Below are 70732 nucleotides of genomic sequence, written 5' to 3'. Positions count from 1 at the left end.
GTGCTGAACAAACCCCCTCTGGATTGCTTTGCCAGCTTTGCTGATGTGTCATCAGGGAAAACAGAATGATGGCTCCACTTCTGTAAAGTAGAACCAGCCTGTCTCTTAAGCTGGGAATGTCTCAGTGGCCTGGAGAACAGGCAGTGATGCAAGTGGATGCATTTTGCGTGAATAAAGGTCTATATTCTCTGTAACCATAAGTTTGTCTTTCCCACCTTCACAGGTGTCAGAGTGCACTGAAGACTGTTCTGGGCTTTAGCTGCTGTCGCCTCCACCTCCCAAGTGCTGCTGAAGTGAGTGAGGGAGTGAGGCAGCAGCTCTGGAACAGCCCCATCTGCTCTGGAACAGCTCCCCAGCACCCTCGGCCTGCCTTGGGGCAGAGGTGGGATTGCTGCACTGGGGAGGATAATCCTGAGTGCCCAGGGTGAGCAGGTGCTGCTTCACAAGGTCAGGAGTCACTCTTTGAACTCTGGCCTTGGTTAAATGGGAAAAGACCCTGAGTTGGAAGGGCTTTGTCTCAGGTCCAAACCCCGTTCCTTTTGCTGTGCAGGGTAACCCCAGCAGTGTCAGTCTGAACATGGCACTCTAGAATTGTCACGTGAGCCTCAGGTGGGCTGAACATTCTGGAAGGTGGGGGCAGGGTCAGAGCAGAGCAAGTCCATGGAGGTGCCCACAAGATCAGGGCTGGACAAAAACCTTGCTCTGAACATACTCCTAGAATTGCCTTTTTTCTTCCTTCAGTGCTCCAGAATAAACCCAAAACCTAAACCAAGTTATTTTTTTTTAACCTACATCTCTTCCTTCATTTGTCTCAATTCCCTTGTGTGAATCCCAGTGCTGCACTCTGAGGAATAACTGATTAAATTCAGTATCGCCCTTTTTGCCTCTGAAGGCACAACTGGGCATGTTCTCTTCCTGCTGCCAGCCCCAGCTCCCAGGATAGGAGARGGGACATGGGACATGTGCTGCTGGCAGYAGCTGGAATGTGKCAATTAAAGCTGGGTCTGGCCAGGAGAGCAGCTGCTGATGTCAAATCATGAATCAGCCTCTCTCAGGGGACAWGAACAAAGTGGGTTTATTTGGATTTAGAGAAAGGGGAGAGGAAGTGGAAGGGAAGTTTAGATGGAAAAAGCAGAGAGGGAGGGAGAAGATGCTTTAAGTGAGATGGACAAAATGCTGCTGGTTGGGAAGGAGGTCACCTAAGTGGGATAAAAAAATGTAGAGGACAGGAGAAGAAACTGGGCTTTGATGATCCTTGTGGGTTCCTTCCAGCTTAGGACAGTCTATGATTCTGCAATTCTGAGAATATGCTGACATTCCTGGAGGAAAGGAATGAATTAATTTATTATTCTTTAACAGAAGCAAAGTCCTCAGGCAGCACAGTGGATARATAAGCAGGGCTGTGTGCAGGATGGCCAGAAGAAAAAGTCCTCTCTACAAGGGTTGGTTTATATCTAATTGATGGGAAACAAGGAAACACTTGTGGGAAAGAAAAAGTAGATTCCAACCACTGGAAATACGTGGATCCACATGACTTCATTCTTCAAGCTGACATCCTACATTCAAAGCACAGTTTTCCTCCAGTACAAAGTCTCCATGTCTATTAAACAGTCTATTAATTTTCTAGCTATACTGTACCTAATGTCCAGGCTTCTTTTTTTTTCTTGCAAAATAGCACAAGTTTACCTTGATTTTAGGAGCTTGTAAACCTTTWCTGCAAACACAGGTGAGCCTGGTCCCTGTCTGGTATTGGTTCTGTTCAGGTGAAGRTTTGAGGGTACTCAGAGCTGTCAGATTTGTTGCAACATGACAGAAGGATGAAGTTTTCCTCCCAGGCAGGGCTGTTGTTTCTGTGTCTCTGTGCTGATATATTGCAATAAAATCTGTTGAATCTTCCTCCTGCCCCTGCCATGCTGGACCTGCTGGATTTGCACTCCTGGCTCAGCTCCTTTGCTGTCCAAACTCCCTGCATGTGCAGCTGCTCCCTTCCCTGGCTGCAGGTGCCAGAGGCTGCTGCCAAACCCCACAKTTCAGAGCTCTGCTCCTCAGTTCCCCTCCTGTAAAATCATGGGTGTTGAGGGTTTGGGCAGTCCTGACTGACTCCATGCAGTGGTGAGGAGAACAGGAAAAGGCCTAGGAAGGAATTTCTGGTTCTAGAGCAGGGCTGGAATGAGAAATAAGGCATTGGCTGAGCCCTGATAAATRAGGATAACACTGAAAAGCTGTTTCCTTTGTGGAGCATCCTCCATTCCAGGCAAGGCAGCTGTCTCAGGGAAAAACAGTCAGCATTTATAGAGCCTGAYGGGGTGTTATTATGCACAGAAGCTCTGGAGAAAGAACAGGCAGCCAGATTCCAGGCTTTCCTCTGGTTTATGAGTGCTTGGATTCATGTCTCCTCAACAGTGTTCTTTGATTGCTGTTGCAGGGTATAGTTGCACAATTAATTACTCACTTAATTTAACACCATTGAGTTGCTGGAAAGATTTGGAAACGTGATTCTAGAGTCCTGTGGCCTGAGCTASCAGCAGTGCCAAAGAAATTCTTCTGGTGTATTCTTTATAAAAGCGAAGATTTTAGTCCGTCTCAGGAATTTTTTTTTTTTGAGTGAACAAAGCTAATTGAAGTTCCTCACCTTTATCACATTAGAGGAAGCCTCTTCTGTAGCAAAGCTGTGTGAAACATCTCAGTGAATAAACGGGGAGGAACAGCCAAGGCAGCAATGGAGACAATCTTGGGTAGCTCCAAATGTTAACTGCAGGCCCTGGAAACTGCTGGGGATCCTGGCTCTTTCCCTGCTCCTGGTGTGCAGTGGCTCCTTGTTACCAGCACATTGTGATTCCCAGGGCAGAGCAGGGCCCTCTCCAGGAGCTCCTCATCACTGCTGCAGTTTGGTGCCACCAGCCCAGAGACATGGCCACCACTGGCTCCTGTTCCAAACATCCCCAGTGGAACTTGTTTTCTCACCCTTGCCACMGCCAGTTCCCACCTGTCTGGCAGAAGATTTGTCCCCACAAGGGAACAATCAAGAGTAGAGCCAGGGAGTGTAGCTGCTTTCCACACAAGATCCAGAAGAGGCTTCATACTGTGGAATTTTTGGCTGCTGCTGATATGATGGAATGGTCTGTGCCAGCTCAGGCACGGGGTGAGGCTGGGGGAACAGGGGTTTGCAGCATCACATCCTCTGCTGGTCTCCAAAGTTATGGCTGATGGGAGAGCCTGTGGAAGGAGCCTCAAACACATTCTGTTACTTGGCAAAACCAGGAGGGTTGGAGATAATCTCAGCAGTGGAAAGGAACAGTAGGAAAAACCAGAATTACCTAAAGTGTTGTACAAATATTGCCATAAATCCTTGGAAGAAGAGGCAGAAATTGTGCTCTTCTAAGTTGTCTGAAGTAATGAAGGGATGGGGAGCAGTTTTACCAGCCTGGGGATTGTGAGCCCCGAGTCTGGGAGAACCCACAGCCCTGAAGGRATCCTCACCCTGTCCCAGGCTCTCCATTCCTCTCTGGTTGAAGTTCCCCAGCAATGATGACACTCACACTGAGGATTTTGCATATATCCACACACAGATGTAAAGAGACAGAGAATCGTTAGGTTGGGAAAGACGTTTGTTTAATATCATTGAGCCCAGCCATGAATTCCCAGCTTCCATCATTCCCACTGCAGGGAAGCATCTGAAGGCTCTGCAGTCCAATCCTGGGAAAGCAGTGCACGTTGTCCAGGCAGCAATTTGACTTATGCTACAGATGGTTTTGGCACCGCTGCTTCTCCTTCTCTCTGAGATTCTCCACGTGCTTGTGCTGCTGGAGGTTCATGGGATGGGGAGAAGAGTAAATCCCATTACTGGTTCCATGGAAACCAGGAATTTGTAACTGCTTGTTCACCTTTTCTCAGCAGTGATTTCTTTTTCCTCTTACTTTTTGGTAACCTCATCTGGGYCTGGCTGGGTCCTGTTTGGAAAAGGTGTGAGGAGGCTGAGCTGGGCACAGGGCACTGACCTCAGTCCTGAAAACATTTTAGTAGAAGTTGTGTGACACGTGCAGAAATAGGGGAGAGGGGATGTGAGGCTACGACCCCCAGGCTGTAAATACAGCCACAAACCCAAAGCTGTGTTTGAGCAAACAGCCCAATGTGCAGCAGCATCTGTRGTGCTTCCCTGGTGCTCATCCTGCAGGAACACTCAGCCCAGCCTGGGTTTGYTTTCTGCCACCTGCAATTAGCCAAATTCAGCATCACTTTTCACAGAGAGGCTCAGTACAGAAATAGGGATTTGGTGTGTCATAAAMGGAGTAAAAACCCCTCGGGAAGGAAGAAATGACTCAGCACAACAGCTCTGTCTCTTCCAGTGGGATCTGTGCTGTGCCCTGCTCTAAATCAGCTTCTCCATGTGCTCTCCATACTCCTCCCCCTCGTGCCTGGTTAAAAGTCCCAAACATCAGCCCATTCATGCAAATGCTCCTTATGCCTTTTGCCTCTTCCTGAACCTTGAGCTTTCTCCTGGCCCTTCCCTTGGGGCGTTTGTCCTGCTCTCCCCAAGTTCTCTGCCTTGAAAACACCTCCAGGACTCCCTGGCTGWTGCTGCCTTCTCAGTGGCCTCTCCTCATTGCTGTACTCAGGAGCTGCATCCCTTCAGCCTGTCGGTGACACCACCCAGCCCTTGGATCTTTCTGGCCTCCCAACCACTGCAGACACCTTTGGTTTCCCCCTCCAGCTCAGGGCAGTGCTGCCCTCACTTCCTGCATTCTCAGCCTGGTGAAAAAGAAACAATTTTTGCTGTTTTCCCTGGGCTCCGTGTTGACCCAGCCGTACTTCCCTGCTCCAAGGCAGATGCTGTGTCCTGCTCCTGTGTGGAATGTGGATGTGCACATGCACAGCATTTCCTCTCCCCTTCCTGAGTACACAAGCAGCTTGAGTTTTTTTAGGAATGCCAGATTTGACTAAAAATAGCCCAGACAGACCAGCAACACCATGACAGATTCCTCCCTCCCAAGAGAGTTGGCTTTGTTCTATGATGGAGCCAAGAGTGATGGGAAAAAACATCAAATTTTTTGGAATTGTGGATTAGGAATTACTGTTTCCAATTGATTTAATTGTCTGGTTTGCTTCTCTGGGCTCAGACAGACTTTGGTTTGTGTTGGTTCAGAACTTGTTACCCTGAGGCCTTTCCTTCCCTGCTTTCTGTGTCTAGGAAGGTGTTAAGAAACTGCTTTTAATTGGAAGTCGGGCAGATACTGTGAGATTTGTGTTATGTCCTGCATGGACAGAGCTTTCTTCTGATAAGAATCAGGAAGTGACATTTCCTTCCTCCACACTTGTACGTGTGTTGGGTTCTGAGCCATGCTCTTGTCCTTATCCCTGGGGGAGCACAGAAGCTGTTCTGGGAGCTCCCCTCCCATAGCAACACAGATCCATGAGATTCATAGAGAGGTTTTCCAGTTCTGCAGTTACAGAGAGGAACAAAACTGTGATGAATCTTCTTTGAGAGGACTTTCAGCTCCTGTGAAACAGCAGGTTTGGCACTGAAGCAAAAGTTCTGTGGAGGAATCACCTTTTCATTCTGGGCTKTTAAAGCAAAGGGCAACAAATCCACTAGTCACCACTAATTAATTTTATTTTGAAATATTTACTTGGGCTGAAATACTAGCTGCTCTTAAGTAAAGGATTAGCTGCCTGCTAGTCTTTTGTGCCTGCAACCATTTATTTAAGCTGTTAGTGCAAATCATGCTATTTAACCTTCCTTCCCTTGTCAGTGGGAAATGTCTGGTGCAGATGGTCCTGCTGGTGTGACAGTGAGAAATTAATACATCCACAGTCAGGTCCTCTGGGCTCTTTCCCCACCTTGTTCAAGGAGGGGAAAGATAGAAAATGAATGTAGTGATAATTGTCTACATCAGAGTATTGCAAAGCCTAACRAGGGGCTGTAAGGAGTTCAGGGAACATGAGCTGGTTGGAAATGCCCCAACCCCTGCCTCTGTGCTGTTACCAGGGCAAATAATTCCTCTCTCTCATGCTGGCCTGCCAGCACCAGCARTTCCAGTGCTCAGTCCTCCAGCCTGACATTCCCTTGTGTTAGAACCATGCTGCACTGGTTTTAATGCAGGTGCTCAAACCAAACGACCCAAACCCACTGCCCAGGGAGAGTTCAGTCATGCAGGAGGATCAGTTTCTGAGCTAAAGCCATGTGTAGCAAAGGAAATGTCCTGAATCTAGAAAAAAATTCTCAAAGAAAACTGAGAATTCATCTCAGCAGGGCTTATTTCTAACTCTTATACATGTGTTTAATGTAAAAGGGAAAGATCTCAGGTCCTTAAACCTACAAATACTAATTAGCATCACCATATAATTTTCTAGCAATTTTCATTAATGTGGCATTAGAAGAAGTCTGTCAGCTCCTATAATCCTTATTTTTCTTGTCCCTCAACACTAACAGTCCATATCGCATCATGACCTCTTCCCTGCTATTTTGGGTGGGTTTTTTCCAGACAAACGCTTTATTTTCTCTGTATTTGATACTGTGGGTCAAGCAAATCCTCTCTGCCTTTTATTGCACAAGAACAGAGGCAGGATTGTAACATGGCCAGTGCAAATGTGTGCCTAAAAATAGGCCAGTGGACGGTCTCCAACTTCAAATACAAAAAGTGTATTTGTAGAGGTTTCTCTTTCTTGCGTGACTGCATTTCAGATCACTGAGGAGACACTTCAAAGTTCAGCTCACTAACAGCTTGTGGTTTAATTCTCCCTGTGAAACAAAGGCGACTCTGACTKAGATCCGTGGTGGGCTGTGACACTGAACCCAGCTCACTCTGGAGTCCATCAGCCCAGGATACTGTCCCCTCTGCTGCCTGCCACCCTGGCCACAGGCTCCAGAGGGACAGGCAGGCCCACATCCCTTCTCCCACCTCTGCTGRAGGCAAGGAAAACAATTCAACAGTGGCAAGAGGGGCCAGAGCTTGCAGAACACTTCAGTGACACTGTTTGCCACTAACTAAGGGTAGCAGAGAGGTGGCACTTGAGGCAGGGAAGGAGTTAACCAGCTACAGGACAATTTTGGGGGAACAAGTTGGGAGTTCACTGTTCCAGGCTCTCAGTGGATTTCATTTTTGTCCTTTCATCTCTGATTCTTGGTTCTCATCATAAAAGGGGTTGCTAGTCCTTCCTCTTYCTGTTTTTATTTGGACTGTGAGCCCTTCAGGGCATGGCCTGTGCCTTCACCTGTGAGCAGGAGCATAGAGGGAAAGCTGTGCTGGGTGGGAACTATAAATAGAGAGTCTGGCCAGCTCTGTGGCATCCGTGGTTCTATAATTGCCTGCTCTGCACTCCCGTGACAAGCCTTACTTTAGCTGTCAGGGCAAGGAGGAGCTGCATAGTGTCTCCCCAGTCAGTTCCAGTTGTTGACCTGCCTGCGGAGCTCTGCTTTGGGCTCAGTTCTCCCTCAGCCTCTGGGAGTTCTGCTTTTCCTGTGTGTCAGTGGTTATTCCTGCTGTCTGTCCAGTGGGATTTGGGCAGTTCAGTTTCAGAAGCTGCTTTGTAGAGGGCTTGTGGTCTAACCCATGCCTCAGTGCCACACTTGTTTATTTTGCCTTCTKCCCCTTGCCAGAGGAGGCTGATGTSATTGTGTCATTCCTGATGTCACTGTGTGGTTTTGTTACYGTGTGCTCACACAAGGGATTAAATGAGTCATGGGTAAAAGTGACCCAAGCCCATTCTTCCTCTCTGAAGATGTTCTTCAGGAAGTGGATTAAACCAGGGACTGTGTCTCTGCTCTCACTTCCCTGCTGAGGGATGAGTACTCAGCCACAAGGTGCTGCTGCCTGTGCTTTGCAGAGTAAAGGACCTTCACTTGAACTCCCAATGCAGGTGACTTAAGAAAACCTCTTTTATTCTCTTCTATAAAATTCYTCTAATGGACTTCAAAATTATTTTGAGCACCATGTCCACCTCATTTTGGAAGTTGTTTAAGTAGGAATGAGTTGCTCTGGTCCTGCCTATCCAGATCTGTCCACAGAAGCTGCTCTTTATTGCCCGATCTTTGAACAGCCACACACAGACGAGACACAAGGTGGCAAATCCCAGCTTGTCTCCACCTTGGACACCATCTCTGCAGATAAGTCAGGCTTCATCTGATAAGGAGAAGATCTAATGCAACAGAACTGCAGGGTGAGTGTGCCCAGGAGAGCAAAACCACCAGAAGCTGTCAGCCCCAAGCTCCTGCCATGACTCTGCTGCTGCCACAACAGCTCGGAGTCAGGAGATGTGGTCCCAGRGGCTCAGCATTTTAACAAGGAGAGCCTGTCAGGAACAGAGACTAGGGAGGACTAACGCATGCTGCCTTCCTGGGCCCCTCATGCTCCCACTCTTCCCAGGACTTAAGGGCTCTTGGCTCATTTCGGGGCTGTGCTTTTGGAAAGCAGCCTGGGGGATGAATGGAGAGGTGACTAAGCCCATTTCCTTCTCCTCCTGTCGAACACAGGCTTTGCCCCTGACTCAGCAAGTGAAATCTCATTTCTTTGGTACAGCCCTGAGGTACCAGACAGAACAGCATCAAGAAAATTACCTTCTCCTCCAGAGCACAAGCTGTCCAGCTGAGTTAGTGTCATTGAGCAATCTTAACATCTTCCTGCCCTCTATTCCTCATAATGTTGGCACAAGTATCCCATGCCCAGTGTGGCTTGAGCAACAATACAGGGAGAAGCAGAGGGACCTCTGCTGGGTTGTTTGTACTGTCCTGGGTTGTTTGTACTGTCCTGGCTGCCACAGTCTTATCATGACTTACAAAATATTTTGCAAACCCAAAGCTGAAGGAAGGTCTCCTCTCTCCAAAAGCTGCCAGAGGGGAATCATTGTGAGATGACCAGTAGGGATCCAACAGTTCTGCAACCATGCAGATCTTTTCTCCTGCTCACCTAYTGATTTATTCATTACATGAATTCAGACCACTGTAACTTTGCAGCTGCTGCTGTTATTCCTCCACTATCACAAACACAGCAGTGGCTATGCCTCGTGGTTTGCTCTGTAATTTGAGTACTTGGCCTGAGATCCTTGGACCAAAAGCTCTGTTTGCTACTGAGAGCACTCTGCACTAATTAAACTTYGTAAAATTCTTCCTGCCTCCATTTTGCAGATGACAACCCTCAAACCAGAGGGTTGAGCTSGGCTGACAGAGTTAATGTCAGTTCTGAGAAAGAAACACATTTTTTCTAATTTTATATGTACACCTAACATCAGGGGGAGRGGGGGCAATAGCAAGTCATGGCTGTCCCCAAGATAATGATAAATTCCTGTGGGTGGGAGCCAGAGGTGTTTCCCATCAGGTGTTGTGGATGGCATTTAACCAAGAGCTGTTCACACTTGCTTTCCTCACCTTACAGAGCAGAAACCCAGGATCTGCCCAGCTCTTCACTTCTAGTTACCACCCCATATTCCAGAGGAARAAGCAAAARAAAAAAAAATCACTATTGATGAGTTGTTAACTATTTTTGCCCTATTTGGAGGAATTTTCACTCACCTCCCAGGCATCTGTTGAAATAYCAGGGGGTTCATTTTTATTTTGTCTAATCCAGTGCAAGATATTCCTGCTATCCATATACAGAAGTGCTGGGTTCTTAATTCCTGGACTTCATCTGTGGTATTCACATAAAATATTGTTAATCTGATGCAAGGCAGGCTATTTTTTTTTCCTTTTTTTTTTATGTTGTAAAACCAAACTCAAAACACATCAAGAAAACAAGACTGGAAATGAGCTATGAAACCCAGACCCAAATCATGGGATGTTTTGCGTCCATTGGAAGGGACCTTGAAGACCATCCCATTCCACCCTCCTGCCAAGGGCAAAGATGACATTCTCTAGATACCATCCCTGGATGTGAAGTTTTGATTTGGTCTTTTGGACATCCTGTGCTTAGATCAATGATTCACATCCCAGCTGAGACAACACTTGGATTTAAAATGGAAATTTTGAGAAAGAGACACTGGCCAAAAACATTTCAGCATTTAAATTTATGCCAGTAATGTCCATGCWACTTCTGAGGAAAACCCTGACCTGCAGTCCTGTCCTTCCCATTTGATGCACACGGAGCTGTGAAAAAACAATCAAAATAAAGCTGGGGAACATTCTCAGTAAAAGCTCCTTGGACTGTTGTGATAGTGTTGTGTCCCTGGCTGTGGAGAAGGACATAACCCAGGTGGAGGCTTGATTGTGCCCCACAAAATCTCCTTGTGGAGACTTTTAGCTCCACATGGGCATGATCTCCTCACAAAATCCTGTCCCTGCTCGAGGGCTCTCATGGGGGTGGCAGAGCTCCCACAGTTGCCAGTGCCCAGGCACCCCCTAATCGTTTCCYCTGGGATTAGTTAACACTGGGATATTTATCCTCCAGGATACAAGCAATTTGATGAGTACAAAGAAAGGGAGGAACTGGGATCTCAGAAAGCCAGTCTTACAGGAATTTAGGCCAGTTAGGACAATTGCAGGAGGAATTTAATTATATATTTTTAATGGACAAGTATTTTACACGGGATGAAGTGAGAAGGGTGGCATAAGCCTTCTGTAGGGACTAATGGGATGCAGCAACACCTCATTTGTTCAGGTAAATTSCTGAGTAAGCTTTGAGGAAATCCAGGCAAGATGTAGGATAGAAAAGAAAACAAAGGGAATGTGTCTCACATCTCAAAGGTCTGCACACCAAATGATTGATGACTGTTAATTTCTCCTGCTGCATTGTCATGAAGGACTTGCACATTCTTCCAATATTTCCCCTTTTTTATGGACCTGTGAATCAGGCAGAGTGATTGAATGTTTAGATAMATACATTTTAATAACACAAATTATATATGCCAATAATCCTAGTAAAATTATTTCTACTTCTGTAGCAGGATGGTATGATGGCATAAGGTGGGTTCTGGCTCCCTGAACAAGGAAAATACCAGGGAATTTTCTCAAACTTTGCAGCATGGAAAGCCACCTGGAAGGGAATTTATCTATTTAAGAGGAACAAACGGCTGAAAAAGGCTTTACTGCGTTTGAACCCATGGTTCTGGGCGGTCTRACTGTGTCAATTTCAATTCCCAGAGCACTAAATCCAACTTTATCATCCTTTCCCTGCTTGTCCTTGGGTTTATCATGACCCTGAGGTCTTTATCTGTTACATTTCAATCTGACTGATGCATTTTAACTTYCCTCCCCATTCCCTCCTCCCTCCTCTTGCTGTATTACCTGTATATCCCTCTGCCATCTTTCACTGGGGGAGGACAGGTTGGRAAATTGTAACACTTGAAAATAAAATAAATAGAGCTTTGTCTCTGTCCCTGATCCTGACCAGAGGGAGACCTTGCAGGGAGGTGAATACACACAATCGTCTTCCTGCACAAACTTCTGTCAACAGCAAAACTGCTGCAGCCTCAATCAATCTGGCATTGCTAAAATGTTCCTTCCATTACAGCTCCATGCTCCCCCACCCTGACAAACAAAGGCTTTTAACATTTAAAAGCTGCACTAAGTCTATGTCTATGTTTGGGATAAGGCCAGGTATTGAATAATGCCAAGGGATCAATATCCATAATCAAGCATTGTGCTTCAGCCCTGCCCTATATAGTTCTCCATATGTCTCATTGGAAAGCCTTTTAGAAGCTTAACCAGGAGCATATTGCAGTGAACGTGGAAAAAAAAAATATGCCCAAGGCTAAGCACAAATGCTTCAGAGGCCTCGTAGGGTCTCTGGTCTTAAAGTAAGCTCCTGGGTTTTAATGGGATCAGATGAAACCCTCTTTATAGGGAAGTGGGAGGAAAGATGTTGGACAGCTGGTGCACAAATACTCCCTCAACATTCCTGGTTGCCAAACACTGCACAAACTGCAACATTTAAAGCAAGGACCCRAAAGATCAAAAGAGAATTGCAGGTCTGGGTGAAACTGGTGCAATGGGATCCAATTAGTGCCAGTGGTCTGGGGAGCACTTTCCCATCGACTTGGTGCKGCACCTTAATCAAATAACAACAGGGCTGGGGGAGAAAACTCAGTGTGGGTCAGTATCTCCTCAAGGACACCTGGAGTAAGGGAGAAGGGTGGGGGTGTGAGGAGAAAGGGCAGGAAATCAGCTGCGGGGGCTCAGCCCTGACTGCCCAGAACAGCCCTGAGCAAGGGAAGGACCTGTGAGCTGATGTGTCTGAGAACTGCACGTTCTGGAAAGAACAGGACGCAAATTAAGGTGAGTTAATGTTGTCAGAAGCCATTAGGAATGTCAGATGTTGCTGAGAGGCACGTGAGAGAAGCAGCGTCCAGCGCTGGGTACTSGAGCTACAGATGTCAGCAGTGCCAGCTCTGTGGTCTGGCGGGGGATTTGTCACGTTTGTGTCACATTCAGCCTGGCCCCCACCWGAAAAGTGGGATTGTTGGACAAGATTTATGGGTGTGGTGAAGGTGACATCTTTTGGGGGACTCAGTTTAGCCTCCTCTAGTACAACAGGGGAGGTTCAGGTTGGAYATCAGGAGGAATTTCTTCACAAAAAGGGTGATTAGACATTGGAATGGGTGATTAGACATTGGAATGGCTTCCCGGGAGGGTGGTGGAGTTACCGACCCTGGTGATGTTTAAGAAATGACTGGATCACTCACTGCTCCAGTCTGATTGAGATGGTAGCTTGAGATCGGTCACAGGCTGGACTTGATCTCGGAGCTCTTTTCCAACTTAAATGCTTCTGTGATTCTTTTTTTCCTCCCTAAACTCACTCTTCTCTTGTAAAACTTGGGCTTATCTTAAAAAATAATAATTAAAAAAAAAATCCATAGAGGAAAATGCAAAGCAAAACCCCTGAGAGGGTCAGGGCTGGGAGCTGYCTGTGGAGGCACCAGGAGAGTGCCATTTACCAGGGTGGGATTGATTATGTTGATGCCCGAAAAAGGTCTAGAAATAAAACTCCATAGACCAGTGTCTATAGAGCAGGTATTTGTTTATTGCAGTGCTAGAGRTGAGGGGGATTCCCCCTCCTAACCCACCTGCCTTTGCTTCAAATTAGCATATATTTATACAGTAAGCATGGTGTAACATGAACATTATCACTGCCCACCACAGCCCCACCACTATACACGGGCACGGAAATACACGATATCACAGTTTTACAAGGGTGCATGTGTCATCCTCAATTCAGTGGTCGTGGGGGTCTCCCTCTAATGAAATACCATCATCTTCATCATGGTGGACTTTTCACCTTTGTCTTCAGGGCATGCGTAGTGGTGACGTTCATGGTTTTTTTCTGGTTCTCCAAGTCTTAATTTTCAATTCTTTTGCTGACTGTCTTGTGCCTCTGCCAAGTTCTCATTAGTGCTCTCTACTGTTCCTTGCTATAGCATCTACCTGTCTACTTTCTTCAGAACTTTTTCTGATTTATGCCCCTTGGTGATTTCACGTATTTATGTCCTAATCCAGCTGATTAGATTACGTGCAGCTGGTACACTATATGTTGCTAATACACTATTAAAAACTTAYAGCAATATATAAAAAAGCTATCATTKATAATATATTGAAAGCAATTACATTGTATTTTAATAATATGTAAAATGTTATTACATTATTATATTGTTAACATATAAAAAGGCTATAGAAAGTTTTCAATTAATWGGCCTCATAAGCACCTTGTCACTTTGATATAAACCATATGTATCAGTGTCCAGAAAACTGTAAAAACTGTAAAAATGTAGGAATAGTGGGATTGAGGAAAAAGGGAAGTGCATATGTGTGATGGAAATATCATCTTTTGGGGGACTCAGTTTCTTTAGCCTCCCTCTTCTGTTGCTCCTTAAGCTCACTTTCCTATTGTAAAAGTCAGATTTTTCCTAAAAGTAATTAATTTTTAAAAAAACGAAAATTCCTCCAAAAACGAAGAGAAAACCCAAAGCAAAGGCTCAAGAAGGCCAGGACTTGGGACATTAGGCGAGCACATTTTCCTGGGGGCTGGGGAGGGACCCCCAGATGAGGGGTCCGAGGGGTTTTATTTGGAGACCTCCTCAATACCCATCAATATCAGGGAGGTGTCAGAGATGGAGCAGGTTCTGCTCCCTGGGGCCCAGCAACAGCACAAGAGGTAACAGGCAGGATCTGATGCATGGGAAGTTTCACCTGAATGTGAGGAAGAACTTTCCTGTGCGGGTGACCAAGCAGTGATTCCTATAATCAGAATAATAGAATAACATAATCTCCTGAGTTGGAAGGGACCCATCAGGCCCATTGATCCAACTCCCAGTCCTGCACAGGACATCCCAACAATCCCACCGTGTTCCCCAGAGCATCATCCAAATGCCCCTGGAGCTCTGCCATCCTTGGGCCGGGACCACTCCCTGGAGAGCCTCTTCTGTGCTCCATTGGAGACAGTCTGTGAAATCTCCCTCACTGGGGATATTCCAGCCCTGTCTGGACACAATACTGTGCCATGTGCTCTGGGATGCYCCTGCCTGARCAGGRAGCTTGGGCCAGATGCCCCACTGCAGTCTCTTCAACCTGACTCATCCCGTGACTCTGCCATTTGTGTCTTTCCGGGATAAACCGTTAATATGTCCCTGTAACTGGAGGTTTCTCACTCAGGGAACACGAAACTGTTTCTTCCGCCGAGCGCCGGCGCTGCCATGGCGGCCGAGCCCTGAGGGAGCAGCTGTGGGGCCGCGCCATCTTGTGGGGGGCGGAGCGGGGCCCGTCCCGCCCCGTGCTCTGCCTGCCGGGGCCGTCCGGCCCCGCCGCACTGGCCGTGGAGAGCGAGGGGAGCGGAGCCGCAGCCCCCAGCGCCATTGCCGCCTTCGGCCCGCCATGGCAGGTGAGCCCGTCCTCCTCCCCCGCCGCTGCTCGCCCTGAGGGAGCGGCCCCGCGGCGCTTCCCCGCCGAGCTCTCCCCTCAGCGTTCTCTTCGCCGCGCCCTCCCTGTAGTGCTTTCCACTAGGCGCTCGCTCCTCAGCCTCCTGCCCGCTGTCACCTCCATGCCGGCCCCCCATCCCCGCACAGCCGCGGCTCKCCTCTTGCTGCCGCGGGCGGGAGGGTCGCGGCTCCCCTCAGCCTCCACCATGTCACCCGGCCGCGGTTCACCTTGGCCGTGCGGCACCCGCCCCGTCCGCTCCTCTCTTCCCTTCCCTTTTATCTTGCATTTGTGGGTTAAATAAACCCTTCTTTGAGCTCCGTGCCGGCGTCTTCCCGGCTCGGCATCGTCTCCAGGGATGGGGAAGGGGCGCGGGGCCATGCCCGGGGTGGCACCTGCGGCGGGGTCACCTGCCCGGCGAGCAGCACCAGCCGGGCATCCATCCCCGGGGTGGGTCTTCTCTCTGTGCCGCTGAGGTCATTATTTTTCTTTATTTTGTTTTCCTTTAATCTGAAACAAAATGGGTGGCAGAGCCGTAAGCTTGCAGATGGGATGGAGAAATGCAGGTTAATTCTCTTCTGATCCTGAAGGGGTAGCCTCGCTCTTCCCTGATCCCGTTCTCGTGATGCGCTTTAAAGGTTTCCCTCCCCCCTTTTAAAATTATGTATTTGGTTGCTTTTTTTTTCTTTGTCAGTGCACGTCGAGGCAGTAAATATTTCAATTTTCTGTTTTTAACTTGCCAGCCCCGCTCGATATCCTGTGTGGTTTTCTTTTGTTTTAAGGTACATTTTGGGTATAAAGAAGTGATGTAAGTAGTGCAGAAAAATGCCCGAACAAAGATTGTCGCAAGCCTCCCATTAGGTTTGTTCGCTAGAATAAAGACTAACAATCGTTATCATACATTCCTGTTATTAGTGCCTTTTGCCTTTTTCCCCAAATGCTGCGAACGAGACAGAGGCTTTACCGTTTTATTCCCATCCCTTCATTTTGGAGCCGTCGTTATCATTTTGTACACTGGGAAGAGCAACCCTTGAGGCACTTTGGGGCTCCCCTTACCAGGTGAGTGAGGGCCGGGCTGATACCAGTGGCAGCAGCAGAGCCGGTGGAAGATTCTGGCAGGGAAGGGAAGTCCCCAGCGGTGTTTTAAGACAAGGTAAAGACCTGGTTGGTTAATTTTTTCCACATTGTCATTTCTCTGATGTAGCTGACTCTTGGTGTGAGTTGAGTACCAGCTAAATGATAGGCTTCCTGTTGCTGATGACCTTTTTTTTTTCAATAAACACCAAATGCTCTGTTTTYACAAGGAACTTAGTGTATCTGTGTGTCTTCACTGCAGTGTGGTGTTGCCAGGCTAGAGCAAGCTTTAAATCACCCAGTTTAAGCTTAAAAAAAAAGCTCTTTTGGGTAGTGTTTTTATTGGCAGGTGGAGTTTGATGCAGGCTGTAAAATGAAGAAGCAGAAAACTGCTGGAGCGATGAGCTGCTGATGGTCTGTGCAGTGCCAGAGCCAGGCTTAACTGATCTGCCAGGTGATYTCAGTGTAGATAAAGGATTATTATTGCAACAAGTAGCAGAGGTTTGCAAACTGGAAAATAATCCTTGAGATATGTAGAACAATTGGATTAGTAGTTGATGAGCTCTTGCACCCTTCTAGCTCCCAGACATGATCCAGATAGCTTGAAATTAGAGCAATGTTAACATGGAGRTGCACTGAAATATATTCAACCTTGGGCTAGCAAGGAGGYTAAACAAGCCCTAAGCTTTTTATCRTGGATTTAGACAAGTCTTTGACTTAGTAAAGATGYGAAGAGGACTTGGAAATGTCTTGTCAGAGCCCTGGGGATAAGGCGCTAACGGTAGGGTTTTCAAGGTTGGGTTGTGCTCCTACTGTGCCTTAACAGGCCGAATGTGAATGGTTTACGATCCATCCCGTGTGTCACTGGGCTGTGAGCGTGTGTCACTGGGCTGTGAGCGCTGCCCTGAGCCAAGCTTAGCTTTGCTGAGCCCTTTCAGTGCACGATGCACGCAGCTCACAGGAGATGGAAGGAGCAGGATGGAAATCAGGCTCTCAGGGCACGATCCTGTTGCTTCTTCTGCGTTTTCAGCATGGAAACAAATAGGAAAGGAAAAGCTTTTCAAACAGTGGGAAGATTGGACTGCAGGTTGACGCGTGTTTCCTTTGGTGACACCAGCAATTCAAGCAGGTGCCATCCCTCATCCCCTCCCAGCCGGGCTTTGTCCTCTGCCTGCTGGGATCCCTGAAGGGGTCTCAGTCAGGGGTTAGTCCACAAAAGCCTTGTGTTTCTATAGAAGCCACATCCGTTCTGGGAATTTTTGTGCTCTTTGTCCTCTGTGAGCTGTGCTAGTCCAGTAGTCCTTCCTAAGTCCGTAGTGGATGATGTGTTTGTGGATGGCTTTTTAAAGCTTGCTAATATGAGAATTTCTGTTCCGTGAAGTCCAGTCTCACAGGGAGTTGAATTMCAGTGGAGAAATAGAAATCATGTCTTGGCTAATATTGGAGTCTTCTTCASAGGAAGCTTGAGATAATGGCTGTGTTTGAKGAYTGTTTTTTTCCTRACAGAAAACTTTTTCCCCACATTCACTTAGAAGAATCTGTAAAAGATGCTGCATTTTTATGCAATTCCTATTTCAAACATTTTTAAAATTAAACTAGGTRGAATTTTTTGTCTTTAATTCTGTCAGTACTTTTGAGGTTTTATTTCTTCCTGGTGTAGCCAAATCTGCCCGCATCCTCAGTATGATGGACTGTCCTCTGGCACTGTGACTGGCTGTGTTTTGTAAGTTRATTGGAAACCATTGAAAGCTAAATGGGTGAAACTTAAGGCATTGTCAGTATGGATTCCTCCAGAAGTGGCTGCTGAACTGCTGTAATGAGTAGTCTGTACTCCAGCAATGGTACCTTTCCTGATCTGGAGTGCAGGGGAAGGCAGTTGGCACACCCTGGGAGCTGTTCTCCACCACAAACTGAYGTTCTGTGCAAGATGGCATTTGGAAGGTGATAGAATCCTGGAATGATTTGGGTTGGAAGGGACCTGAAGCCCACCTAGTCCTACTCTCTGCCGTGGGCAGGGACACCTTCCACTGTCCCAAGTTGCTCCAAGTCCCGTCCAGTGTGACCTTGGACACTTCCAGGGATGGAGCAGACACAGTTTCTCTGGGCACCCTSTGCCAGGGCCTCACCACCCTCACAGGGAGGAATTTCTTACTGCGAAGATCTTGTTCTTCTGTGGCTGCTCCTGTKAATGTCTTTGTGTGAAGCATGTAAGAAACCTCAAGCCCCAGAAATTTCTGTAGGGCCATTTCTTCAGTAGATTTATTTCAGTCCCAAACACTCACTTATGTGTTTATCCTTATAGAAGAAAAGGCAGATGACTGCACTCAACCCTTCTACTTGCATTGGAACTGATGGTTTATATGTTGCTGGAAAATCTATTTATATCAAGTGTTATTTATGAAGCCTCAGTGGTCATGACATGGCTTGACAACAGCTACAGTGGAGGTTATTTTATTTAAATTCTGCAGGAAGGCAATATTGGCAGGATGAGTAAGAGACATGCATCCTGATACAGTGAAGGCAGGAATAAAATAAATCATTACGAATGAAAGCATTTGTTGTGTTCGCCAGCSTTCTTGGGGTTGAAATGTGTTCAGACACTGCCAACTTTGTGGGGTGCACTAAATATTTCTGTCAGTACTTGGGAGCACATTTGCTTTATGGGGAAATGTTTTTATAATTGTTATGGGTTGTCTCAGGACAGGGTTTCTTTGATGGCAGGAAAGAAATCTGATTATATTTGGCTGTTTTCAGGTTATGGGAAGGAAACGTTTGCTGCCTGAATGTTTTTCTGTTGGAGATGAACCTAAATGGAGATTTTCTTGCCAYGGTAATTTGGCCATGAAAGGAGCTACTTCCTTGGAAAGGCAGTTGGGGTGTTGAGACATTGCTGGCGCTTGGTGGGGAAAGGGAGGAGGAGGRAGAACTGGACTTCTGGTTCCGAGGTCTCCAGTTGTAATTTTATTCCTTCCACTGAACATAAATCTGGGCCATTTCTGTTGCCAAACAGCAGCGGGAATGTGTGTGGCATCGGGAAGAACACGTGCCTGGCGATGCACAATGCGTCTCCCTGGTTTTTAATCCAGTKTTCTCCAGGGGGCTGAGGAGCTGATTTTGTGGTCTTGAATGTTGTCATCAGCCCCGTCAATAGTGAGTCATCCCTCGCCTTGGGAGCTGTGACTCTTCCCTTGGCTGTGCAGTGGCCCCAGGCCAGGGTTGGGCTTTTGGGCTTTGAGAGCTCCTGGTTGGTTTTGGGAGGGATGAATTGGCCATGAGGTCCCAGCCAGGCTGTGCTGAGGGAGTCCCAAAGCACTGGGTTTGGGTGTCCTCTCTCCTGTRTTGAGAAACACTCTGTGTTACCATCCTACAGGTCCATTTGATTATTTCCTGAGGAATGGCTGGGCTTGAGGTAACTGTAAAACTATTATTTTAATGAGTTTATRATTAGAAATTCAATGATCAGAATCTCCCTGTGTCTCAGTTCTCAGGCCAGAAGACTCAGGTGCTGGTTACAGAGGGAATGGGGCTGGGGAATGCACTTAACATCCGAGTGTCTGCTCTTACTTAATTTATTTTAATATTACTTTTAAAAAGCAGTTTCAGGAGAGAATAAACTTTGTCCTATTTTGGTAAAAGAGAATTTCCAGAATTCCTTCTCGACCCATTCAGGCAACCAGAATATTTTATTCTTCCAAAAGAGCCTGTGCTACCAAGCAGTAATAAATCGATGTGTATTGGTAAGAGTGTCCCAGGCATCCCAGGGGGATGGCATGGCTGGATTTTAGTTGCATATTTTGGAGACCGATACATCTGTCCTCTGAACCAGAAATGTTTTGATCTTGGACTTGCGTCAGCAAAATGCCTGAGAAAACAAACTTTGTCTGGTAGTTGTGTTTTTGGAGCAGGGGTCCAGTTATGGAGGAGCTGAGCCACCCAACAGTACTTGGGAGTATCTGAACATTTCAGCTCTGTATGCTCTGCAAACAACAACTGACCTGATTTATGTGTGTTTGGATTAAACCAGCATTTGCCCTTTCTGATAAAAGGGTCTGTTTGAATTTGTCACCCACTTTATGCTCACTTTGTATTAAAACTGCTTGAAGAATGGGCCTCAAATGAGTACAATGATGGAGTGATTGAATCACCATTATTTGTTTTTGACTGTTTGGAAATGTCGTGACTCACTAAATTGATTTTGAATTTGATTTTGAACGGCTCCATGTTCCCTGGTTGTCTGAATTTATTTTAAAATCAAACTGTTTCAGGGCTCATGCCGTTTCAGCAATTGGCTGAAACATTTTGGTAATGTGTGGTAGTGGGAAACYAAGTGAAAGGCAGTTTCAGGGGGCCTTATGGACTTACATTCCTGGGCATTAACCTCGGGTGTGAGCTTTGAGTAGTTTAGGCTCTAAATGGAGCAACACATTTTAATTGGTTTTACTTGTGTTTTGCATGGCCGTGAAATGGCAGCCCAAGGGCAATAATGTCCATTTCAGTGATTTGCTGGCTGTTACAYACCTGTGAGATTGTAAAAGTTAACAGAACAGGGTGCAGCTTTAATAGGAAGGTGCCTTAAACACTAGTRCACTTGGCTGTGTTTATGTGCTGAGGTGGTTAATGCGCCTTCAGTGAATTTGTCCAAGTCTCCCAGTCCTTTGGAAGTGTTGTTGATGTGGTATTAGCAATGGGAAGGAAATGCTGGAAATCTTTGATCACTAGACTCTGCCACCAAGCCCAACATGGCTGAGTACTCTCTTTCTTAGCCCAGAAGTCACCATCAKAAGGGTTTCCTATTTTTCTGACGTTATTCCATTTATCACTTACCTGGATTGTCTTGAATTTCAGCCTGAAGCTCAGTGGTGCTGCTGTGTTGTGCTTTTAAAGGAAGTTGTGTGTAAATGTTCTTAGCAGCATTCAAGGTCACAGAGAGGATCTAGTAAAATACGCATGTGACTTCATGTCACGACTTTCACTTTTTATTTAGGAGCTTGGAAGGGAAGTAAAATGCTACACTGCAAAGTTAGCAGCCTTTTATTTCTGAATGGATGCTGAATGGAATGAACCTGTCTCAGAGATAATAGCACTTAGTGGATAATAGTGCTGTGGAAAAGTTTGAATTTTTACGGAGTCTTTGAATCTCTGTGGTAGGAAAAAACATAAATTCTACATATTTTGTTCTGTATATTACTTGTACTTCGTGTGGAGAATCCTGTATTCAGACCCTCACTGTACCCAGGCAAAGGAGACATCCTTGCTTTTACAGGCTCTAAAGCACCAGCTCTTCACAGGTTACAGCAGCTTYCCCCCACCCTCTTAATTTGTTGGTATAAATTAATTATTTCTAAAAGTTAACTAAATCTTCCTGATGCAAGAAGCATTTGCTTGGTTATATTTTAACAGATTGGGTTTTTTTATAAAAGCTGACAGATTATGGTTTCCTGATGAGCGTTTTGTTGTATAAAGACCGTACATAAGGAATAATCTGGATTCAGACTGACAAGAAAGAAATTGGAGCTGGAGATCCCTGGTTCATAGGCTCAGAGTGCAAGACGTAATTACTGTATTCTCATATTGTTCTGTGTCCTTTCATCTATGGGAACAATAACAGTTACCAGTAATTTGCTGGTATTGGATACATTTGCATGGGTTCAATTTAATTTTGTGTGTGGTATTTTGCGAGGTTATGCTGAGCAGAATGATTTTTACCAGTGTAATTTCACAGGGCTCTTGTCTGGTTTATTCAGCCTGTTGGATGCTTATTATATGTAATCTATTTCAACTTAGATGCTTTTAAAGCTGAAATAAAACAAAAGAATGGATGGAGGAGGGAGAGGATTTTTGGGTTTTTTAATATCCAGGTGTGGGGGTTTGTTGTAGTAGAGTCAGATGTTTTCCTTGTCCATCTGTCCAGTTGGCAAATAGCAGGAAAGGCTGAGCTTTTTTGGACTCGTGATCCTCCTCATAAAAGCATGATCTGMAAAGCCCCTCCTGCAGCCGGGGAAGAGCTGCTGGTGCCTGTAAACATCCCCTGCTAATGAGCTGCTCTGCTTTGGAGGGRATCAAACACATCTGATGCTTTTCATGGAGGTGCCTAATCAGGCACAATAGAATCAAGCAAAGCTGTTAATTAAACCTTCTATTACATTTCTCAGTATAAATGAACCTGAACCCAAAGCACTCTCTGAGCTCCCCTTGTGGGCTGCTGGGGTTTGGTAAAGATTTTATGGTCAGTATTAGCCACATTTTCGATCTCACTTAGGCACACTCCATCTGCATTGGTCTTTTCTCCTAATTATTCAAAGCGTAAAATGTATGCTGAAGTACTGTTCTGTCAAATAGCAGCAGCAAAGAAGCTTTGCCTTTATCTGGTGCCAATTAAGTAAAATACTTGAGATATTTTGTTAAAAGCAATGCCAAAACACATCTGCCAAAGAGCCCTGAAGATGAAGCAGCCAGTAAGGTACAATTTAAACCCACAGTATATTGGTTAAAAATGATTGRTTTACTGACAGAAATCACAAAAAAGTATTTTACTAATTTCTGTCAAAACACTTTTTTAAAAAGTCTTGCTGAAAAMAAAATGTTTTCCTTCAAATAACCTATGGTTGGTATAAATATTATTGTAAGTAATGTGAACTCCTGAAATATTATAATTCTTTCTGMTTTTCCTGAGCAGTCAGTTGGGTGTTAAACTGGCTGTTCCATTTTTGTCCCTTCAGCTGGAGAAGCCACTTAACCTTCTTTACAGGTCTCTTGCTTGCAGGGATATTTAATGCATAAATATATATTTAATGCATTCTTAATTACCCGCTTACACAGGGAGGAAAATCTTCAAAGCCATAGCACTAAATTACATCCCTCGTCTCTGCATGGTGACATTATGTGACATAGGGGTGAAGTGGCAGCTGGGCTCCAACAGGTCCTGAGCCCATCCTGCTCCCCTGATTCCCCCTGTGGATTCAGAGCATGGATGGACAAATGCACRTTAATGAGGAGATCGCTGCTGATGGCTGGGCAAGAGCCACTTTCACCTGAGCCTGCCTGAAATAGGAACACAGGGAGTCACCCAGCAAGTCTGCCTAAACACAGGCCTGTCTCTGTAAACACTTCCAGGCTTGTTGTGAAATTAATAAATTAGTAATTGGTTGGCTTAACGTGTGGGAATCAAACCCAGGGCTGCTTACAGTTGTTTGGTGTGTGGGCAGGGAGTAAGGAGTGCCGGTTTGGCTTAAAAATCATTAATGGCATAATGATTTAATTTTAATGTTTTAATTAATTTTTCTGTGGGCTGTGGGAAATCAGGCTGTGCTTAGTGACCARAGCTCCCAGGACACGCAGTTGGTCGGCAGATATTGGTAGGAGTATTAGCATCTACTGTTGCTAATGCATTGAATAATGGCATCTGTTGTTGCTTTGTGACACCAAGAGATTATCTGCCTGTGGCCTGCCTTTTGACAGTTTCTCCTGCTGTTTTGGGGTTTGGCTCCAGGTCAGGGGCTCCAAACTCCATGTGGTGCCAGCTCTCTCTGGGAAGGGGTCAGGGCAGCTGTGCCAGGATTGCACTCACAGCACTCCTGGAGCCAGAGGACACTTGTCCTGCAGAACTGAGGGTGCTGGGAGCACAGCAAAGATTCCTGCACGTGGAGAGTCACACTGGCTCTCCCCCTCAGCCTTGGAACGTTTCCTCTGCAAGTGGTATAATTTTGCTGATTATTCCCAGGAAAGATTTTGAACTAATCTCGAAGGAGTGAAAGGTCACTGAGCAAGAAGGGCATAACTCTCCCAATTGRATAATTAAAAAGAAAATTTAAAAGTGTGCTAAGTTGAGATTGACTTTGTGGCCGTGCTTTKAAGATTAAAAGGGCTTTTTTCATCTTGGATGCAGGAGGTTGGGATTGGTAGGAGGAGGAGTTGTGGCTGCTGGAGGAGTTGGGCTGCAAATTGAGCTGTCAGTGAGATCCCAGGATCACTGACCAAAACTGGMTATCTGTTCTTTTCCCCCCCACTTTTAAAACATTTAGTCTTACAGCTGGGGTTTTCAACCTGGCTGCTCACTGTGTAATAGAGGGAGATTTTTAGGCATCCAAGAAGATGATATATTGAATGAAAAACTATATAAATTACTTTAGATAAAAATGTTTTGCCTTTAGAAAATAAAAATAACAGTAGCTTCAGCGAAAGGATGGAACTTTCCACGTTCTTCGCACAGCCTGCTGAATATTTCTGTGCAGGAGTTTAGCCCACGCTTTTGAAACTATTAGCAGTCACAAGAATAGGGAGAGGAAACTAAAATGTGAGTGTGCAGACTGACTGGTAACAGCAGGGGAAGGTTTCCAGCCCATGGCAGGGGGTTGGAACTAGATGATCTTTGAGATCCCTTCCAACCAAAATCATTCCATGTTTCTATAAAATAATGCCAAGTAATAAAAGAAAAAAAATTACAAAATTGCAACTTTAGCAGATAAGAGCAGATGGTTTAAGTCTAGACCTTGGTATTTAGGTTTGCATATCTGCTGGGTTTTTTGACCCACAGTGTGGGATAGGTCAGGGCTGCTGGGCTGGGCGTGGGTCTTACTCATGGCTGGAAGCCCTGAGTGCACCCAGATGTGCTTCTGTGGGCTCATGTTTGAAGGATGAAGAGATGAAAGGTCTTGAGAAGTGCATTCTGACTGTTGACTTCAGTTTGTAGCTGGTTGGATCTGGGGTTTTTGGATATTCTGGTTTATTAGGTCAGTTGGGTGTTGTTCCTGAGCTGACTTCGCTGAACATTCCCACGCTGGGAATGTGCATTGTTTCTTCCAAGTATGGGTTGAATTTGACAGTACTTCCCTGGGCATGGAATGGTTTGGGTTGAGAGGGACCCCAAAGCCCATCCAATCCCACCCCCTGCCATGGACAGGGACATCTCCCACTATCCTGGCTTGCTCCAAGCCCAGTCCAGCCTGGCCTTGGGCACTTCAAAGGGTGGGGATTCTGGGAGTACGAGGAAGATAATGATGCCTTAAGGGTAACCACCTCTCAGCATGCTTTATTGCCCTATAAACAGGCTTTGCATTTGTCTTTTCTTAGWAGACAAAGGATTTGAGCTTTTGCCTTTAATTGCAGGGATTACYTGGAGGTCCAGGAAAGAGTAGGAGTCTGACTTAGGTTATGAATTCAGTGAATACAATAACAGGWCCCAAAAAGCACATTCCTTCTCCATTAATTTTGGAAGTGCTTTGATCTGTGCCTGTGGAGTGTAGGGCTTTGACTTCACCATTCTTTTATTGTTCTTTCTTGAAAATGGTTCTTTATTTCTTGCCCAGAAATCAGCCACAGGTATTTTTAAAGGCATTTCCATCTTGTAATTACTTTTTATATAGAACTCTGTGTCTGCTTTGATGTACATCTGAGACCCTGGATTTTTCTTACAAGTATTTTGAGAAATGCATGTTTGCAGGAAAAGTTCTAATAAACACCMTAATAATACAGGCTATAGCCAAATTAGGGATTTAAGAACAGAAGTTGTGCACAAAGCATTRCATTCTCCAACCAGAAATGCAGAATTCATCTGCCATGGATTGTCTCAAGGTGCCCTTTCTCTAGGAGAGAGGGATTTACATTTGGTGGGATCAGTCAGGTGGGGACAGTGGGATATGGAAAAGGGGGATGGTGTCAGTAGGAGCCAGGACTGAGCATCGCTCCCTGAATTAACTGGGAAGCTTTCAGARCAATTACAGTAATTCCTGGTGTAGATTTGACTCAGCATTAGGCAAGAGCAGTAGATGTTTTCATGTTATAGCAGATCTTCTGGTACGTGCTTTTTCAAGGACCTTAGAATTGAGTGAATTTATAAATGCCCTCTAAGATCAAACATAATAGCTGAGTCTTGCTGCTGTTCCCASTTGTGGATGGAAGTGGATCTATTTRTGGTACTCGTGTGTGGTGCTATTTTCTGTGTTTGCTGTATTATATTCTGGAGGATGTTCATGGGAGGCTGCTGATTAAATAAGCTGATGTAAAAGATTGCATGTTTGCTGTGACTTTGGGAGGAAAAATACTTAAATTAGGAGATTGCTACAAAAATGTAGTGAGGGGGCCCATTGAGCTGTCAGAAATAAGGCCTCCTCCACTTCACCCCCGGGTGAAACAGGATGTTCTTGCAAGGAAAATGTGCCTCTTCCTGAGAGCACTGCTGGCACTGACTCCATCGCTCTTACCTTTTTGATGTTTTTCCTTSTTCTTACTGAAGGTTCAAAGGAGGTTGAAGGTTACCAGGTTGTCTGCAGCCCCTGTGTCACTTTACTTTTGTTTTGGTGATGGGAGATAACCRTTGTGTGTCACCCCTGTGCGGTGTTGTCAGTGCAGGGGGAATAGGGGCCTTCAGAAAAGGATTTCGTCCTGCCTGATTGCTGCAGAACTGGAGAGAATATCCTCAGAATAAATACTCCAACTTGGAACATTGTCAGTAGCTTACCAATGTGTGTCCGGGAGCAAACAGAATTTGGCTGAAACGCTCTTGGAAGTGTTGGTTCAGCCTTAAACTGGTTGTCTGAGAAGGTGACAAGAAATTGCATTTTCTCATAATAATCAAAGTGAACTCCTCATAGGAGTAACATTTCCAAGCCATAGAAATGCTTCCACCAGTTTGCATTTCAGATACTAAGTAGGCTATAAAAGTGATGAGTGGCTGTGTCAGATCATCATGACAAAGCTTCCTGCTGAGGCAGAGCGAGATAAATCCACTGCTCTCCCATCAATCAAGTGTGGCCATTCACAGTGCTCTCAGCTGTTTATTCCTGCCTGGCTTCCACACCATTTTGGAATTAAAGCTGCACTGTGAAATATTCCAATGCTTGAGAGAGTGAAGTTACATTTTGAGTTAGTATTCCCCTGGAGTGTGACAATGATTCCAGTACCTGTTCACTGCTGGGAATTGTAACCCCCACAACTCATGCTTGCACCTCTCCTGACATCAGTCCTGGAAGCTGGGGTAGAAGCAGAAATACCTAGATTAGTAGGTGGTTTATTTGCATTGAGTGTAAATGCAAAGTAATCAGAAATAAATGGTCCAATGTTGAAATTCTCCACTCACCAGTGATGAATTTTGGAGCAATTAGTTTTAATTGCAAGGTAAACAGWTGAATCTTTAATTGGATACTTGAGAATTTTCATTGCATTGAACTCAGTTATACTTTGAACTGTGATATTCAGGGCAAGAAGTATTTGAGTCCCTGGCACTGTTGAATCCAACTATTAAAAACAATTCTGGACATTGGAGTAAAAATGCAAATAGCTTGTTTCTGTCAAAACCTAAAGTCTTCCTTATGCAAGTGGTTACTTAGTCCTTTAGCTCCCTGTGAGYACATCAAATGCTTTGGATCTACAACATTTTCCAGCATGTTGCTTAGAAGTATCATAGATTAGTGATCTTCAGCCAGTCTTGCTGCAGCAGTTGGTATTTTGTGGTCTTAAACTTGAGGTTTGATGATGTTTGTGTTCAGAACTCTTAAGATTTCTCCATGTTGAAATTAAGATATTTGTGTTTGTGAAAACAGGAATTCAGGAGAGAGGAAAAGAAAGAATCTAATAATTGGAAAGGGAGTAGAGGGGGAAACTTTTCAACATCTCTCTGCAGTGGGGATTAAATGCTGGAATGTCCTGTGGGTTTGCGTGTGCAYGCATTGCACAAAGCAATTAGTGCAGATACTTTGATTGCTTCCATGGATCTGAGCGAGGGACGAATAAGGAGCATTGCACGGGACAAGCATCAGCTTCCCATTAAACGTGCCTTGTTCAGGCGTTGGCTCTTTGATGCAGGAGTGAGCACACACCGAGCCCGGAGCTGCAGGCGCAGGATCCAGCAGTGAGTGGGCAATTCTGACTTGTGTGAGGCTGCCAGGGCTGGATGGAGCCAAGGGGGCTGGAATGCCTGGGCCAGTGGCYTCTCACTGCCTCTACACATTTGGGTGCAAAAAGGGCATTTCAGGTACAGTGAGCTCATCTTTGTSCCCTTGAGCTCTTGGCTCGCTCTCAGTTGCGTGCAAGGGGTGGAGTTGCTGCCGGTAAATGTGGGCACAAGCTGCTCACTGAGTGTCACTTTGTGGTGGCCTGTTCTGATTGTGGCTTCAGTATCAGTTATAGGGTGATGGTGTCTCATTAATGGTTTGATAAAGGGAAATGGGAGAYGGAGATGGTGTAACTCAGGGGCAGCTTGAAGCAGGGTGATATCAGATTTGTGATATCACAAATTGTGGAGTGATGTTTAGGAGAGTAAGGACAGTCTCTGTGCTCCCAGAAAATGGGGGTGGGGCAAGGAGATCATGGGAAGCAATTCTAGAATCATAGAATTGTTTGGGTTGGAAAAGACCTTTAAGACCAAGTTCAACCATTAAGCCAGAACTGCCACATCCTCCACTAAAYCATGTCCCAAATGCAACATCTAYGTGTCTTTTAAACTCCTCCAGTGATGGGGACTCACCCATTTCCCTGGACAGCATGTTCCAGTGCTTGACAGCCCTTTATTTTTTGTTGGTTTTGTCGTTGTTTCAAATCTTTCACTTCTCCTGTGACCCTTTCCATCTCACTTTGCCCCATGCCCATCACTGTTACTCAGCATTTTCCATTGGGGAAGTGAATGAGCCYAGCATGAGTCCTGTTGTGTTTCAGTTCCCAGTGAGGTTGGTGATTACTGACCCTTGTGTTAGGGAAGAGCTTTGAGATCTGGRACCTCTTCGAAATTTTGTCTAATTGCTAATAAAAATATTTCCGTGCAAGTTGCACTAGGGAGGCTCATGGAAAAACCCTTGGAGAAAAATCCCATCCTGATTACAGCTGCTGCAGCCCGGCATGTAAATATTTATGCCTTCTTGTTGTGTTTGGAGGGCTGTGGCTCGGTGTTCTCCTTGTGGGGCTGCAGTTTGTGTYTGAGCCTGGAAGCTCGCAGGGCTGGGCTGCCCCGGTTGCTTTGCATAAGCTTGGCAGAGGTGTGGAGTAACCGTGGTGTCCATGGGCTGCCTTCCTGCCTGGCTGTTGTGTAACCACGGGCTGGGATTGGACGKGGAGCAGTTACACAATGCAGAGAGAAGCTGGAGTATAAAAGTGCTCCTGGGGAATGTCTGCATCCTTCAGGCTTCTGCTCCAGCTCTGACTGCTGCCCCGGGCACCCTCTGCGAGAGGCACTGCAGGAGCCGCCCAGGACTTGCAAGAGGTTGGTGCAGGTTTACCTTGGGATTCACATTCCAGTGGGGATGATTGCAAAGATTCAACTGCCTTGGTGTCAGCATTATTAAATAAGAAACTTGTATTTGCAAGTGTTAATAACTTACTTTCCATATGCTAAAGATTCAAGGACTTAATTTTTCATTTTAAAATTTTTATCACTATAAAAAGAGGTATTTACTCTTCCAAAAGTATTTACTGTTTTCTGTTTATCTGTAAACTTTGCTTTTCTTTTAATTTTTAAAATGGGAAAAATTTGTATGAGATTTATGCAGTAAAAGAGATTTTAAGAAAGTTTGAGCACAAAAATACAGCATCTTGGTTAGTTTTTGAAAGTTTAKTAATTCCAGATCTTACTAAGTTATGTTAAATGGAAGTGAAGTATTTATTTCATGATAAGCCTAACAGATAACTCAGTGTAAAACTTTTCAAGTGTGTGATAAGTTGCTGGCTTTTTATTGATTACTGGACTCAAGCTGTTCTCCTTCCAAAGGAGTGAGAGTCTGGTTCCAAARTAGCCATAGGGATGCTTCAGCCTTTGGAAAAGAGCTTTKTCTTCAGAGCTGAAAAACTGGCACATTACCTTGATTTACTTAATAAATGGAATTTTTCTTAGATGAGTCTCTAACCCCACCATTGTTTTAATGTGATTAAAGTCTTGGAAAGAAGGGAGCTTTCATCAAAGTGCCAARTCCAAGTACAAAGCAGGCTGAGAAAGGACCCACTGTGTGCTCAGGTTGCTTTGAGTGCCGTGAAGARGCTTAACGAACTGTGTATTAATATCCATAATAACGTGGAGCTGTTGGACTCCCCAAATTATTAATTCTCCACGGAAGACTGTAAGGACTCCATACCATWACAAATCAAATTAATGTGTGCCATACACTGTGCAAGGTGTGCTGAGCTCYAAGTCAGACTATGAAGTAGCTTTATAGGGAACAGTGAGGCAGGATTTRATTTTTATTTACCCTGAGTCTGGAGAACTCTGCAGGTGTCAGCTCACAGCAGTCACTGTGCTACACTCTGTGCAGATAACAAGTTGTAAAACTGTAATCTGCCACATTTTGCTTGCACTTCTTTGGAATTTAGTCTAACGGTTTCTCCCATGTTCTTTGTCCACTGGTGGGGTCCCCTGGGGAGCGTGGCAAATGCACTSCACAGAATTTGGGCGGAACTGTTCTGTTGAACAAGAAAATAAGAATAATGGGGTGAAAGATGATGAAGGAACTGCTTGGCCGAAAGTATTTTGACCAAACACAACCTTCAGGTTGACTTGTACTGGACAYACTCACATTTCAGCTATTTTAGCTTAGAATCACAGCCTAACTAAGCTCTTAGTTAGTAACTTTATTAAGCAAACTTACAGATTTTTAAAGGTATGAGATTCTTTGTTAAACATCTCATTCAGCTGGATTTAAGTCCCCTTCTCAAGGAGCTCATTCACACAGAAAGTTAATGAGATTTAGCTAATGTGCTTTAAATACATGGAAAGTTTGAGCTCGGCATAACTTTCCTGCTTATCTTGGTGTAGACTTGCTGTAATCATRTTGGTCAGTTATTAAAGCACCGTTCTGGATGGCAGTCAAAATACCAACTACTTAAAAATTCATTAGTGTCTACAAAGAAAGAATATGTTTGTGCTTTGAAGAGCTACTTTGCAGTGAAGGAACTTCTTAAAGTTGATTGCCCATCAACTCTTTTTAAAATCTAAATTTAGGGTTTTTAAAACTTAAATGTTAGGAAGTTTGGATATTTAACAGTATTTTATTTGTCTCTGCTGCAGGTAAAAGGGAGCAATGCCTTTTTGTGTCAAGTTAAATTTGAAGTCTGCTTTTCTTCARTTGTGGGTGTAGTTCAGTGGAGGAGGGAAGTCTCCAGGACACTTAAGGCTGTGGTGGCATTTCAGTGCAGCTGCAGTTCATGGGAAGGAACTCAGTGTCCAGGAGGCCCCTGCTAAAGACAAATCACAAGTTTCCTGGGACCAAAGAGGCTGTTTCAAACAGCCCAAGGAAAAGCTCAGTCTGAGATTGAAGCAGGAGGRTGGTGTCTACATGTAGCAAGAGAAAGTTAAGTTTGGGTTCTGGGCACCTTTTTCATRTCTGTGAGATGGTGAAAATGCCCTGGAAGGCAGAAAAAAATGYCCTTTGGGCACTCCTGCATGTGGACAGTGGGTGGGACCTCACAGGTGCCATATCCAGGTATGGATMTGAGATGTAACACTATGAAGCGATTGGACTTGTGGTTCTGCACACAGGACTTTGATTGCATCATTTAAGTACTTACTGGGCTTTTTTAACCTCGATAGTGAGATGTTTGTGGCTTTTTTTAACTCGAGAGAACCTTTTTCCTAGGAAAACATCCAGCACCCCTTGGACACCTGGTACTCTTTTGGTGGTTTGTAATTTGGTACTTAATATTTTAAAATCCCTTAGTAATGTTTTGTTTCATTTCTAACAGGTTCTCAGAAAAAAAGTAATTCTAATGTTTACTTATGTAAGCTGTGAAATAGGTGTGAATAGCTGTGCAGGCTGGAGAGGGAAAAGGGGGGCTGTTCTAAGGTTCTTCTGGTATTACAAACAGCAGAAAAGTGAGGACACAGATAAATCCAGTGCCTGGAGCTGATGCACAGCAGACAAGGTCTGTTTAATAACAAAAAGATGAAGTTTGGGGTTTTAATACCTTGATGGCACAAAATAGGTACAGAAGTTTAGTGTGGTGGGTGTAGCTAGAGCCAGTGGCAATATGGAGAAAGCTGCTATTCCATAATTAACTGGGAATTGCCTTGCCTCTATGTGGAATTGTGAGTCTGGCCGGTCTAACTCTGCTTTGTAAGCAAACTCTTGTCTAATTGGAGCATTTACAACATTCCTTAATTGTCTGCACTACCAGCCTGCCAAACACTCCTGTGCCCCTGACCAGTTTGGTGCACTGTTCTGGGGAAGGAATTCCTTTTAGAACTTTCCAGATCTCTTGGCATCCATCCTGCCACCTTCTAGAGCTCCCTGGGTATTCTGGTGCCAATCCTAGACCATGTCTGCCTGTCCTGTCTCTGTGCCTTTCCTCTAGAATCCCTGCTGTCAGCAGCTCTGTCCCATGGCCTGTGGTTTCTCTGTGACTCATCCTGGAGAGGAGAATGAGCCGCTTGGCCTAAATGTATGTTTTTACCCCAAAGAAAGTGAATCCTGTGTGTTTGTTATTGGCTTAAATTTTTCATAGCTGTGACACTGCAGGAACTGAGAGTTTGCCTTTAGTTTCTGTTTCCAGYATGTCCTTTCCAGAACGAGCTCCCCAGTGCTCACTGCCTTGGGCCTAGGCAAGTGAAGTGAAGTTTAAAGCTGGTTTCATCCTCTGCTCAGACTTGGTACATTTAACAAGAAAATAGTGTGCAGGAAGTCCAAGTCCCTTTCCACATCTCTGTTGCGTGTCTGCTGCCAAAAATATARTCTCAGACCTAGAGGATGTGTTGATTTGTTTAAACACAACATGTGCCTGAGTTTCAGAGGTGCCAAACACTTGGAACTGCCCTGGAAGGTGGTGAAATTCCAGAGACACCTCCAGTGTGACAACTTCTGGCTGAGCATCATCTCTGCTTGCAGGAGAAAGTTGGTCTGTTCACATGAGCCTGACAGCTAATTAAAATAATAAATTGATGATTGTAATTAAGCAGTGACCTTAATTTGATTGTAATCTCCTTAGTGTGTGCAACAGACAGAGCTCTCTTGGCTCTTCAGCCATCTGTAACAGCCAAAGAGGTCCTGGCTGGCTCTGCCATTGCTCCTTCTTCAGGGAGGTGTGACATGGGACAAACCCGCCATGGTGTTCCTGGGAGCTTGCCATCAATACACTCCACAGAATTGGAGTAGTTTCCCAAGCATGGGCTGATTCATCAGCAGCTGGTTTTATCACCACACTTGTTGTGCTTCCTTTATGAATATTACCCTTGTTTGGCAGGGAAGGGCCACCAAATTCATGCCAGTCCCTGATTTTCCACAGTCAGGGTGGGGAGGCTCACAGGGACAGWTTAGAGATCAGGACGGGSATTGTCACCCTGTGCTGGGCACTGCTGAGGCCACASCTCAAGTTCTGTGTCCAGTTCTGGCCCCTCACCCCAAGATGCTGAGGGGCAGAAGCTTGTCCAGAGAAGGACACTGAACTGGGGAAGGGTCCAGAGCACCAGCAGAGGGTTCAGCCTGGAGAAAAGGAGGCTCAGAAGGGACCTTCTGGTTCTCCACAGCTCCCTGACAGGAGGGGGCAGCCAGGGCAGGTCGGGCTCTGCTTCCAGGGAACAGGGTCAGGACCAAGGGAAATGGCCTCAAGCTGTGCCAGGGGAGCTTCAGGTTGGACAGGAGGAATTTCTCCATGGAAGGGGTGGTCAAGCTTTGGCAGGGACTGCCCAGGGCAATGGTGGATTCCCCACCCCTGGAGGTGTCCAGGGAAGGACTGGCTGTGCATTCAGTGCTCTGGACTGATGACAAGATGGGGATTGTCACAGGTTGGACTTCATGGTCTTGAAGRTCTTCCCCACCTAAATAGTTCTGGGATTAACTGGATCATTCTGTTTGGCACTTGCACTATATGAAGAGGAGGCGGGTGTACAGTCACCTTTCAGAGAGCCTGGGATTTCCCTTTTACCCTTTCCAACAGCTTTTACTCGTGACCAAGCCCTTGCAGCAGGACTTGGTGTCTGAGGGAGAGCGATCCAGCAAAGCACAGCCATGAGGTACCTGATTTCTACTTCTTTGCAGACAGTGAAACATCTGTGGCTGTTCAGTAGCTCCTGTCTGCAGCTCGGGTTCTGGGGAACCTGATACCAGCTCTGAAATGCTGCAGCCCCATCCTGCAGAGGAGGCTGCTCAAGTTGTGTTCAAACTTGGTGCCCACTGTTCATGCTTATCTCAGCTTTGTGCTCAGCCAGCAGTCTCCTGGCCTCTGAAACCCTGCACAGATCCGTGTGGAAAGTCTAAAGTATTTTGTTTATCACTGGGTGGTGAGACTGGCTCAGCTGAGAGAAATTTAGGATCTAGTTAGAATTCAACCTTTGTGGTTTTGGACAGTTTTTGGTCTGACTTTGGCAAATAAGGGAATATGCAGGGCTGCTGGAGATCCTTTCACTTCGGAAAAACTAATTTGCAGGGCTGAAAGTCATGGGGGAGCCTGAGCTTCCTCCAGGGGGTTAATCTCTAGGTCTGCTTATTGCAAATGAGCTTTACAGTATTGACATGTCCTGAGCATGAGCTGCTCCCCAGTCTTGGTGCTGCCAGTCCAACAGCACCTGGCAAAATGTTGGCTATTCTAAGGGAAGTTCAAAGAAACTCTGAAACAACCTAGAACCTGTTACTGCCCAGGAATGTCACAGTCTGGAGGTTGGTTTTGTTTTCCCCAATATTTGCTGTGCCAAGCTCTGGATTCCAGTGTTAGAGTTAAAGGCATTCCTAGTAGGTCTTTAGCACTGTAGGGATAAATTGCCTTCACAGCAAATCTGATTCAGGGAATATTTTTTKGTGTGGTTCAGCCAAAAATTATATCCAATGCTTTTAAAGGAAACAGKGCAGGCAAGGGAGATCTCTGTATTACATTGCCTACTCCTTCATGGGTTCGTGGCCAGTTTTGCCTTCCATGGTAATAAGCTCTTTATGTCTATCTCTGCGTTTTATCCCGACCAAATTAACCCTTGGACCTACTTAAGAGATGAGCTTTCAAAGGATTTTTTACTGACTCTTTTTTAATGACTCACAGGTAGTTTGGTATCTTGTGAAGTAGAAGCACTTTGTACAGCCTGCTGTGGCACAAGGGCAGATTTTCCTGTAGGAAAACCTTTGTTGTGTATTCCAGTAGATGTTTTTTATTTGTAGTAGAGATTCCAGAGCATATTTACAGGCAGAAGCTGCAGAAAGATAAAGAGTATTTAATCAGAATCTTGCATTGTAGATCTCCATTTCTGATGGGTTTTATCTTTCTTTCCATGAGCTTTAAAATGCATCCTAACTAATTTAAACAAAATAGGAGCAGCGTTGGCAAAAGCGAAAATGTAGTGGGCGGTCATGGAAGTGTAAGAAGGTGATGTGGTGTCAGACCACACACTGCCACCTCTTTGTGTCCTCTCGTGATGTCTCCAAATCTGGAGAGAGCTTCGTGCTGGAGAAGAGGCAAATGTTGAAGGTACAGAGTAGCTTTTCCCTGGCAAAAAGACTTTTCTTCCTGATCTTGCACCTGGGCTATCTCCTGCTTTTTGTCTAAATCCTAATCTTATCTACAGCATTGTAAACTCCTGGCAGCTCTTGTCTTTCCTGTGTTAAACACAGGTGTGCACTGGAGGTAATTTGGTGTAGAAAGGTGAACATTAATCAGAGTCCTGACGGAAATTTCACTTCCAGCCTTTCCATTTGATCCGAGCCTGCAGATGATGGATTGTACTGAGTGAACCTGCCTGATGTTGAATGAGTTTTATCTCTTTCTCCRTGACTTTTCAGCTTCTGACCAGTTGGATTTGCTATGGAGGGCTGTAAAAATGTATGAGTCATATACATTTGGGCTCATTTGGTGGGTCATGAAAGCTGATAAGGAACGATATCTCCCAGAAGAGGTTATCTGCTTCTCTTTGATGCTCCTGATTGGAGAATAAAAGTGTTCCAAAAATCCCTGGTTATCATCTGTGTCATTAAGTGCAAGTTTAATTACTGAGTAGAAGCAAGAGGAGCTGGGAAATTTGTCCTCCTGKTTTTTCTTGGACCAACACCTCCTGACACAAACACTCCCTCTCTTTAGGAAAAGTAGCTATGAGGCTCTTTTTGCCTGTTAATTGGGAATTCCTTGTTTGGGAACCCTCATCCAAATGCTGTTGTTTTGGCTATAGTGTGTTAGCTCTCAGCAATTAATAAAAGGCAAGCTTTGTTGCTGTCCTGCTGAAATTCCCAAGAACAATTCCCAAGGAGTGATCACATCTTGGAGAAGATAGCAGTCCTGCTGTTGTGCAGTGCACAGTAAAGCAGGATTAGAGTATTTTCTTTTTTATCTGGAGATGTTGGTTAATGCCAGCTAAGCAGCTTATGGTGCYAGAGCATCTTAGAGCAGATCCCATGACTGCCAGATTTTCTGACTCCAGGTGTTACTGGCCCTAACTTAGGGAGGTGTCCTGCTGCCCTTTCCCTTCCTGATCCAAGGTGATAAAGCTGCCAGACTAAACCTTACTTGTCGCCATCACTGATTTTCTTGGAGAATAATATGTCTATAATAACAGAAAAAGACAGATTCTTTTCTCTTTGTTCTTGTGTGCTTGGAAAAAGAATCCCTCGTTGCTCTGCAGTGAATGCAAATAAAAAACCCCTCCAAGAATTCCAGCCCAGACCCCCCACTGCCCCCAAAATTTTAACCAGAACCTGTCTTCTCTCTACCCTGAGCTGCACGTAGAAGGGGAGATGTGTGGTTATTGCAAAACTAGGAATTACTTTTCTCTAGAACAAGACTGGGGTATTCAAACCAGTCTTCTCATTCAGTATTCAAGTGAGAAATAATTAATTATGCTACCTTAATATTTACTTTCATAAAGAAATCTTAACACTGATTTGGAGGCAGTCCCTTCCCTCCTGTCTTGATTTAATTAATGCTTCAAGAGATCTCAGTGCCCAAATGGTCTTTCTTATGTAACTTTTCAAGAGATACCTACATTGCTTTGAAAGATTAATATTTCTTTCTCCTCAAGGAACCAGAATTTTCCAGAAAATGGGCAATTAACAGCTGTTAAAAGGKTCTAAAATATTAGTATTCATATATTAGTACAGTCCTGAATTTCCCTCAGCAGAAGAGTCTGTCTCAAGTTCAGTTATTATTGCAATTACAGTAGACAGGAGCTGCTGGCATTTACTGAGCAGCATTTGGAAGGGAGACTTAAGAAAAAAAGCAAACCCTATTCCTTCCTTTCCAATACAAACCTCTGTTTGTGAATGTCCATGAGCTGCATTTCCATCTTAGGGTTCAGCTGAGTATGTCATTACTTGCTTTTGAAGTAACACCCGTGTGAGTGGGTTCTGCTGCTTGAATGTGTTTCTGACTGCAGAAAATTCCACCTTCTGTGACTTTTAAGAGACCATTTTTCAGGTTCTGTTCTGTACTTTCTGTACCTGTAGTTGACTTACTTTCACCTGTAGGTGTTGGCAGCTGCATTTTTGTTTGAGGCTCCATAACTACAGGTTGCAAACCTTGATTTGCTGCAGGATTTTCTGTGCTGCCTTKTGGGAAGTTTAGGTTAAAATGTGTTAGTTACTGTTCTTTAGACTTGGAAATAAAAAAAATGTGGAGATGATAATGGTCTGACTGGTCTAAATGAAGGAGCAAATATGGGAAGACTGTACTGTAGTGACCCATCTGGGAAAACAAGAGAGACCCACTAAGGTGTCTGATCTTTCCTCTGCCAAAGGAGAAGTGGAACTAATTGAAATACACCAGTTTATCCTGAAACAGTTGCTTCAAAATTATCAGGCAAATTACTTGGAATGTTCATCATGCAAGTGGGATAATTTTGGCTGAGGGTGTTCAGCAGTAAGGACTGTTKCTATCTGAAACAGTCTCATTGAACGCTAGGTGTGCCTCACTTTCCCTCCAGTCTGAGCTTCCTGGATGCTTTTTATTTTAAAATAAGTGTGTTTCAAAGAAAGSATTCAGTTACACAGAGGTAAACCTGTGAGTAGCTCTGCAAATTTACACTCCTTGGAGAAGCCCARATCTTGTTTGGAGTGAATGTCCAGCTGTGGTACTGCTGTGTACCTGGAGAACAGGTGTGTTTTGTTCCCAAAATGTTCTGTGGAAGTGGTTGTAAAATATGAAAAATCCTAGGGTTTCAAGATACTGCTAATGACTGAAAACCAAAAGAGAAGAATGAGGGAATAATTGCAGTATTCCATTCCAAAAGAATTTAAATACCTCAGCTTTATGTTTGAATGATAATTATCAGGAAGGAATGATGAGAGTTGGTGAGTCACGAGCATGAAAGGGAATCCAGGCTRTGGGACTTGTGCTTTTATTCATCTGTTTCAGGTAACAAAAARTGTCAACTTCTCCCTTCAATCCTAGGAGCCATTGATTCAAACAACACCGTGATGTCCCAGCTGGATTACTGAGCACTTGTGTGATTCCTGGAGGTGCTGCAGTTTTAATAAGGAGCTGTCCTTAGTTCTTGGCCTGTCGTCCCAGAAGCACCTTCTGGGTGCTGCCTGCAAGTCCTGGACATTCTGGAAACGATGGGGATCGGCAAGAACACCACTTCCAAATCGGTGGAGGCAGGAGGCTCAACAGAGGGCAAATATGAGGATGAATCCAAACATCCCACCTTCTTCACCTTGCCTGTGAGTAGCATTCCAGCACTGCACAGTCAAGCTCGGTGTGAATCACTGAATCATGTTCCACTCATGTTAYACAAACCCTTCATTTCCACTGGCAGTCAGTAACAAACTTCTGCTGCCACTAGATAGAGTTTGTGTATAAACATGGCCAATTACACTGTTTGGTTATTGCATGTTCCCAGGTGTCTTGGTTTGAAAAACAAGTGTTTGCCAGTGAAGGTGGGGACCTCCCTTGGAGTGGCGAATATGATCCCCCTTCCTTCCAAATTATTATAACTTTAAAATCACGAGCTTTCCAGGCAAAGATATAGAAAAAAGGGAACAACAGTTWTTTACTAGTTTGTATAACAAGGTAAATAAGCAACAACAACGACAGCAACAACCAACCCAACCACAAACCCTGCTCTGGGCTGCCACAACACCCGCCCCTTTGGTGCAGTTCCGGTCACAGCCGGCAGGGCAGGGTGGTGCGGTGATTCCGCCGGTGCTGCAGGGGGCGCTGTGGCGTAGGTGCTGCCGGCTTTATCTCCCTCGTGGCAATGGTGGGCACAGGAATGGATGGAGAAGGAGTTCCCTTTAGGARCTCACAGGGTGAGCCGATCCTGGTGCCCCCTCTGGATAGCAAGAAGATCTGTAGCAGGAGCCTCAGAGCAGCCAGATGGGCAAAGAGACGAGCAGAATCCCGCGGCTGCAGATGAGGTGTTTCAGAACTCCACCACTGTAACTGCAATCCCAGGTTTCTGGCAAGGCAGGGGAGCAGAAGCCACAGCGTAGCAAACAGGAATCTAAGGCGGGCCACTGGGCTCTGCAGCAGGCGAGCTCTCCCCCTCGGGCAGCAGGTCCACAGTCCTCCCCAGGGCAGAAGAGAGGGCAACCCCGCCACACACACACACACCTTTCCCCCCAGCCCAAAKTCTTGYGGGRACTCTGCTCTCCACAGAGAGAAAACCTTTAGRTAGGAGGAGTGCCTCCAGGAGTCCTCCTCCCSCYGGGCTTGGCAACTTCTTTTGTCGTTCTTAATGATTCAGTCAATAGGCTAKCRACATTATTGTCTCTTAGCACCAAWAAAMKGGGRAAAAWTYCCCMARRAGGRRRAMMAAARGRRRAAWYYCMAMYTYCMAMMAYWRGRMMWKSMRSMMCCSMAGACACAGCATGATCAGAGTAATGAACTATCCTCCTGCAGCAGATGCCAGCCCCTAATGTAGAATCATGGAATCACTAAGGYTGGAAAAGCTCCAGGATCAAGTCCAACCTGTGATCACTCACCCCCATGTCCACTAAAACATATTGTCAAATGCTATGTCTGCTCTGGTTTTGAACATCCAGGCATGGGGAACCACCACTGCCCTGTGCAGCCCATGCCAGTGCTTTACCACTCTTTCAGTGAATATTTGCCCATATCTTATCTAAACTTCCCATGGCACAACTTGAGGCTGTTTCTTCTCATCCTGTCCTTTGTCCCCTGGGAGCAGAGCCTGACCCCGCCCCAGCTGCCCCCTCCTMTCAGGGAGTTGTGGAGAGCCACAAGGTCCCCCCTGAGCCTCCTTTTYTCCAGGCTGAKCCCCCYAGCTCCCTCAGTTGTTCCTGGTGCTCCAGCCCTTTCCCATTTCCATTCCCTTCCCTGGACATGYTCCAGCCCCTCTATGTCTCTCTTGTGAGGGGCCAAGTCTGGACACAGCACTCAGGGAGCCTCAGCAGAGCTTCCTTGCCCACYTGGGCTCATGTTCACCCTCTGTTGACCACCTGAGTTGCTCAACTGAGTAAGAGGCAGCAGGGAAACATTTGCTTATCTTCTACTTATTCACATTTTCAGTTGAATCATTCCGTTGTACACTGTTGCCTCTTGAGAACTCTTCCAGCCAGTCTGCTCATGGTTCCCCCTACCCAAGCTGTCACTGCCCAGGTTTTCAGGAGATCTGTGTGATGTTTTTGAGGAGCTGTGTTATGTCTTTAGGGGAGCACTGTGTGATGTCTGTCAAGTCTCTCTCTATTGCTAGACCTGCTGTTACAGAAATGATGACTTGCCATGCTTGTCATGTTTTCTGACAAAATGTCAGAGGCAGATGTCAAGTACCAAGGGATGAAACCGAGTGCTATGAGGTGTGATTGCAGAGRAAATGTTTATTTTAAAAGACCTTGTGTTTCTCTCTGTTGTATTTTTAAGGTGGTGATAAATGGTGGAGCAACATCCAGTGGTGATCAGGACACAGAGGACACAGAGCTGATGGCCATCTATACTACAGAAAATGGCATAGCAGAAAAGGTATGGTGGGTTCACTGCTAGGTGAGAACTTGTTCTTGCTCTTTCATTTGTCCACAGCAGTCTCCCCTAGCTGTGAGATTTCCTGTCTCAGCAGACCTGCTGACTTGCAGATTCACATCAGCTTGGGGAGTTCTCCCCTCATGACTCCTGATCCCACACTTCAGTTGCCACACACAGGTCATGACTCAGAAAATGGTAGAAGCAGTTAATGCCTTTTGACCTGGCACCAGAGTTCATAGGATGCAGTTGTTTCATTTCTTTGTGTCCACTGGCCTTTCTCATGGCTTCCCTGGGAAGGCCATTCTTCTCTGCATTTAGTCAAGGGGCCTGGTGGTGTTGAGCACCTTCAAAAGTGGGATCTTCCCCATTGTCCTTCCCAATATCTTCCAAGTTCCAGCCTAATATGTTTGATTTTTCTAGTCCTTTTTCTAGAGGCTTCTAATTATCATTGAGTGAGAGCTTTATGAATGAAAGTATTTTGTTCAGAGAACAATTGTGTCTCAGCTATTCAGGAAGATCCAGTTGAGGCCTCGGAGGACACTGATTTGGTTGTGATTTTTCCAGCTTTTTTCTCTGTTCCATTATTCCTGAGGTCTGTTCAGTAATAATCCTGCAAGCTGAGATGATTTGAATCTGAGCTTTTGATTAAAATAAGGATGAGGATTATGGTAAATCAGCACCTTCTGAAATGTTCAATCACACTGACTTTGTGGTAAAGCCTTRTCTCTGAAAAGCTTCAACTTGACCAAATTTTTCAAATGTCSTGATTGAAACAAGARCAAAACTCTTGGTTCCAAGCAMGTGCACCATGATGCTCCTTCCTTCAAGGCTATAATTTCTGTTGGGGCAAGGATGACATCAAGGGATTTTTCTAAYTTGGGCATCAAAATTCACTCCTGAATTTCGGATCTAAAACATYCCCTGAGCAGTTGATTCTACCAGAGGTCTGCCAGTGTTAGGTTTCAGCAGGAGTCTGTGAGTGCCCCACTATGTTTGGTGCACTCCCAGCTCCCATGCTCAGTCTGTTTGGGTGTCTCATACACATCCTTACAGCCATTGTGATCACACTGGTATTTAATGGACAGATTTTTGTTGACCTGCAGAATTCTTTGATGGTTGATTTTGGGAGCATGCTGGGGCTAGAGTGGAGAGACACAATCTGATAAAAGCCTTGAGCCAAAGGTGTTTGGATGAAATTGTGCAATAAGATGTGTGATCTCTAGACATAAAAGTGTGTCTTCATGGCCTGGTTTTACCAAATGTGTGCTTTTCTCCCTTCCAGTTGATCCATGTGATCAGAACTGTAAGTAAGGGAGAATAATTCACCTTAAAGAGACCATGAGCTTTTGAATAACCAAATCTTCTTGAGTTAAGGCTTTGCTGTGGCTTACACTGAAAGAACAGGATAGTGAGGCCCTGAACAGGGTGCCCAGASAAGCTGTGGCTGCCCCGTCCCTGGAAGTGTCCAAGAGCAGGTTGGATGGTGCTTGGAGCAGCCTGGGRTAGTGGGACTKGATGGGCTTTAAGGTCCTTTTCCACCCAAACTATTCCATGATTCTGTGTTTGTTCTTGGTTTTCCATTCCTCTCAAGAATCCATTCACCAAAAGAGCAAATAAAAAGCCTTAACCAAAGAGGTCTGAAATGTCCTTCATCCCTGGAGATGCCCAGTGCTCACGTTGGCTCACAGGATTTGTTACCTGAGACAATAAACAGATAGCCCAGCTGAGAAATGCCTAATGCTGCATCCCTGCCTTGTTGCTTGTTGCTTYGCAGAATAAAGTCACAGAATGGTTTYGTTTGGAAGAGACCTTAAAGATCACCCACTTTCAACCTCTTGCCATGTGCAGGGGTGGCTTCCACTAGACCAAGTTSCCCAGYTGTGGGCTCTTTATTGAAGGTATTTCTSTAAAGACCTTGTTCCCCACAGCTCATCAGTTTCCTTTTGGTTTTTTCCATTAGTACTTCATATCAGAGCCTTTATCTTGCATTGTTGGAGTTGTGTCTTTGGCTGTTGGGATGGCTTTGTTGTGGGGTTTCTTCTTTACCCCCAACATTCTTTCTACATCTTTATCTGTCTCAATCCCTCTGTTCATGTTTACCAGAAAAAAAATAAAAAAAATGCCCAGCATGTTCTACCTTTGGGTAGTTAAAAATAATTAAAGGAAGGATTAGTGTGTGATCAGTATCTCACTGGGGAAGGTGCAGCCCATTCCCAGCACTTCCCTGGGGCACACTTGGCAAGCACCAGCTCTGAGTCAGTGKCAGCCCAGCAGGCCCAGGCTCGAGATGCCAAAGGGCCAGTGAGTTCCTACTGAGGTGTTGGGGTGGCCAGGCCTCACCTGAGTTCTCCCATTTCTCCTTGTTGAGTCTTGATGGTTTTTGTGTCTCTTCCCTGCACCCATGATCTGCTCAAGGCTCGATGAAGGTGAGAGCTGCCTCTCCCAAAGAGATGTTAGTGCCTTTTGGAAGGAATGTGAGTATCCTGGCTGGATTTTTTCCTTTACAACCACTTGCTGTGTAGCACAAACATTGTCATGACAATTATGTCTTGAAGTTTGAAATTATTCTGTTGGAAGGTCTATAACCCTCACTTTCTAAAGGAGGGCTTACATTGGTTGGCAGTTGTTGATCTGTACCCAAAGAGATCTTTCTCTATGCCATGGACTAGCTCACTTGTTCCCAAGTCCACAAACTAATTTAGTTGTGTAATCACAAATGAAAAGCYCTAAAAGGACTCAGAAACTTGCTCTATGTGCCATGGTCTTCCTGGTAGAAACAGGCCATCATTTGTGCTTTTTGCTGCCCAAGGAAGAGATGGGATGGGGTTAGAATGGAATGGAATAGAACACAGAATAGAATAAAATACGGAAAAAATCAAGGAATGCACTTCATTCAATCTCATYGGTCCTATGAAGAAAAATCAGTGTTAGGCACCAAGTGGAGCAGTGTGATAGCTGGATATTGTCTGGCAAAGCTAGAGAAAGTAAAAAAGAGGCCCAAGGATGGGTTTTCAAAAGGGAGGGTCATAACAGAGTCATGAATCTGTACAAATCACTGGCAGGGTGTTCAGAGAACCTGGTACCAATCCCATTGCTGTCCATCCTTAAAAGGAGTTGTGCAGGTTCTCAGTGCACTATGGTTGATGTTTTATCCTTGCACAGAGTAATGAGGTGGGGAAATATCCAGTTTGCTCTCCTCAATCCCTGCTGCTCTTGGGATCACTCCAACAATCCAACACTGACGTGATTCATGAGGCAGATAGGTCATTTCTGCTGAAGCTCTTCCTTTCCTGTCTGAGGAGCAGGTGTTAGAACATGCTCACTCTGCCTCTCTGAAAGTTTGTGCTGACCTCTCAGTCAAAGTGTTGAACAAACACAGGATTTCAGGTGAACAAGGTTCTCATGTGGAGCCTCTGTTTGRGGGGAAAAAGAGAGCTGGTTGAGACAACTGGACATTCCAAGATTTTCTTTGTGGGTGGAACTCAGCTTCCACTCCAAGAGAGACATAGAGGGGCTGGAATGTGTCCAGGAAAGGACATGGAGCTGGGAAGGGTGTGGAGCACTGGGAGCAGCTGAGTGAGTTGGGGGGGCCTCAGCCTGGAGCAGAGGAGGTTCAGAGGGGACCTTGTGGCTCTGCACAACTCCCTGATGGGGGTCAGCCAGGGTGGGTCGGGCTCTGCCCCCAGGGAACAGGGACAGGACAAGAAACAGCCTCAAACTGTGCCAGGGGAGGTTAAGGCTGGACATCAGGATGAATTTCTCCATGGAAAGGGATGTCAGGGATTGGAAAGGGTTGTCAAGGGCAGTGGTGGGGTCCCCATCTCTGTTACCATTCAGAAAAAGTCGATGTGGCACTTGGAGGTGTTGGTTTAATGATGACTGTGGTGTTGATGCTGTGTTGATGGGCAGATTAGATGGTCTTAAAGGGCTTTTCCAACCTTAATGATGCCATGATTGAAATTCCTGGTATTTTTCATGTGATGTTATTTTTTTTAGAGAATTGGGCCAGGAGAGMATTTGTTCATTTTTCAGTCAGTGAAAACCTGCAATTGGTGCTGCCAAGTGGAGGAGGGATTGGGAAGGGACAGTTTTCCTCATGCCTYTGTCCAAACCCTTTATCCTGGTGAAAGGATTGCTCAGTGCTTCAAGTAGTTTAAAGAGTTCTCTGAAATGAGTGTTTCTATAATATGCTTTTCCACTGCAATACCCTCAACCTTCCCACTGTTCTGTGCTCATTGACACTCCCTGAATTTGAATTGTCCCAGTGGACTTGTTTTCTCAACTGAAGGCTGAAGTGAGGGTGGAATGCCAGGGGACAGTTTGGCTCTCTGACCTTGTAGGTGATACCAAATGGAGATTACCTCAGCAAATGGAGATCACCTCAGCATAATCGTGTGTTGGGATTTTTGGAGAAGTCTTTAAGGCAGTCACAAGTCTGGCAGAGTTCCCAGTCTCAATGTGAGGCAACTTCATGTGGGTTTGTTGTGTCCTGGGGTGGATTAGGGCAGAGCAGTTGTTATATAAGTTAGTTGGTCTGAAATTACAAAATCTGATACTTTCTCCTGCTTTTATTGTTGTAGGAAGGCTTTGGAGCATTGTGGGTTTGTTTTCAGGAATTTCCTAACTAGAGTTGGAAGGAAAGGRTTCCACTTAGTTGTGAAAAAGAAATTATAGAGCTGGCTCTTGTTTTAATGGAAAATCTGCAGGGTTGTTGATGTGTGAATATGTGTGGTCAGTTGTCTCTTGGCTYTCTGGAATTGGGACACGTGGTAGGGCAGAGTGTGGTCTTGCTTAAATTCCTGGGGGAATTTAAATTCCTGAAGGAATTTTGGTTTACTGATATAAATTGGTTGGAGGTTATTTTGGTTATAATAATTAGCATTTCTCTTGGTTGCATAAATGGGGGATAGAAGCAAAAATGATAAATCTTGCAGCTAAGAATGGTTAACCAAGATGAAATTGGATAAGGATAAAGCAGGAAAGCAATAACCATAATGAGGATTTTTTTTTGCCAGTGATTTTGATCTCTCATGCAAGGACAGAGCCAGGGTTGACTCTTCTACTTAGTTCCAGTTCTTCCCTATTTTCTTAATTTGTTTGTTTTTGTGGGTTTGGGTTTTGGTGGGGTTTTTTTAATTCACTTTTGGGAACCTTTTGGCTCTCAGATCAGTTCTGTCATAAATTAGCAATTATAAATAAATAAATGGGGAATGGCTGACAGAAGGGAATGTGTTGGGTACAAATTCAGGACCTGGAGCAGATGTAAAAGGCTTTAAAAATATCACATATCAGCATTGCTTGGTAGTGTTGAACCAGCCTTGGAGTATGTGGGAATTGCCTAACAGTTCAAACTCGCTTTATGCCTGTGCAGCAATAACCTGCTGTTGTCCCTTGTTTCTCCTCTCCTCCCCCAGAGCTCCCTGGCAGAGACCCTGGACAGCAGTGGCAGTTTGGATGCCCAGAGGACTGACATGATTTACACCATTGAAGATGTCCCTCCCTGGTACCTCTGCATATTTCTGGGTTTACAGGTACATCCCAAAACAGAGACAATTTTTTTCTTCTGTAACTTTTAAAGCTTGTTGAGTATTTTCATTTGATTGTGTTTGTGTGAATTTTATCCTTCTCCACTCTCATATATTTGAAAAAGGTGTTTAGAGGTTTCTTTTGAGGCTGATCACACTGAGATCATTGTGTTGATAATGATCTGTATGAGTTTTCTGCTCATGCATTTGTAAGATTCACTTAAATATTTCATCTTACAAGCTGCTGTTAGTAAACAGGGGTGAACAAAAGTGCAGTGGTGGCTGTCACATGTGACATTAGGCACCTCTGGAGTTGAAGAGGGAGAGAGAGAATGGTTTAGTCCTGAAATATTGAGTATTAAAGCTGCTATTTTAGTTATTTCAGTTCTGACAGCATCATCCTGGACCTGGCTTGCCAGGAAGCAGRAAGGCAACTTCTGTGCTCCTTGGAGAATGAGCATGTGCTTCCTGCAGTGAGTGGAGCTGTAGTGGACAGCTGGACCCTACTGCCAGCTCAGCCACTCGTGGGAAGCAGAATGGCTCCAGTTCCATCTCCTGCCTTCTCCAATAGTAACAATATCTGTCCCACAGCAATGCTGAGAATTTGGTAATATCTCTAAAGGACGTTGAGATCTCCGAACAAATACATTCCAAAGCATCCTTTTCATTTCTGCCTTTTCCACAAGGACAGGCAGTGCTGTAGGAGTACTGTTTTTACTTGAGTGCAGAATATAGTTAATTTGTTTTGCTTTTAATGTACTTGGGTTGAAAACGAACTAATGGGTGCCCAGTTGCTGGTCCTTGGGAGCTCATTTGTGTGTGCTCCAGGTTCAATTGTGAGCCAATGGATTCTCACATGGGTGCAGGTGGATGAAGTTATTGCTCTGCTGCTCTGGGGGGAGGATRTTCTCAGCACAGTTACCTGGATACCTCCTCAGGAGCAGCAGCTGTGCAGCTATTTCAGTAACCTGGTTATCCTACARAAATTGGGATCATGAGCAGTGTGAGTGAGAGCTTGAGGGAAATAYTGGAAGAAAAGCTCAGGACAGAGGGGTGAGAGCTTTGGTGGGATTTCCAAAGCAARGAGAAAAGATGGTGATGCCCAGAAAAGCTGCTGATAAATGAATTTGCTGTTGAGTGCTGGCTGCATTACTAACSTGGCTCTGTGTCCCCAGCACTACCTGACGTGTTTCAGCGGGACAATCGCTGTGCCCTTCCTGCTGGCTGATGCCATGTGCGTGGGCTTTGACCAGTGGGCCACCAGCCAGCTCATTGGGACCATCTTCTTCTGTGTGGGCATCACCACCTTGTTACAGACCACCTTCGGCTGCAGGTGAGAGCCAGGGTTTGGGGCTGGGCACGGGGGGTAAGGCTGGACATCCACTGGGATTTCCCAAAATTCAGAAATGTGTTTTCAGGGGATAAACAGGAAACACCAGCGGTAGCTCAGATAGAGCACAGTTAGGGAAAGCTTTTGAAAAGCTGCTCCCAAGTAAAGGTGGATCACAAATTAGACAAGGCATTCCAAGGGTAAGAAAACACAGCAAGGAGAGGGGAGGAGCAAGGAAGCCCAGGGGAACAGAGAAGGCAGGAGTGTTTCTGGAAAATGCAAAATTCATACAGCTTGGTACAGAGGAGCTAATTGTGGTRTTCTTATTAATTTCTTGAATTATATTCTTGGCTATATTGAAGTGGTTGTGATGAGTCTACAGCCAATTGCATTCTTGGTCCTGTAAAGGGCTTGGCAAGTTTAAAAGGTAGGGAAAAATGATAAAGGTAACTTGTCATTCTCTGAAGTGAGTCTGTGTGACCTTCCAATCCATAAAATAATTTGCTTTTATTTGTTAGGTGCTCTGAGTAACAGGTAATGATCATTGCTTGAGTTGGGAAGACACACACAAAGGTATATCCTTGCAGGATGCCTTTATCTCTCCTGTGCTCTCCTCTCCTTAGGAGGATTGAAGAGCCCAGGTGGCAAATCCTTTTATGAATCTGGTGGTGGCAAGAACAGGATATTGTTTTACTAAGATGRAGACAAACATTTAAAAACACTGTATTCCACAGTGACCCCTGCACAGAGATGTTTAACATGTTGACTTAAAGTTTGGGAATAACTAAAACCTGCARAGTTATTTCTGCATCTTGAATAAAGTGCATGTTTAAGAGAGTTCCCTTGAGTGGCTACTGAAGTGATTCTCATGTCCTTCTGTTTCAGAACAATGTGAGCTGAAATCTTGCCTTCCAATAGAAAATGTCCAAACACTGCCCCCCCTGCTTCATTTTTAAAGATTTAGTTAAGAACCAGAATCTTTAGGTGGCAGAGGTGTCTCAGCAGGGTGCAGAAGGCAAGCCTATGGTAGATCAGCTTTTCATCTAAAACATTTCCTAATGCTTCAGATTTTCCATTGGTTTGCTTGTTTTCTTTGGAAATAAAACAAACCCTTCCCTGTATTTTTTAATGTGTTACTCAATTTAGGAGATCACTCCTCTGTCTTGTATGAAAAGTTCACTCTGCTGACAAAACAACAGAGTGAAAACGGTTGAAAGAGGAAGTTTTCTTTCCCCCATATATTTTCTTTTAGTAAAGACTCCCCAGATTTAGTAATCATATTTTCAGCCTGGTTGACTCTTTGTGCTGGAGCCATAAATCCTCAAGATCCTCAAGAAATCCTTCCTTGTCTGGAATTTTGTCATATTTTGGGGTTTTTTTCCCATATCTTGGCTATTTATTACTTACTAGAGAGAGATTTGGGGGTTCACTGGGAAAGAAGGGGACCAAAATGATGGTCCCATCATTTTGAAATTCTCTGTTCCTTCTCAATAATCCCTCTCCTGCTCTCCATCTTGTTGGGATTTTTCCCTTTACAGTGGCTTCCACTTGCACTGTACTTACATTTTTATATCCCTGAAGGCCAAATTGTGTTTGGGTCTTAAAATAACTAGTGTTTAAGGAGAAAATTTCCACGCTTGGATGTTTTATAACTATTTTCCATGTGATAGTGGGTTTATGTAAGGCTGGGAATGGGATATAGCCGAGTTCTCAATGAGATTTGAAAGTATTTATTGGCAAGTCTGTCAACTGCAAAGTATTTCAGCAAATAAAGGTTTCAGAAGGTCAAATTCCATGGTTTAAGGGTCCTTAAAGATGGATTTAGCTCAATTATGAGGTGGAGTTGTGGTCACTTTGGTACCCAGACCAGTTTCAGGAATTCCAGCTATTCATGAGGTTATGTAGTCAGCCCAGAGCTTTGGCAGGGGTTCAGGGTAACTAGTGTGACTGAGACTATAAATACAGCTTTAATCTTCCCCAGTATGGTAGGGCTGTTGGTGTGCCCATCCCTGACTGTCTCAGCGTTCTCACATCTGTGCAACATGTGAAGATAATGAGACATTTCCAGATGATTTTGACTGTGTAAAAACTCGTCTTCACAAGGGCTGGTGCCAAAATTGGGCAACTTGAAAATTTAGACATGAATTTTAAATGATATCGCACTCATGAGCTTTAGTACTTGGAGCTTTTGTTGCTTTAACTGGCTAGCAATGAGTGCCTGGCTTAAAATCTGTAAGTCACATTTAAAACTGCAGCTGTCTGTTGAGAAARAGACAGATCTTGGTTGACTGGCTTTGACCAATTAGTTAAAAAAAATAAAAACACAAATTACTTTTTTTTGCCCTGTTTAAGGAGAAAACCCCATTATTTTGAGCCTTTTGGGAGCTCTCCCTGTTATCTGTGTCATGTAAAGGCTGAGCAGAAAACTGAATAGGAGGTGCTGAGATCTAATTTTCTGTCTGTGTGCATGTTGTTTAAAATGCTACAGAGCAACCCAATCTCGTAGAAGTGACCTCAGCACTGGAGAATGTGTTTGCAGTGTGTTTACAAAACACTGAGGGGGATATGGGGCTGTGTAGGTGGGACAGAGCAGTAACAGCTTGTTACAGGTATTGCAGATCTYGCCATGGGGATCTGCTTGCTCAGTCTGCTTAATGAACCTGGCAAAATGAGGTGAATCATTCCCTGAGCTACCAACCGTGGCTTCCCAGAGATAAAGCTTGGATTTGTGCTTGAAGGAACTCCCAGTGGGAATTATGTGAGCCATACTTAGATGGCTCGTGGAGTTTATGAAGTTTGAGTTTCTAACACMGTTTTCAGCATTTGGTGGGTTTAAAATTGCCCATGGCCCAAACACCTCAGCTGCTCAAGTTTCTGTCTGTGAACCTCACAACTACCACTGGTAACGTGCTTCTGATTTGATCTTTTTTGTGCTCTGTGTATACACAGTTTTTTTCCCCACACTTTTCCTCCTTTGAGCATTTTCTGATCTTTACCTGAATCAGAACAGGTTTTTTCCTGTGCTGGTGTTTGCCCTGCCATCGAGGTGCTGTAAAACAGCCCATGACAAATTCCTGTGTCACACCTTGGGATCTCCTATCAAAGGGAATCTCATGACAATCCATTGATGTCAACATTTATAGAATATAAAAGTTCAAAGTGCATCTCGTCTGTAGTTAACTAACATCTGGATATTGGTTATGCAAGGTACAGTGAGTTCAATAAATTTGTACTTGGTGCAGGTAGATGCCCTTTCTAAATCTTCAATCTTTTGGGAAGTATAAACATCAATGCTAAGAATGTAATCTTGAAATTCTTGTAGCGTTTGTATTTATTGGTGGTAACCACTTGGAACATCTAATCTGCTCTCATCAACCCAACAGTTATTGACCCATAAAAATGAGTGTGTAGGTGACTGCACTCGGAGTTACGCACAGGGAAGGGATGGAGCTGCAGGCTGTGCTCTCAGAGAGCTTTTCTTCTGTGCTGGGATGGTCAAAGCTGCATGTTCAGGAGTCTGGTGCTCCCATCACAAATGTCTGTCTGTCTCCCCATGCTGCTGAGTCACAGTGTAACATCAGTGCTTGGCTCCTGAAATTACCTGGTGCAGGTTGGTTAATAACTTCAGGCAGGTGGTGTCCAGTCTTTGGCTTGTGAAGTCTTAGTATTTCTCTGGGGTTTTTTTTGGGTTTTTTTTTTTGTGAGAAATTCTCCTGTCTCACAGTTATAACTCAGTAAAGAGTGGATTGAGTGCCCACCCAGCTGCAGTGATCCCACAGAATGTCAACATCTCTCTTTTCCCTCTCCACCAGGTTACCCCTGTTCCAAGCCAGTGCTTTTGCATTCTTAGCACCTGCCAGAGCAATTCTCTCTCTGGAGAAGTGGAAGTGCAATAACACAGGTAATGGTTGTTTGTCCTTATTCAGGTTTAAATGACAAATGGCTCAGATCACGTGGAGTGTGACTGTCASAGCTTCGGATATGGAAACTGGGAATAATGAGCAGGGAATATGGAAAGCTTCAATACTGTAAAAAGAGAAATATTGTGCTACAGCCTAGAAATGCACTTGTGAAGTTTTGTTTCTGGGATTTTTTTAATATTAAAAACGTTGACGAAAAAAATTGAAACGTAGCATAAAGTAATTCTTCTGTTACATTTGCATTCTATAAATGTTCCTTCCCTGTATTTGGAAATAGCGAGTCCAGTCAGATCCTTTGAAGTTGTGAGTAGGAGGAAGTTTGAGCAATGTACAGCATCACCTCCACACCAGGATTTCCCYCTGTTTAAGTCATACCTGACAAGTTTTGACAAGATTTGGATGTTCTTTTTCACTCTTTCTTTGCTGATGCCGTCATCCTGGAAGGTTTGAACTTCAGAGGGAAAATGTGCTGGTTGGAATAGGAGCATTTGCTTTAAATTGGGTTGGAAAGTAGAAATGAGTCTTGACAGTTTTCTTTTCAGTGGGGGGTGGTTATTCAGTACAAGGCTGTGGGCAGTGGGAAGCAGCAGCACAGGGAATGGGGCTGCTTCTGACTGAAGTTCTTTCCWGGGCTCCTTTGGATTCTGTAATGATTTAATTTAGATTATTTGTATGTTCATACATCTCTATTGACTCAAACTGAAAATGTGATTAATATGCACTTGTTGAAAGAAAATACTGTCTGATAACCTTGGATGGCAAAGCAGTTTTCCCCAATACTCCAAATTTTCAAAAAGAGCTTTGCTGCATCCTCCTCCTAAACCCTTTCACTTTGCAAAGGTGCCAGTTGGGGTTGTCACCACGGGTCAGTTCATTCAGTGAGTGACCTAAACCGGGGAACAACTAGCTTTGGGGTATGTGATTCCCAATGTGCAGCTAAGTAATTCTCCATTCATCCATTTGTTGAAGTGGACAGAGAATCCCTGACTGACCTTTCTTTCCTAGAGTCAAGACATTTTCCCACTTTGATGCACTGGGTGAAGTGAGGGGTTGGCTCTTGGGGAATGAGCCTGCTCTTACTTCATTAGTAGCAGAACTTGCTCTCCATGTAAATTTGAGCCCATTTGTCAAATGCAGCATAAGGRGGGATTTATTTTGTGTGGAATGATGGCAGAGTGGCTGGGGAATAAATCCCTGTGTTTTTTCTCCTCTTTGCAAGATATAACAGTTACAAATGGAACAGCAGAGCTGCTTCACACCGAGCACATCTGGTTCCCCAGGATACGAGAGGTAATGTGGGAGTTGCCTTTAGATGTCACTTGCTGCAATTCCACATAGGTTWCTCACTTAATCATCTGTGTGTTCTTGTCTTTAAGTTGGTAATTTCTTCTTTCATTACAATCTCCATTTGAGTATATCCCTTTACTCATTTCATGGAAGTCTTCATCTTTTCCACCTGCTCATTGCTGGACAGCAAATGCAAGGAGTTAGTTACCACATTCCAAAAGACATGCAGTGAAATGCTCAAGTGAGATGAAAACTCTTTTTGTTACTTTGATTTGTTCTCATTGGCAGCAGTTCAGCTGCTGCCAGACCTCTTGCCTGCTGTCCCTGTGCAGTGGGCTGTCCCCTGGAAGGTGAATCTGCAGTTAGGAAATCTGGTTCATCCCCAAGTGTCTTAAGTTGGAGACTCTTGTGCTAAGACATTGATTCTCCCAAGAGACTTGTGAAATACCTGGAACTCCTCCTCCACTCGCAGCACTGCAGTGTGAAGTCGTGGTGCCCTGCAGGGCAGGCTGAGGGCTGTGCCACGCTAGAGTGGCYGGTAGTGTAGTCCAAATGGAGGCGTGTGTCATGGAATTTATCTCCCATCCCGTTGCTTTGGGCTGCCAACTTTTTCTTAATTAAAAACAACCCCTCTCTCTTCCCCATGTTCAAACCATAGCTACATCCTGCCAAGAGCCCTGCAGCCAAGAGGGCTGACAGTCTCCTGAGACCACAACGCTGCTCTAATCCAGCTTCTAAGGAGCACTTGTGACCAATGCAGCACACACTCTGCCCCTAGGAGCTAGGAGCATCACCTCGTGGCGCACCAACCCTTGCCGTTCGATCTGAGAGCTTAAAGGTTAGCCTGGACCCCAGGTCTCCTGTCTGACAGTGTGATGTGCTTTCCACACAGTTTCCAGACTGGCCCACTGGTCTGTTGTGTAATAGTTTTGTGGAGAAAACCATAAGTGTTATGCTTAAAGCAATAAGTCACTTAAACAATATGAGCTGTTTTATGACGAAAAATTTGCTGAGTTCTTCTGTGTCACTGAATTCTTTTAACTTCAGTTTGTAATCCAGAGCAGAAAAAGAAACTGTTTGGCTTTACTTGTCAGATGGGACTGAGCTGCCTCTTTGCCCTGTTGTGTGTTCAGATCCAAGGTGCCATTATCATGTCCTCGCTGATTGAGGTGGTGATCGGCCTGCTCGGGCTGCCCGGAGCTCTGCTGCGCTACATTGGCCCCCTGACCATCACCCCCACCGTGGCCCTCATCGGCCTCTCTGGCTTCCAGGCTGCTGGGGAACGAGCTGGGAAACACTGGGGCATCGCCATGCTGTGAGTACTCCTAGGAGTTCCTGCCTGGGGCCCAGCTGGGGAGYCAAAATCTTGGGGTGCCAGGGAAAGGCCAGAGACAGCTCAGCTGCCTCAGTGCTCCCARCATGGAGAAACACCATGGGCAGGAATGTGGGTGGGTCTGGATTAGGTCAGCTGGCAATTTGGGAATAAGGACAGCAGCAACTCAAGAGAGTTGGCTGAAGAAACTCTTCTCTGGGAAGAAGTCCTTCCCTGTGAGGGTGGGKAGGYCCTGGCACAGATTGCCCAGAGAAGCTGTGGCTGTCCCTGGATCCCTCAGAGTGTCCAAGGCCAGGTTAGATGGGGCTTGGAGCAGCSTGGTTTAGTGGAAGGTGTCCCTGCCCATGGCTCATCCACAAAACTGGATGAGCTTGAAGGTTCCTTCTAACCCAAACCATTCCATGATACTGTGAGCTCAAAGATGCATGAAAGGACAATGGCCAAAAATGAGGTGTGGAGAGCAGGATTCCATAAAGCAGAAGTTGGTCTTGGAGCCATTTGGTGGGTGGAATTCAGTGCTGTAGAAAAGATGATTTAACAAAAAACCAGAGAGATGAAATACAGTGAACAATTTGTATTTCTAGGCTGCTATTACCTGTTTCCTATTCTGCAGCAGCAGGTAAATACCACTGGTGGTGTACTGATCCCTCTGTCACTGGTAGTGGTTTGCTTATCTGTGCCCAACAGGAATTTGTACAATGACTGAGGGCACAAGTYTTGCCTCAACACCATCAGTGGCTGAGGTATAAGTAGAGAGATTCCTGTTGAGTGGACAAAAAGGCTTTTAGAGAGACTTTCAGGGCCTAGAGTGTTTGTCCCATCAGCTGTAGAGGCCAGGGAAATGAAAGAATGAGCTGAGTSGTGTGAAAAGGAATAACAAAGGAAAATGAGATGAAGACAAAAGCTCCTTGTGAGATGCTGTGGGTAAGCAGCCAAATAAGGTTGGAAACSTCATTTTATGGAGAAGGCAAGTGGCTGAGGCAGTTGCTCTGTTCCATGTGCAGCACCCAACTGTGCTGGCTCTGGAAGCAGAAGGAATGCCTTGATGAGATCAGATTGTGATCTCACTAATCTGTTTGCACAGTACTTTGAACATGTAAAGTATTCTGTAAGTGCAGCTTATGATTAAAAGGGCTCTTTATTTCTCTTTTATCTTGGATGTTGATATCATGTGTATTATGGCATCATGGTTCTATTATGTTAAGCAGCTGATCCAAAGGAATTTTTTTTTTGCCTGTAAAACAAATTCTGTGCAAGGTGGGACTAATATTAAATGARTCAAGCAGATCTTTGAATTGGACATGGAAATGTAATTAAAGTTGACTTTTGCAGATGGAAAAAAATAAATCAATTCAGGAGCAGGATTTAAATATTACCCAGTCAATAAAGTATTTCCAGCTTCCGCCATGCAAAAATGAGCACTGGATTGTTGACAATAGCTCCAGAGCCATGGGGAGTCGGTCAAAAGTGACTTGAGCTCTGGGAGATGTGGCTCCTGAAATTGTCTTGGCTGTTCTGAAATACAGGATAAAAGTCCTGTATTTCTCCCTGGCCCTGCAGAATCACCTGTGGCAGAGCTGGGGTGAGCTGCTGGTGCTTGTCCATATTGGACAAGATTCCCAGTTTCCCAAACTGACCTGTTTGTTCTGTGAGTGCTAAATTGGAGTGATTTAATCCATAAGACACATTGCACTGTGATTTGTCAAAAGGGGAATTATTCCTGAGTTGGGCCTTGCCTGTTTATCCTGTGAACAAATTTTCTTGGGGCATTCAAGGATTTAGTGTTATTTTACAGCCCATGTGCCATGTAGTCAATGTAATATTAATTGCAATAATAGAATATTTTATTTTTTACAACTCTGTACTAAATAAATCAAAATCCAAAGCTCCTTGTCCTCAGGGCTGGGGTGTGAGGGATTGTAGCCCATCCTTCCATCGTGGATTTTGGGAGAGTTGCTGGTGTTTCCTGCATAACTGCAAGGAAAAGGTACCTTTTGTTTTTCTTATTGAGTGCAGAGGGCTGTGAATGCCCCTCCTTGTTCCAAGCTCTCTGTTCCCAGRGAGTGAGGGAGAAGAAAACTGGTTTGTGTCTGACACTGATCAGGGGCAGGAAAGAGAGAGAGGCTGAAAATCCTCTTTTTATTTTTCAAGTCAGCTGATTAAAACATAATCTCAGATGTCAGCAAAGCTTTGCTTCTTCAGACAGCTCCAGTCTTTGGAAGGCCTTTTCAGACCAGAACTGGGTTGGCTCATTCAAAACTGAGCAATGTGCACTGGCTTCTTATTTTTCAGTGCAGTGGGAGCTTACTGAGCTGTAAAAAATAATTTTAATGTATAGAGGAGCTTGGCAGTTTCTGTAAGGGGAGAAAATGCATAATCATTGAGACATCTAATATTGATGAATTGCAGTTGCAGCAAATCATGGGGGTTTGTCTCTATTCTGCTTCATTTGCAGCTGTTTAGTGAAAGATGCATATAAAAAAATAGATTCTGAAGARTGGAATTTTTTTCTTGATGGAAATTTTTCAAGTGCTTTGGAGTTTCATGCAAATATTGAAGTAAAAATTACTGTGTACAGGCCTTCAGTTTTCCTGTTTCTTCCCAATTGCTGGCAGTGAGTTTTGTGCTTTACATAGCAAACCTGGATCACAGGTAGAGTTTGGGAGGAAARAAGTGGGAGCACAGGGCAGCTCCTTCCTAATGGCTGCTCAACACTGAAAATCTTCTTTCAGGTCCTTTTCCTACTACATTTACCTATTTGTTGCTCCCTATTTTTGCAGCACTTCAGAATTCAAATCATGTTGTTTTAGCATTTGAAGAATAACAATTTAAAAAAATTTTGCTGCCTTGTCTTGTGCTAAACTGAAAATGTACATTTACATCTTTCAGGTCCTTTTCCTACTACATTTACCTATTTGTTGCTCCCTATTTTTGCAGCACTTCAGAATTCAAATCATGTTGTTTTAGCATTTGAAGAATAACAATTTAAAAAAATTTTGCTGCCTTGTCTTGTGCTAAACTGAAAATGTACATTTATRTTCTGCATCTGAAGAGTCTGAACAGGTTTGTGCTGRGAAGGATTTATAATATATTGGTGCTAATGGTGTGTCTCTCTTGTCTCACCCTCCTCCTTCTTTTTTTCTCAGGACTATTTTCCTAGTATTGTTGTTTTCTCAGTATGCCAGAAATGTCAAATTTCCCTTGCCCATTTACAAATCCAAGAAAGGATGGACAGCATACAGGTTGCAGCTTTTCAAGATGTTCCCTGTAAGTCATTGAACTTGCTAATTCTGTTTCAGGGTTTGTTTTTTGGTTTTGATTTTTCTTCATAATAAAACAGCTCACAAAGGTGAGATGTAAGTTTAAATGGACTTACTTGAAACTTAAGTGCTGGTTGGCCATTGGAAGTATTCTCATGATGAGGCCCTGCCAGATCCCATTGYAGTGTCTGTCTCTGCTGAGGAGCTGTTGGAGTGATGGAGACTCGGGAGGGGAGGGAAGGGGCAGAGAAGAAGGGATGTTTGTGCACACAGGGAAAGCCTAAACTGAGCCCTGCAAGAAGGGGTGGTGAGATGGTTATCATCTCCTTTTACCAAAGCAATTCCCTGTTCSCTGGTGAAAGGCTGCTCTTTATTCCTCTGGTAAAATTGAGACTGGTTTGTTAAATTGCCCATTTGGAGTCTTTCCCATTTGTTAAGGAGAGAAGAGACTTGCTCTGATTCCAAGGCTTTTGTAACAGCACCTTCCTTGSGGGTGGGGGGAAGCATCCTGTGGATCTGTTACAGGATTTGCTGCTTGTTCAAAGTGAACCTCATATGTGTACAATAGATCCTGAATATGAACTGACTGAGAACTGGSTTTATCACCTTTTCTGCTCCTCTCTCCCAGATAATTTTGGCTATTCTGGTGTCGTGGCTGCTGTGCTTCATCTTCACRGTGACGGATGTGTTTCCCCCGGACAGCTCCAAGTACGGTTTCTACGCGCGCACCGACGCGCGCCGGGGAGTGCTGCTGGTGGCCCCYTGGTTCAAGGTCCCTTATCCCTGTAAGTGAGGCTGCTCTCAAGCAGCTTTTCTACTAATACACTCGGGAAAGTAATTTCTGTTGCTCCAAAAGCACTGCTGGCTAACTCTCATTCACCATCCCTTGGTGAATGGTCCATCCCAGGAARTGTCCATGGCCAGGYTGRACAGGCTTTGGAGCAGCCTGGTCCAGTGGRAGSTGTCCCTGCCCATGGCAGGGGTGAGATTCTTGAAGGTCCCTTCCAACCCAAACCATTCCACAGTTCTGCACACACAATCTAATGATATTCTGGGTCAGGCTGGTGTTTTTCCATGTTTTCCTCTTCAGYTGGTACCTTAAGGTCTCTCCTAAGAAAGGCTGAGTTTCTAAAACTGCAGTTTGTAGAAGGCACTTAAAGGGTTTTATCTGGGTGACTCTCCTGGTTATAACATAACAGGGAATGGTTCATTATCTGTCCTTGGCAATCCTGTTAATGTTACACAATGACAAGGATGGGTTATTACAGCTCTGCTGATGTCATTGTTTCCCATTGTCTAAAGAATCACACTTGTGGGGAGTTTCTMCCAGCTTACTGCACTTTGCTGCCCTAAACACACCCCTTCCTAAATGAGCACAACTGTTAATGACATAAAAATGCTCTGACTTGCCAAGGCAGCATTGAAATGGAGCTGATGGGCAAGTCAGAGAATGCCAGTCCCTGCTTATCAAAGGGCAATGAAATTGTTTACAAGAGAGCACCAAACACTTTACACAACATTTTGGATGCTTTGGGTGTATTTTTATGTTGGCCACCTTTGTATTTAAAGCTGTTAAAGGCTGGGTTTGTGGCATGAGATAGAGTTGCACAACTGGTTCATCCTTCAGAAATTACCGGGCTAATAAGAGAATAGTATTTTTTGGAATAGAATTATAGAAATCATTAGGAATACCACTACACTGTGATGAGGCAGCTTTGTTGTGGTTTTCCATATGCTTTGGTTCTTAGCAGTTCTTAAAAGAAGCCACATCTAAAGCAGAAGATGAAGAATAGAAGCTTTTGGGACAAAAAGAGGAAGAAAACTTCTCCACCCTAATTAGACGTTCCATATTTACTCTTGTGTAATTCAAAAATCCCTTTGTTGCAAGAGGCTTATCTATTTCAAAGAGATAAAAGCATAAAGGCAATTGCTGTGGAAAACCTGCCAGGCTTTTCTGCAGGCTTAAATTAATCTTATTTTCTCTACTACAAAAATTTGGAACTGGGAGCTGTTTGTTCAGTCATCAGAGCTGGTTGTTGCCCGTYCTCTTTGATAGACTAAATTTGTGACCAAAGAATGAGTTTTTGGAGCAGTAATAATTAAGTGGCATTTGCCTCACTGACCAGTGTTGTTTTCTCACAAGCTGTAGCTCAGATTTCTGATTCATGAACGGGAGGAATTTTTTTTAGTGGGGTTTTATGGTTCTTTGGGATTTTTCCAGGTGTGATCAAAGCAGTTGGTTTGGCRTTTTTTCCTTTGCTCCTTTCATCTCCTTGAACTTGCCAGACAATGTTAGAATGAAGGGTTTTGTTGTTTCCATTAAAGATAAAGAAATAGTGCCCAGGACAGTACCTGTCCCCTCTGCTGGGCACTGGAGAGGCCCATCTCAATCCCAGGGTTAGTTCTGGGATCTTACAAGAGAGATCTTCAGGGGCTGGAGCATGTCCAGAGACAGGAACAGAGCTGGAGAAGGGGCTGGAGCACCAGGAGCAGCTGAGGGAGCTGGTGGGGTGAAGGGGATGGGGCTCAGCCTGGAGAAAAGGAGGCTCTGGGAGAACCTTATGGCTCTGCACAACTCCCTGACAGGAGGGGACAGCCGGGGGGGTCAGGCTCTGCTCCAGGGAAGGGACAGGACAAGGGGAAACAGCCTCAGGCTGGGCCAGGGGAGGTTCAGGTTAAATATTAGGGAGTATTTCTTCCCAAGAAGGGCTGTCCAGCCCTGGCACAGCTGCCCAGGGCAGTGTGGAGTCCCCATTCCTGGGGGGATTTAAGAGCCATGTGGATGTGGCTCTTAGGGACATAGTCAGTGGTGGTCTTGGCAGTGCTGGGGAAGCAGTTGGGCTTGATCATAAATGTCCTTTCCAACCCAATCCATTCCRTTATTTCATCAAATTATTGTATGTTTTGATACCCAAATTGTTTTCTGAGGCCAGGAGAGTTTTCAGTTTTCTTCTCTTCACAGTTCAGTGGGGTCTGCCAACCATTTCTGCAGCAGGGGTTATTGGGATGCTGAGTGCTGTCGTTGCCAGCATCATCGAATCCATYGGAGATTACTACGCCTGTGCCAGGTTGTCCTGTGCTCCTCCTCCACCTATTCATGCAATAAACAGGTTYGTCCAAAAAATAAATACTCCCACTGTCTCAAGCTATTTGGGTTTTTACTTTTTTTACCCCTTGGGATAAGACAGGAATGTGCTCTGAAATGTTACAATTTGGTCAAACACAAGGGCCCGGGATCTGAAATCCAAGATGAAACTGTCATCTTGAATTATTTTGTTACAAATGGAGCTTTGGAATCCTAGTCCAATTCCTGCTGGAGTCTGTGGAAGTTAGGAGCACAGTTTCCCTAGGGATAGAACTTCTGAACTGGTTCTGGAATTGGGGGTGGTTTGTCAAATTCACCTGGAATRCAATCTAGAAATAAAGAGCAGCTCTGAAGCTTTATTTGAATTTTTRTATCATTTCCTCAGTTTAAGAATGWGGGTATCTAAGATTCAGAAAACAGAACTGAAATGTGTTTTCCAGGTGTCTTGGAGCTTGAAACATGGATTACAATTATTCCATAAGGGAACAGATGCCCTAACAGGCCCCCCTCTGGGCATTMAGCTGTAAAACAGCCTCTTAGTGAATCTGTACTCATACAAACATGACTGTTTTCTGTTTGGGATTTATAGGGGGATTTTCATCGAGGGTCTCTCCTGTGTTCTGGATGGAGTGTTTGGGACAGGGAATGGATCCACCTCTTCCAGCCCCAACATTGGTGTTCTGGGTATCACAAAGGTAAAGTGCTTTAMTGTGAGCACTCAGCAATGTATTTCCTCTCCTCGGGTGTGTTCCTTATRTTCATGTTGCACAGCATGATCCTCTTCCAGGAGACCATTCTGCTCCATTCCTCATCCAGACAAACTTTACAGATCATTCTGAATGTACCTGACTGTCTGTACCAGCTCTTGTCTGAGGGAGATGCATTATTCTACATCAAGACCTCAAAAACCCTTTTATTCAGAGTAAGAGGCAGTTAGAACCTCCATAAAGCAGATGCTGCTGCATAAACTGTTTCTTGGAAAACCCAGGCAGCATTCCAGGGCTTTGGGTGGTTTGAGTTGAGGCATGAACACTGTAAGCTGTATAGAAATTGATGCCTTTTGGATATTGTGGCTCTGAAAGCATCAATACGAAGTGATTCTAATGCCTCAATTAAACACACAATAAAATGCAACTTGGTGTCCTTGGGCTTTACCTATATTTGTACTGGGACATGACATTGACACAGGGACTGCAGTCAAGATAATTTCAGAGTTAAATGTATCCTAAGTGTCTGTTTGTAAAGCTTAGGGGTTTRCATATTTTTGGTGATGTTGCTCAACAAAATATGGAAGTGCTTGAGGAATTCCTTTGTTCACATGTGGGAGTGGATTTGTGCCCAGATGCCTTGAGCTGGGAGGCCTTGGGCTGCAGAGAGATCTGCTGGGTACTGTTAATTTAACCTTGTTTAGAAATACCAGCAACATTGGTAAGAGTAATTTATTTTGTAATACGTACATCTTGTTGGGTGTTTAACATGGAAACCATAAATCCTTCATGCAAGGATAGAAAATGTCTGTTCTCCRCTTCCAGTAACTCATCCCCTGGCGTTATCCAGTATAAATGATATATTTATATTCAGCCATTCCTTTTGCTGCACAGTGGATGATTCTGTTGGCTTTAGGGTGCAATACAACACTAACAGCACCATCTGCTGTCTGTACCAGTTGCCATTCAGGTGCTGATGGAAATTTCCTAGAAGTTTTGTTTAGAAAAATCCTTAAAGAAAGGTTTATTCTGTCCTGCTTCCTTTCTTTTGTTTGCTTCATAAGGGCTGAGATGAATTAACAGCACTTTTTTTATGAGCARCCCACAGAAATGAGTGTGCATTTCATACTGGAGCAGTAGGAAGTGAATGCTAAAGTGGCAGCTGGAGCAGAGAGTGGAGCTGTCCAGTTGGGCTGTGCAGAGCATGTGACTGCAGAGTGAATGTGCCTTACCCAGAGTGGTGCAGCTGGATGGCTCTCCAACAGTGTTTTCTCTTGTTCCCCTGCCTGCACATTCATTCCCAAAAACCTAACATTTTTTCAACTTCAGTTTCTATCCAAATAGAATTTTGGCATRTAAATACTCTGCTGTTTATTTGTGAGAAGTCTTTAGTGCTGTGTCATCCAACAGATCCCAGGGCATTTACCTCCCTTGAAATTGGTATGTAATTACACTTACAATTTAAATTTGAGACTTCAGCTACATGTAGATATTGCAAAGTCTTTGAGSTAGTGTGTGAGTTGGGTTTGATGAGAGGAGGATCAGTTAACTCTTAATTAGTTGGGGCTAAARCAACTTATGCCATAATGTTGAGGATGAAATGGAGGTATCATGTACCATTTTATGCACCCCAAAATAGTCACTCTGGTTGTGTGTGCTGGGAATAAACATGCAGCCTGAGCTAAATGCTGTCCAGGATGTTTTCAGTAGCTTTCCAGAGCAGCTTAATTTGTTTGCCTTGTAGTGATGGAGMATTGGCATAAATAAATGTCACTGTTGTGCAGGTTTTCAAAGAATTTGCCTGTTTCTGGCAGGAAGATAATCTTAGAGCAAGGAATCAGTGGCCCTAAGAACATTGATATTCTTGTAAAGATTAGAGAAATGTTGTCATCTAAATTCTGTTGTAATTCCAGTTAATGGTGTAGCTTCTGTTTGAGGGTGAAGGATCTCACCTGGCAGATCAGCAGTGAGGAATGTAGGAGAAGGAAGGACTTCTCCCCTTATTTGGATCTGTTGTTCCTTATTTCAYTCATTTAGCTCAGTCACACGATAACCAATGAATATTTCCTTTTTGAACCCTAATACTAATTCAGGGGACCTGCAAAGGGCTGTTCTATAAACCATCTTAATGTAAAGGGGGATTTTTTATCCCTGGGGCACCTCTTACGGTAGCAAAAAAGTGTTAAAATACCAASTGTTCACATTTATCCACTACCACTGTAACACAGAGAACTACTGACTGCTTGAATTTGAATGCTTAAAATAAAACTGGGAAGGAAGTGCAGGCCCTTGGTTTCAGTATTAGCACAACCCTTATGTGCATGGGGCTGTGAATTCAGCCCTGGTCTCTGAGGATGTTACAAAACCAGCTGCTAATCTCAGTTTAGAAATCCTGCACCTCCCTCACATGAAATGGTAACTCTTCCATTTATTCCCTTGTCAAAGGGGGGCAACACATGGAATTTATTTTTTCCATTCTCAGTCTCTCCTTGCAGTGGTTTCTCTGTTTTGCTTTCTCTCTCTAGTCACTGGATTTTGCACCACATTTCATGATTATCTTGGTTGCAGCAGTTCCAGATGGTTTTAGTGCTGACTTGGTGCTCCACCAGCCCCAAATCAGAGGAAGCTGTGCTTGGTTGCAGAGCAGCTGTGGCTCTGCTGAGCCCTCTGAGCCTTTCAACACCAAAATAAAACCCAGAAATGTGGAACCTGGAAATGACTTGAAATTAAAACTGAATAATAAAATGAAATGCAAGGAGTGAGGCTGAACTGAGTGCAGGCTTTACCCAGTGTCTTGTCCTTTTTCCCTGCAGGTGGGGAGTCGTAGGGTGATCCAGTATGGAGCAGCCTTCATGCTGCTSCTGGGGATGGTGGGCAAGTTCAGCGCTCTCTTCGCGTCGCTGCCCGACCCCGTGCTGGGGGCTCTCTTCTGCACCCTCTTTGGTAAGGGGACCTTGCTGCTCCTCTCTTGTACTCCACTGCTGTCTTGTTTTGAAGAAAACAACTTGTCTAAAAGCTGATCTTTGGGGTTTTTTTTTGTATTTAGGGATGATTACAGCCGTGGGTCTGTCAAACCTCCAGTTCATTGATCTCAATTCTTCTCGTAATCTCTTTGTGCTTGGATTTTCTATTTTCTTTGGACTGGTCCTCCCAAGCTATCTCAAACAGAACCCCCTGGTCACAGGTACGTGTTCCTGCTCCTTTACATCAAAATTTTTGCCTTGTGCTCACAAGCAAAGTCCATACAGGTACAAAGTAATGCAGAGGGGTGAGTAAGAGAAAACCCAAATTATGGAGACAGTAAAAGCTGTAGGTCTAAATGAGCTCTGTGTGTTTTTGGAGGAGAATTCATTGRGAGGTTGAGACCTGAATGGAATGTTCCAGTGGGATACAGCTGAAGCTTTCCTGCTTTCTCTGGGTACATTATAGASCAACAGAAGGAGGCAATTACCAGTTGGGCTGAAAGAAAAAGAGTGAATGTGAGTTGTAAATGATGTTAAAAGATTAAGGARAAACACCAATGTAGAGTTTGGAAGGTGGGGATTTGTTTGGGGGGGTTGAAATTTTTTGTCATTCAGATGTGTTCTGAAYGTGAATTTTAGTGAATTCCTTTGCAGACTCTTGATCAAACTGTAGCTTTAGGGAATTCTTGGGCAAGATTTTCTGTTTGAATATTACCTTCAGCAGTAGTCATGSCAGTGTGTGTCAGTAAAGATGCACTCTAAGGAAACATTTCACTGCTTGGGGTTTGTTTGGGTTTTTTTTAAAACAAAATAACAACTGACTTTTTGTCCACTGTGTCTTCAGACTAGGATTTATGGGCATATCTGTCCTACTGTAAGTGGTTAGAAAACAGATCCTTCAAGCTTTATGTGGTTGTTGCAGTGTTATCCTGTGAACTGGGGCTATGAATTCTTGCCCTTTTAARAAGTAAAGATTTATAAAAGGAATTACTTCAGCCCCCACAGTGAATTTGAATGTTTCTCTTTTCCATTTTATGGTTTTCAATTCAGGTTAAATTAGTTGTGTCTGCAGTAGGAACTAAAACGGTGCTTCATGACATTTTTGTGAGGAAATGAGAATTCTTGAAGAATTTCCAGAGCCCTTTTGGAGCAAATCCCTCACTGAACTCAGGAACAAGTTTTCCTGRTTGACCTGGGTGTAAATCACCAGCATATGGATGATAAAAAAAWTCCAAAATTAACTCTTTTCCCTGTTGCTGCAGGAATAGCAGGTATTGATCAAGTGTTGAATGTCCTGCTTACCACAGCCATGTTCGTTGGGGGCTGCGTTGCCTTTATCTTGGATAACACCATCCCAGGTGAGCACTGAGCCTGTTCTTTCTCTGGGATACCAGCAGCATTCCCTGGGGGCAGGACAGGAGCAAGAGATCCCTGCTTTTGGGGTTGACTGTTCAACACCAGGAGCAGAGTCCTTACACCTGCCTCCCTTTCCCCAGGAATACCTGGAATCCTTTCCAGGTTATGGTCCCATCCTATTAAACATYTGAAAGAGCTGGTAAAAATCAAACCAGTCTCCAGAAGACAGAGTAAAACTATTTTTAAGATCCAAACTTGCTTCCATTCAAGAAGATAAAAATGTGCCTTGGCTTCCAGTTACAAATAAAAACACATAATGTGTTTTTCCCTTTTCCTGCCTCTTTGAGGAGTCTGGAAGATCTTTCCAGAGCTTTGCTGAGCATGGTGACTGAACCTTGAGGTTTTCTCTATTTTAGCCTCTGCTTTACATCTGTGTGTTCATATAAAGATATTCACATATAAATATATTTTCCTTTTATTTTGACTTGTAGGAAGCCCTGAAGAAAGGGGAATACGGAAATGGAAGAAAGGTGTTGGTAAAGGAAGCAAATCCCTGGATGGCATGGAAACGTATGATTTGCCTTTTGGCATGAACTTAATTAAGAAATACAGGTGTTTCAGCTTCCTGCCCATCAGCCCCACCTTCATGGGATACACATGGAAAGGCTTCAGGAAAAGCAGTAACTGCAGGAGTTCAGACGAAGACTCAGAAGCTACAGTATAGCCTTAGCTGAAGTTATATTATCTAGTTGTAGTAAAAGATGTATTTGCAGTTTCTTGCTGATTAAGAAGCATTAAAATATCTGTTTTGTATATCTGCATTTAAATTCTGGAACCAGAGCTGAGATGGATTTAAAAAAAAAAAAAAGAAAAAAAAAAGTTTTCCTGCTGTGGGTGGTGGGAGCCAGGTCTAGTGTCTCTGGGGCAAATCCCATTGATTCTGGGAAGCTGTAGATAGCTGTGCTCCTAGGTCTGTTTAAGTGGGTTTAGGTCCTAGCAGTGTGTAGGTGCTATTGCAAACCTTTCATTTTTTATCGTGGTTTTACTGAGGCCCTCAGTGCTGGTGTTGGGCACAGTCATCGCTGGCAGTGTCGGTTGTGCCAGGAAAGTGGAACCTTGGAAAAAGAGAGGAGGGGAGAAAAGAAAAAAGGAAAAATACTTCCTTCTAATCATGTCAAATCCCATAGACACTTCTACTCACTGATTTGCAAATTCCATATTCACAGTGCCCTGGAAACCAGGTTCATCTGTTCCTGGCAAATGATGAGAGTGTTGTTCTGACTTATCAGTAATTTCAGTGACACATCCTATGTTAAGACAGAAAGTTTCTGGAACAACTTTGCCCTWGAAAACAGTGACTGACTTCGCTGGCTCAGTGCTGCAGAAGCCATTTATTTCACAGCATTTCTCATTTTTAAATGTTTGCTTTTCCTCCCTGGGATTTCCCCACCTCAGCAGGGTGTCCAGGTACAGGATTTCTTTACAGGTACACATGAGGCTGGAGTGTTCCAGGGATAGGAAACCTGAATGTCCAGAGAGGGTCTGGTGGCAGTGTTTCAGTTCAGTGCCTTTATCCAGCAAGATGTTTCCTGGACAGAAATACTAACTAGCAGAGCAATTCCAATCAATTAACAGTTGGATCCATGCAGGGAAGGCCAAGTGGTCCAAATGCTGCCGGCACTCCTGCCTTGGATCTGAGCAGCATTTTTTGCTGATGCTGCACAAGCAGCTGACATTGCATTGCCTCTTCCTTCTTATGGGGCTTCTCCAGAGGCTCATTCCTGTTGGGAATGGGGTTTGGGACAGCAGAGACACTACACCTGCCAACCTCACCCACTAGATGGTTTCACGGGTATTGGGTCCAATTAGGGCACCACTCAGATTTTTTTTTTCCCTGGAATAGTCTCAGCTCTGATGTTACATGGGTGTTAATACTCATCATGCATTCATAATTAACAGTTTTATTCCTGTTTAATGTTCTTACTATTGCAAGTTAGTTTTAGACTTCATTGTGGCCCCCAAAGCATTTTCAGCTGTGGAGATCATCAGGGAAATGTTGTGTAATGTAATTTCAAGGCCAGTAATGCTCTACGGTGCTTGCGTTTTGTATTCCTGGAAAACCCTAACAGTAGATCCTGTAATCCCCTAATATATTTATCAAAGTTTGACTACTGGACAGGAGTGCAGGAACTCTGTTTCCTCTGAGTCTGCTTCCAGGGGAATTTGTTCTGGGTTGCTGAAGCATGGACGGGTTGGGGTGGGGGAGGGCAAGGACAGAGCTTAATGGATCAGTACTGAGTAGTGTAGAGTTGGAATGATTCCGTGGGTATCGTTCTCAGCATGCCATGGCTGTTTCCAGAAACTATTTTATCCCGCTTTTCCCGTGTCCAAGCATGCATTTGTTCCTGCTTCCTTGGGGAACTCTCAGTAGTTTGCAGTCTTGGTGTCAATTGGACTTGACAGCTGGTCGGAAGAGTTGTTGTCTAGTAGACGAGGTTTGGTTGCCTGTGAAACAAGGTCTTTTTTGTTCATTTTTGAAAGTTTCCTCTCCAGGTAGTGAGGTGTTGGATTCCCACGCCCACCTGCACATGGTTTGGATGCRGGGACCTCTGATCAGGGGCACAAAGCTTCCAAATTTCCCAGCTTTATGTGCAGCCAAAGATGTGTGGGAGATGTGGAGGAGTTAAAAATATCTCTTTAAAAAGAAAACAGAAGCCACTCTGGTGGCTCTTCAACCCAGGTGGTTGTAGTGATGTCAAATGCCAAAGTTGGTTATGCTGTAGAAGTTGAGAAAGGGAGAAAAAAGCTTTTCATTTCCAGCTTATTATTTCTGGTGCTGCTGGCACATGGCACGGCCGGAGCCCCAAAGCATTCCTGGCTTTCCCAACTCCTCCCCCAAGCAGAGTTTGGATAACTCCAGAGAGACAACGAGATGAGAGCAGAGTTCCTCTCTCACCCTGACTGAGGTAAAGCCGGGTGTGCTCTGCATGGCCTCACCAGAGATTCCCAAGATGCTTCAAATCACAGGGCAGTGAATCCAAAGATATTTCTRCTCCTCCCTGGAGTAGGACAGCCCTCCATTCCTGCTGCACTGAATGACTCTCTGAGTAGGTGCAGTCCAATTATCTGTGTTAACTGGTGGATTTAGTTCTTTTTGTGACTTGTGCCCATTCCCCCTGGCTGAGAGCAGAGCAGCCCTGCTCAGACAGCCCCTGGCCTTGGGAACACTAAGAAGTAGCTGGAATTAGAGTCAGTTTGTCTCCCAGCTTGTCAGTGTGACAACTGTCCACCTTTTCCCAAGGATGAATGGTCGAAGGTGAGCTTGGGAAGGACAGATGAGCAGGGAAGGGCTGGGATGGAGGCAGTGGCAGCACCTTGAGCACACCTGGGCAAGGACAGAGCTGGTCACAGGGCCCTCAGGAAGAGAAGCTTCTCTATCCCTTCCCGGGGCTCCTGGAGCGCTCCCAGCACTGCCAGTGGAAGGAGATGCAGTGGTTTTCTYTGTGAGGGAAATGGCTGAGTTCACCTCAGGTTTATGCAGCTGCAGCAGGGGATATTGGACCTTAAATCCTCCTCCCACTGTCACTTTTCCAAGTGGCTGCTGTGAAATTCCAGGAAGCTGGTGCCTGTCCTGAGCTGCTGGCAGGTGTGGTAAAGCATTCACCTGYAGGTTTGGAAAGCATTAAAGATGTRTCTGCTGGGGACCTCCAGGTGTAACCTGRCTGTCAATGCAATACTGTATTTTTCTCTCTGTTTTTACCTGCCTTTGAAACTGCCAAACTCCAACCACCCAGGGAAGGCAACACCTGAGAGATGAGTTAAGAGGCGATGAGAMGTTTCAACCAAATTTGAGAGGGAAGGGCAAATATTCATGGTAGAAATATCATTTTGTCATATAAAAGATGGTATCAATGTATACAAACAAAGTAACTTGGGAWTTTTGTAATTGATATTCTCTTGTATTTTTTTTAGGTTAAATTCAGGATTCTTGCTGACATGTTGAAACATGTTTTCTAAAGCAAATACTTGCAAATTATACCTATAGAAATTTAGGTTTCGTAGCTGACAGCTATGATTGATTCATGTTGTCATATTGGAGGGACTTCACCACGTACCTCGCTCAGAAAGCTCAACCTTTTAAACCCCAAATTTGCTTTATTGCTTTTTAATACTGGCTTGAAGTATGACAACTTGGTTTGTACATGAATATTGCAGTATTTTATTTCCATATATTAAAAAATAACATTTCCACTCAGGATAACAGCGGTGGTTTTCCTGGGAGGGAGTGGTATGAGTGTCATGACAATGTCATGTGATGGTAGAATTTCTTCATTGACGAATCTATAGTAGTTGTGTATACTTTATTTACCCATGGTTGTGTTCCTACCCAAAACTGGAGGGTTTTGTTGTTTCCTCCCTGCTGAGCCCTCGGGGCTCCCGAGGTGGAATTGGTTGTGTGCATAGAAAGCCCTCATTGACACCCCGAGGAGCATCAGTGAGTGTAACCTGTCATTTACACCATCAAAAGTGTGGCAATCCTGTCATTTTGGGTACAAACAGCACTCCAGGCACACATGGTGTCAGAGCCCTGGTGTCTTGACGGTTTGGCTGAGCCCTTGGATGCCTCCACCCCACCTCAGCAGCCTGTGCTTGCCGTACTCAATGGATTGATGTGTAAAACGCATGTGTAAGACCAGCACGACCTTCATGTTGCTTCTTTGTGGCCTTCTTCAACCAAAAGCGGCTTTTTTTCCCTTTTTCTTGCATTTTTTGAAGCGGGGGGAGTTGGGGGTCACTCATTTTGTGCAGAAAAGTCCCACTTGGTGCACGTTTCTCTGTTTTTGAGGCCAGGGGAGTCCATGGTGCTCTGGGGTTAGAGCTGTGATGGGGTTAGAGCCATGAGTTCCCAGGGTTGCCTTGGGCAGTTTGGGTGTTGGGATCTGTGTTGGGAGCCATCCCAAGCATTCCTGGCTTGTTTCTGTTGGACTGTGGCTGTGCAGTGCCATTCCTGATGGCAGAGGGAGATCTGGGATGGCCTCGTGTGCTCTGCTTGTCCCTACACCTTTCCAGGGCAATCACCTTACTGCCAGTCCAAATTCTTCTATTTGTCTGTTTTAACAACCTTTGACGTAACAAACTATTGACTGTTCTTAGGCAGTGGGGATAAATTTTGTTTTTCCATGATTTTTTGTGACTGACTGGCTGTAAAACTTTTTGTTCAACAGCAAAAGTTATTTTGCGGGGGGGTGGGTTGGGGTTTT

At 44.6% G+C, this 70732-nt stretch overlaps 2 protein-coding genes across 4 annotated transcripts in view; both read left to right on the top strand.

Moving 5' to 3' along the window:
- TMEM230 (transmembrane protein 230) overlaps positions 1-1896 on the top strand; it is a 7095-nt gene extending 5199 nt beyond the window's left edge. Inside the window, exon 5 of the mRNA XM_057384039.1 lies at positions 224-1896. The gene's annotated coding sequence lies outside the window, so the exon portion shown is untranslated. The remainder of the gene's footprint in view (positions 1-223) is intronic.
- Positions 1897-14679: 12783 nt separating this feature from the next.
- Positions 14680-69384, top strand: SLC23A2 (solute carrier family 23 member 2). Of its 3 annotated transcripts, none has more exons than XM_057384058.1 (16): positions 14680-14798; positions 38174-38445; positions 40607-40705; positions 46120-46236; positions 47406-47563; positions 51373-51461; positions 52700-52770; positions 53901-54082; positions 57247-57367; positions 57989-58145; positions 60323-60470; positions 61035-61140; positions 63966-64095; positions 64199-64336; positions 65378-65473; positions 65963-69384. In XM_057384058.1, exons 2-16 carry the CDS (start codon positions 38341-38343, stop codon positions 66193-66195), a joined length of 1950 nt encoding a protein of 649 aa, XP_057240041.1. In that variant the 5' UTR covers positions 14680-14798; positions 38174-38340; the 3' UTR covers positions 66196-69384. The 3 variants fall into 3 exon arrangements, with proteins under 3 accessions (XP_057240041.1, XP_057240042.1, XP_057240044.1); XM_057384059.1 differs by lacking the exon at positions 14680-14798 and adding an exon at positions 29012-29096; XM_057384061.1 differs by lacking the exon at positions 14680-14798 and adding an exon at positions 35578-35617.
- Positions 69385-70732: the final 1348 nt, after the last annotated feature.

Source organism: Malurus melanocephalus, unplaced genomic scaffold (genome assembly GCF_030028575.1).
Source record: "Malurus melanocephalus ecotype Western Australia unplaced genomic scaffold, MMel_1.1 scaffold_681, whole genome shotgun sequence".
Classification (NCBI taxonomy): Eukaryota; Metazoa; Chordata; class Aves; order Passeriformes; family Maluridae; genus Malurus; species Malurus melanocephalus.
This window is presented reverse-complemented; position numbering and strand designations above follow the sequence as displayed.